The sequence below is a fragment of the Capra hircus genome, chromosome 5, assembly GCF_001704415.2.
Source record: "Capra hircus breed San Clemente chromosome 5, ASM170441v1, whole genome shotgun sequence".
In the NCBI taxonomy this organism is placed as follows: domain Eukaryota; kingdom Metazoa; phylum Chordata; class Mammalia; order Artiodactyla; family Bovidae; genus Capra; species Capra hircus.
In genome coordinates, this window is record NC_030812.1 from 29,505,334 (window position 1) to 29,556,289 (window position 50,956).

Sequence of the window (50,956 nt, forward strand, 5' to 3'; positions counted from 1 at the left end):
CAGAGCAGACAAGCCTGGGCGTGTGTGTTTGTGTGTGTGTTGGAGCCAAAATCGTAAGCTTGGGAGATGGTCCTGACGAGATGGGGCAAGGCAGGGTTTGTCCACACCCTCCAGAGTGACTGGCCCACCCTGTCCATCCTCTGTCCACTCCGCTGCCCAAGAAGCCTTGCCAGTGTGAAGCCCCCATCTCCCCTGGCTGCCTCTCTTTCTGGTCTTCCCTGCTTAGGTGAGCACTCAGGTTCTGTTGCTGTTGTTCAGTGGCCAAGTCGTGTCCGACACTTTGCAACCCCAAGGATTGCAGCACGCCTCCCTGTCCTTCACTATCTCCCGCGGTTTGCCCAAGTTCATGTCCACTGAGCCGGTGATGCCCTCCAACCATGCTTGGCAACCTCAAAAAGGCTTCATGGGAGGCCTGGGGGTGTGGGAGGGCAGGAGGAGCAGCTCTTGAGAGACACTCACCCTGGGGGTCAGTGCTGGTGTCTAGAGCCCAGGAAGAGGGGGAGGGGTTGGGTAGGGCAAAGGGACCACTATGGGAAGGAATCTGCTGCTCTGAGCCTTTGGGGGCTGTGAGAAGGGAACAGCTGGTGAGTGGAGCTTGGCAGGGAGGAGAAGCTGGGGGAGTGAGGCAATGCTCTGGCCCTGGGTCTTTCATTTGCTCGGCTAAAATCAAGCCTGAGCTTGTGTGTCTGTGTGTGTCTGTCTGTCCCAGGGCAGGGCAGAGCCCCTGTGTCGCGTCATGGGGAGTTCCTGTCTGTCTGAGTCACCTTCAGGATAAGCTGGAAAGTTTTCTGGATCCTGACAGTCTATGAGTGACAGGGCCTCAGCCTTGGGGGTATATTGTGTGGAAATCCACTTCTCTCTTCAAAGTTCTCTGGCCCTTGCCGGGGAGAGACTTCTGACTGGAGAGCCTGAGCTGGGTCAGAGCTCTGCCCGGGGTTCAGCAGGGTTGGGGAAGGGTGGGCAAGGGGCTGAAAGTGGAGGAGGGTGCTGGCCTCTCCTATCCTCCCCTCTGGCAGTGAGCTGCTGCTGCTTACTGCCGGGTGAGGCAGCCCACATCTTAGCAAAGGTCTTCTCATAATTACTCCTTTTTCAGACAGAATCTCTGCCTGAACTGACCTTCTGCTCCTCTCTTATTGGCCCCCAACTCCTTCAGAAAGGATTCCCCGCCTCCCCAGATCTCCGTCTGTTCCCCGCACTCCGGAGGTTCGTGCCAAGACCACTCCCTCGGGATGGCCATCTGTGCCTTGTCGGTACCTTTCCTTTCCTCCTCCCTTTCTTGTCTGGAGATAGCTGAAGTGGAATGTGAGAACTTTCCTATGAGCCAGGCCAGGAACTGAAGCTCCAGGTCTAATGAGAAGGGACTGACTCAGCTGTATGCACTGTGCTGGGTCTCCTCTGGGTCCCTTACTTCCCTCAGATCTGGTGGTACATCTCCCTTACAGAGCCTTATGTGTAACATGTCTTCGTTATTGTCTCTAGACCCAGGACTGGAACCTGGATGATATCCTCTTCCAGTTTGGAACCGCTTTCTCACCCCGTTTCCACGTCGTTTCCAGGCTGCAGCGCCCCCTAGTGGCCTAAAATCCCTTCCCTTTTGTAGCTTTGCAGGATGGAAGCTCAATTCCAAAGGATTTCCAAACTTTTTCATTCCAAAAAACTTACACGACCTTGACATGTTATTAGTGTTGTTTTGTTTTGTTTTGGGGGGGGAGGGGTCACGCTGCACAGCTTGCGAGATGTTAACTTCCAAGGGGGGCTGAACCCAGTTCCTTGGCAATGAAAGTGCTGAGTCCTAAACATTGAACTGGCAGGGAATTCCAGCAGTTGTATTTTTGATATCTGTTGATTGAGAAAGCACCATAATGACTGAGTTCTGGATCTCATCATTAAAACTCATTTGCATTTTATTCATCCCCCAGCAATCATACAGTTACACATAGTCAATCAGTTACACACAGATGGGTTACTCATAGTCTTTATGGCGCCAGGGGCTAAATCTCCTATGATTACTCCAAGGCCTCTAAATTTGGGAACCATGGATTTAAACCACTCCTTATGTCACTGATGCGGAGACAGGCCTGGAGAGAGGAAGAGGTCTGTTTAAAATCACACGGCTTGCAAGACGGTTGCATCAGAATTTGAATTCAGGGTAGATATGCACCCCAGGGACTGCCAGTTTCAGTCCTATAGGGGCCTAACTAGGGAGGAAGCTGCAGGCAGAGGGTTGGGTGATGGGCAGGAGAGCAAGACCATCCCCAAGAAGTGCGGAGAGCGCACCTCATCTTCCTTCCATTCAGAGCAGGTAAAACAAGCCTAGAGGGGTTGCAAAAGGGACCCAGGGGGAGGAGAGAGCAAAGGAACAGACAGAGAATAAGTAGAGATGACAGTCTGCTCTGCTTCAAGAACTTCCCCTATTTACCCAAACTGGGCAGTACTTCAGACAAGTCTTTTAACTTCTCTGAGACTCACCTTTCTTGTCTGTAAAATGGGAGGGAACTAGCAGTTGAACCTTCTCCTCCCTGTGGGAACAATACTTTGCTTGTCCCACAGGACTGTTGAGAGAATCTAATGAAATGTGTGTGAAAGTTCTGGATAAATAGCAACAGCTAGAACTTTGAATCCATGATCTCCTTTTTAAACCTCAAATCAACAGATAGCAGAAGTTGAACAGAGATGGAGAGAGCCCAGATCTGATTCCAGGCCTGACTCCAAGAACTGGCTGTTGACTTAACTTTCAGGGTTAAGAATTAGTAGTGTTGCTACCTGTTACAATTTATATAAATCTCTGGTCTTTTTTCAGAACCAGCTACTTTCCTCTTCCTTTTCTCAGCCTGTCTCCCTACAGTTCCAGCCACCTTGAACTCAGAGTAGCTGAGCATCCTCTGAATGAAGTATGGGCAGGCAGTAGGGCTTGCTGGGTCAGCTGAGGTGGGCACAACGAGAAGGGGAGTATACTAGTGTTGGTGGGAGGGAGATGGGGGGGGCAGTACAAGGTAAAAGTGAAAAGTGAAAGTGAAGTTGCTAAGTCCTATTCGACTCTTTGTGACCCTATGGACTGTAGCCCACCAGGCTCTTCTTTCCATGGGATTTTCCAGTGGGTCTCAAACTTGTTTGCACATCAGAATCACTTGGGAAGTTTTTAGAAAATTTCCTAGTCTCACTCTTCATGATTCTAGGCCTTGGACACAGATTTTGGATTCTCATGACCAGCTGGGCCGGAAAGGGGTGGTGAGGCTACTTTACTTTCTCGGGGGTAGCCATTCAACAGCAATTCTAGAGCACTGGGTCCTCAGTGAAGTCACCCCATCAGTAGCATCAGCATCACCAGAAAATGCATTAGAAATGCAAGTACTCAGGCCCTACCAAAGACTTAATGACCAGAAACCCTAACCGTGGGCCCAGCAACTTGTTTCAACAAGAACCCTTGAGGGGATTCTGATGCATACTTGACAACCCCTGGTCTAGAGGAGGAACCTACTGCAGGTCAGGCACGTGGAAGCGCTGTGGTCTTGGCTTTTAAGGAGGCTGGAATTTAGCAGAAAGGAGTTCAGGACCTCAATAACTGCATCTCTTCCCCTAGGCAAGGGTCTAAGGAACCTGGGCACCTGGGAGAGGCACAGATGTGTTTCTATAAGGGGACTTAGTTTTATTAGAGTCTGATTTAATTCAACACATTATTCACTGTGAGAGGATGATTCCTAGGCATGGGGCTGGAAAAACATGGGTTTGGGAAGATTTGTTTTGTTTTCAGTGAGAGGGAGGTCATCAGAAGAGAGAAAGGAAAAACAAAAGAAGACAGCAAGACACAAAGTAATAAGAACTAATGCTTAAGCGGAGCCTTTACTATATGCCAGGCACTGTGCTAAGAGTTTTGCAAACACTGTCTCATTTAATCCTCCCAACAGCCCTTTAAACTATAATTATCACCCCCATTTAATACATAGGGAAATGGAGGCACAGATAAGTCAAGCTGCCCATCACACAACACATAACTGACAGAAGCAGACCTTGAACCAGGGCCAGTATAACTCCTGAGCCCATGCATTTTACCAGTATGCTTTGGTGCCTCTCTTAGAGAACAGGAAGAAGTTCTCGCCAGCCATTTGCTAAAAAAAAAACCAGACCCTTCAATAGCTCAGTGCTTGGAGAATTAAACTTACCTTATACGGCTTGGTATTCAAGGTCTCTTATTCTGTGATACCAAAATTCCCTCCAGCCTTTACCACCCCCTATCAAGATTCTTGCACTTCCGCCACGCTGGATTAACTTCTCCATCTTCTCTGAACACTTCTGACTACCTCACTTCCCATTCCCCTCCCCTTTGGGATCCTATCCATTCCTCGAGCTCAACTCAAATGCCTCTTCCTCCCTGATTCCCAGCCAGAAGAGGGCTTGCTCCCCCGCCCCGAACCCCTGGGGACACACTCCGCATCTCCGTACTCTGCGCCGCGGGTACCCCCTCCCCACCCCACCCCCGTGCCGAGCGCACTGCCTGGGACGCAGAAGTGCCCCGCACGTGCTGGTGTAATTGACAAGTGAGTGAAGTCGCTCAGTCGCGTCCGACTCTTGGCGACCCTAATGACTGTAGCCTACTAGGCTCCTCAGTCCAAGGGATTTTCCAGGCAATAGAACTGGAGTGGATTGCCATTTCCTTCTCCAGGGGATCTTCCCGACCCAGGGATCGAGCCTGGGTCTCCCGCATTGTAGACAGACGCTTTACTGTCTGAGTCACCGACAAAGGGAACAGTAATTCTCGAATGGAGGTAGGGAGTAAGACCTGTAGAGATGGAGAGCAAATGAGAAGGAACTGGGAGATAAAAGCCGAAATGGGGGAGAGAGGATGAAGACAAACACTGGGCGGCAGGCATCCAGACTGCCCGCCGCCAGGGCCGCGTCTCCTCCAGCCCCGCCAGGCCTTCCCATCCCCCGCACCCCCCTACTGCCCAGAGACCGACGGTGCCGGTTCCCGGTCGCGACTTCTGGGCAGGCGGCCCGCCTGACGCGAGGTGGGGCGCGGGGGCGGCGGGGCCGCGCGCTCGACCAGCCATCCGCGTCCTCCATTAGCATAAATCCCATTAGCGGCTCCGGCTCGCCGCGGCGGCCGGGGAGCGGGTAGCGCGAGGGCGGGCGTAACGGTGCTAATGCCTCCTTCGACGGCGCGGTACAGCGGGCACAGGCCCTTTTACAACCATTACCTCGCTGGTTCCTCCGAACCACCCGGTGCGTGGGGCTCTCCCAACGCGAGAGATTAAATAACCAGGCCAACATCTCGCCTCTAATAGGTGGCAGGACTGGGAATCGAATCCGTGATTTCTGGCATCAGTTCTCATGCTTTTGCCATCGCAGCTCCAGGATGCCTCCCTACCCAGAGAACTACAGTTTGAGAAGAAAGGGGTTTAAAACATCCCTACACACACACACACACACACACACACACACACACACACACACACACACACACACACATTCTCAAGGGCTGGTGTAGCAGGGAAGGGGGTTGAGTGGAATGGGAGGGGTGTGGTGGTGCTTTGGGTGAAGAGAGGAACGGGAGCGGGAGGCGGGGGCGGGGAGTGGTCAGTATCACCAACCCTCATCCATCATCATTTGGGACACAGAGTTTGGGTGGTGGGGTGGAATGCTCCCACTGTCTTATTGAATGCACCTCTGCTCCCTCACATGACTATTTATTGGAGCTGCAAAAGCAAGAGATTATAGCAGTAAAAGAGAGAGTACCATCTCTGTTCTCTGGACGTTTATGGTCTTGTGGGTAAAATCAGGAATATTTGCTGGGCACTCACTGTGTGCCAGGAACAGTGCGAAGTGTTTTACATGGACAGCTCCCTTATCTATGAAATAGGTATTATGATTTCCATTCTTAGACAAGTGAGCAAAGGCACAGATGACTTCTAAAAGTGCATATAGCTGGTGACTAGAAGAACCAGGAAGATGAAAAAGATGAGCTGACCTGTGGGAGGAAGTTGTTCTAGGGAAGCTTATAGGGAAAGGCATGGCTCTAGGCCTCGGAGACCTCCCTGAGCAAAGCAGAAAACATCTCAGCTGCTGCAAAGGATTAGGAGAATTTAGCCAGGTGAAGAGGCTGTGGCGGTGGGAAAGAGGAGCTGGAAATGCCAGAGGGTCACGAAGTGCAGCTCTAAGGGCAAGCCAGGGCCAGGTTAGGAGAGCCTTGTTAAGCATTTTGGTCTTTATTGGAAGAAGTTGAAGTCATTAATGGTTTTAAACAAGAGAGAGGCATGATTAGAATTACATTCTTAAAAGATCACTCAGGGTGTAAAAAATGCAAGTGAAGGGTAACCAGATTCACTGATGGCTTGGACAACTGAATTGGGATTAAGGTGGAGAAGGTAGGAAGAAGTGGATACATACAAAGAGATACTTAAGAACTGTGCTAAAGTAGGACTTCTCTGGTAGTCCAGTGGTTAAGAATCCACCTGCCAATGCAGGGGACACAGGTTTGATCCCTGGCCTGAGAAGATTCCACAGGCCATGGGGTGACGAATCTCACAGGCCACAGCTACTGAAGTCCCGGTACTCTAGAAAACCCGCAAGCAGCAACTACTGAGCCTGCATGCCCTAGAGCCTGCACTCTGCCACCACGATGAGAAGCCTGCGCACCAGCAACTAAGACCCAGCGCAGCCAAATGATAAAAGAAAAAACTAAGAATGTTTTTTTTTTAAAGACTTGTTCTAAGTAATTGGATAAGGGGTGAAGGGGAGAAGGTGAGAACTGAGTCATTTTACATCCCCTTCTCTCCCTCAACCCCTAATCATTTAATAAATCCATTTCATTTCATGAATATCTTTGCCACCTGTCCCCTCCTTTCCATCCCCACTGCCACTTGTCTAATTCAGCTTGGGTCCTCTCCCTAACAGTGAAGCAAGTCTTTCTACCTTCAGGTTTTCCCCTCTCTAAACAATCCTCCAGGCCATTTGGGCATGGGGGTTGTGGTTTAGTCACTAAGTCATGTCCAATGCTTGCGACCCTATGAACTGTATAGCCTGCCACGTTCCTCTGTCCATGAGATTTTCTGGGCAAGAAAGCTGAGGTGGGTTTCCATTTCCTTCTCCAGGGGATCTTCCCCACCCAGGCAGCCTCCTGCACTGCAGGTGGATTCTTTACTACTGAGCCATCCAGGAAGCCCCATCTGAGCACACGACCTATGTAAAATGCAAGCATAATCAACCCAGGCCCTATTATCTTGTCATTGTGTCAATTATAGGATACAGTCCCATCCCTTCCTAGTCTGGTCATTCTTTGCTAGCCTCTTCTTCCCTTCCTTAGGCTGAAGCTGCCCAAGAGGCATCATACCCGCTGAACACCCAAAGTTACCTTCATGTTGAGGGAAATATTTCTTCACAGCACGAAACCTTCATAAATCCTTTGCTTGTGTATTTATAATATATACACATGTGACTCATTTCTGAGATGTCACATGATCTTCCCACTGCCAGGAATTTGCCACCCCCTTCTATTGGGTAAATTCCTATTCACACTTTAAGTCCCAGCTCAGATATCAAGTCTCTGTAGACTTTTCTAACACTTCCACTCCCCTGATAGGATTAATTGATTCCTCATCTGTGCTTTAAAGGACTTTACACAAATTCTGTCCTTGTATGTGTTGTGTTATAGGTGTAAGGAGACACAGGCTAATGCAGAAATGGTGGTAAAAGAATAGGAAAAACATAGTTCAGAGTACATTACATGTGTCAAAGCTATGGTTTTTCCAGTACTCATGTATGGATGTGAGAGTTGGACTATAAAGAAACCTGAGTGCTGAAGAATTGATGCTTTTTGAACTGTGGTGTTGGAGAAGACTCTTGAGAGTCCCTTGGACTGCAAGGAGATCCAACCAGTCCATCCTAAAGGAAATCAACCCTGAATATTCATTGGAAGGACTGAAGCTGAAGCTCCAATACTTTGGCCACCTGATGTGAAAAGCTGACCCTGGAAAAGACCCTGATGCTGGGAAAAATTGAGGGCAAGAGGAGAAGGGGATGACAGAGGATGAGATGGTTGGATGGTATCACTGACTCAATGGACACGAGTTTGAGCAAACTCAAGGAGATAGTGATGGACAGAGAAGTCTGGCATGCTGCAATTCATGGGGTCTCAAAGAGTTGGACAGGATTTAGGGACTGAAAAACAACAACAACAATATTATGTGTAGTAAGGATCAGTAGAGATCTGTGCTATGTGGTTGTAATGTAAACTCTCTTGTCTGAGGAGGCCTTACAAATAGCTGTGAAAAGAAGAGAAGCGAAATGCAAAGGAGAAAAGGAAAGATATACTCATTTGAATCCAAAGTTCCAAAGCATAGCAAAGAGAGATAAGAAAGCCTTCCTCAGCGATCAATGCAAAGAAATAGAGGAAAACAATAGAATGGGAAAGACTAGAGATCTCTTCAAGAAAATTAGAGATAGCCAGGGACCATTTCATGCAAAGATGGGCACAATAAAGGACAGAAATTGTAGGGACCTAACAGAAGCAGAAGATACTAAGAAGAGGTGGCAACAATACACAGAAGAACTGTACAAAAAAAAAAAAAAAAGAACTGTACAAAAAAGATCATGACCCAGATAATCATGATGGTGTGATTACTCACCTAGAGCCAGACATCCTGGAATGTGAAGTCAAGTGGGCCTTAGAAAGCATCACTATGAACAAAGCTAGTGGAGGTGATGGAATTCCAGTTGAGCTATTTCAAATCCTAAATGATGATGCTGTGAAAGTACTGCACTCAATATACCAGCAAATCTGGAAAACTCACCTGTGGCCACAGGACTGGAAAAGGTCAGTCTTCATTCCAATCCCAAAGGAAGGCAGTGCCAAAGAATGTTCAAATTACTGTGCAATTGCACTCATCTCACATGCTAGTAAAGTAATGCTCAAAATTCTCCAAGCCAAGCTTCAACAGCATGTGAACTGTGAACTCCAGATGTTCAAGCTGGATTTAGAAAAGGCAGAGGAACCAGAGATCAAATTGCCAACATCTGCTGGATCACTGAAAAACCAAGAGAGTTCTGGAAAAACATCTACTTCTGCTTTATTGACTATGCCAAAACCTTTGACTGTGTGGACCACAACAAACTGTGGAAAATTCTTAAAGAGACAGAAATACCAGACCATCTGACCTGTCTCCTGAGAAACCTATATGCAGGTCAGAAAGCAACAGTTAGAACTGGACATGGAACAACAGACTGATTCCAAATCAGGAAAGGAGTGCATCAAGGCTGTATATTGTCACCCTGCTTATTTAACTTCTATGCAGAGTACATCATGAGAAATGCTGGGCTGGATGAAGTACAAGCTGGAATCAGGATTGCCGGGAGAAATATCAATAATCTCAGATATGCAGATGACACCACCCTTACAGCAGAAAGCAAAGAACTAAAGAGCCTCTTGATGAAAGTGAAGGAGGAGAGTGGAAAAAGTTGGCTTAAAACTCAGCATCCAGAAAACTAAGATCATTGTATCTGGTCCCATCACTTCATGGCAAATAGATGGGGACGCAATGGAAACAGTGACAGACTTTATTTTCAGTTCAGTTCAGTCACTCAGTCGTGTCCGACTCTTTGTGACCCCATGAATCGCAGCACGCCAGGCCTCCCTGTCCATCACCAGCTCCCAGAGTTCACTCAGATTCACGTCCATCGAGTCAGTGATGCCATCCAGCCATCTCACCCTCAGTCATCCCCTTCTCCTCCTGCCCTCAATCCCTCCCAGCATCAGAGTCTTTTCCAATGAGTCAACTCTTCGCATGAGGTGGCCAAAGTACTGGAGTTTCAGCTTTAGCATCATTCCTTCCAAAGAAATCCCAGGGCTGATCTCCTTCAGAATGGACTGGTTGGATCTCCTTGCAGTCCAAGGGGCTCTCAAGAGTCTTCTCCAACACCACAGTTCAAAAGCATCAATTCTTTGGCACTCAGCCTTCTTCACAGTCCAACTCTCACATCCATACATGACCACAGGAAAAACCATAGCCTTGACTAGACAGACCTTAGTTGGCAAAGTAATGTCTCTGCTTTTGAATATGCTATCTAGGTTGGTCATAACTTTTCTTCCAAGGAGTAAGCATCTTTTAATTTCATGGCTGCAGTCACCATCTGCAGTGATTTTGGAGCCCAAAAAAATAAACTCTGACACTGTTTCCACTGTTTCCCCATCTATTTGCCATGAAGTGATGGGACCGGATGCCATGATCTTCGTTTTCTGAATGTTGAGCTTTAAGCCAACTTTTTCACTCTCTTCTTTCACTTTCATCAAGAGGCTTTTTAGTTCCTCTTCACTTTCTGCCGTAAGGGTGGCGTCATCTGCATATCTGAGGTTATTGATATTTCTCCTGGCAATCTTGATTCCAGCTTGTGTTTCTTCTAGTCCAGCGTTTCTCATGATGTACTCTGCATAGAAGTTAAATAAGCAGGGTGACAATATACAGCCTTGATGTACTCCTTTTCCTATTTGGAACCAGTCTGTTGTTCCATGTCCAGTTCTAACTGTTGCTTTCTGACCTGCATACAGATTTCTCAAGAGGCAGGTCAGGTGGTTTGGCATTCCCATTGCTTTCAGAATTTTCCACAGTTTATTGTGATCCACACAGTCAAAGGCTTTGGCATAGTCAAGAAAGCAGAAATAGATGTTTTTTCCAGAACTCTCTTGCTTTTTCCATGATCCAGCAGATGTTGGCAATTTGATCTCTGGTTCCTCTGCCTTTTCTAAAACCAGCTTGAACATCAGGAAGTTCATGGTTCACATATTGCTGAAGCCTGGCTTGGAGAATTTTGAGCATTACTTTACTAGCGTGTGAGATGAGGGCAATTGTGTGGTAGTTTGAGCATTCTTTGGCATTGCCTTTCTTTGGGATTGGAATGAAAACTGACCTTTTCCAGTCCTGTGGCCACTGCTGAGTTGTCCAAATTTGCTGGCATATTGAGTGCACCACTTTCACAGCATCATCTTTCAGGATTTGAAATAGCTCAACTGGAATTCCATCACCTCCACTAGCTTTGTTCATAGTGATGCTCTCAAAGGCCCACTTGACTTCACATTCCTGGATGTCTGGCTCTAGATGAGTGATCACACCATTGTGATTATCTGGGTCGTGAAGATCTTTTTTGTACAGTTTTTCTGTGTATTGTTGCCACCTCTTCTTAATATCTTCTGCTTCTGTTAGGTCCATACCATTTCTGTCCTTTACTGAAGAAGCTGAAGTTGAATGGTTCTATGAAGACCTACAAGACCTTTTAGAACTAACACCCAAAAAAGATGTCTTTTTCATTCTAGGGGACTGGAATGCAAAAGTAGGAAGTCAAGAAACACCTGGAGTAACAGGCAAATTTGGCCTTGGAATGCGGAATGAAGCAGGGCAAAGGCTAATAGAGTTTTGCCAAGAAAATGCACTGGTCATAGCAAACACCCTCTTCCAACAACACAAGAGAAGACTCTACACATGGACATCACCTGATGGTCAACACTGAAATCAGATTGATTACATTCTTTGCAGCCAAAGATGGAGAAGCGCTATACAGTCAACAAAAACAAGACTAGGAGCTGACTGTGGCTCAGATCATGAAATCCTTATTACCAAATTCAGACTCAAATTGAAGAAAGTAGGGAAAACCACTAGACCATTCAGATATGACCTAAATCAAATCCCTTATGATTATACAGTGGAAGTGAGAAATAGATTTAAGGGCCTAGATCTGATAGATAGAGTGCCCGGTGAACTATGGAAAGAGGTTCATGACATTGTACAGGAGACAGGGATCATGACCATCCCCATGGAAAAGAAATGCAAAAAAGCAAAATGGCTGTCTGGGGAGGGCTTACAAATATCTGTGAAAAGAAGAGAAGCGAAAAGCAAAGGAGAAAAGGAAAGATACAAGCATCTGAATGCAGAGTTCCAAAGAATAGCAAGAAGAGATAAGAAAGCCTTCTTCAGTGATCAATGCAAAGAAATAGAGGAAAACAACAGAATGGGAAAGACTAGAGATCTCTTCAAGAAAATTAGAGATACCAAGGGAACATTTCATGCAAAGATGGGCTCAATAAAGGACAGAAATGGTATGGACTTTATTTTGGGAGGCTCCAAAATCACTGCAGATGGTGACTGCAGCCATGAAATTCAAAGACGTTTAGTCCTTGGAAGAAAAGTTATGACTAATCTAGACAGCATAGTCAAAAGCAGAGACATTACTTTGCCAACAAAGGTCTGCCTAGTCAAAGCTATGGTTTTTCCAGTAGTCATGTATGGATGTGAGAGTTGGACTATAAAGAAAGCTGAGCACTGAAGAATTTATGGCTTTTGAATTGCGGTGCTGGAGAAGACTCTTGAGAGTCCCTTGGAGTGCAAGAATATCCAACCGATCCATTCTAAAGGAAATCAGTCCTGAATACTCATTGGAACGACTGATGCTGAAGCTGAAACTCCAATACTTTGGCCACCTGATGCGAGCTGACTCATTTGAAAAGTCCCTGATGCTGGGAAAGATTGAAGGTGGGAGGAAAAGGGGACAACAGAGGATGAGACGGTTGGATGGCATCACCGACTCCATGGACATGAATCTGAGTAAACTCCGGGAGTTGGTGATGGACAGGGAGGCCTGGAGAGCTGCAGCCCATGGGGTCGCAAAGAGCCGACTGCGGGACTGAACTGAACTGAACTGTCAGCTCAGTAAATATTCCGGAATTCTTCCTATTCAATGGAGAAATGATCAGTTAAGAATTTCCAAAAGTCCTATTTCCGGGTCTGGGGAAAACAGGCCCAGAATAACTTGCCCTCAAAAAGTATCATTTGCCCTTAGTCAACATGGTATCTTCAATGCCTTCAAGAAAGGGCTCCGGAAGGAGTGGGGGGAAGGGAGAAAGAAAACCCAAAAACTGATGACCTTAGTCAAGATGGGTGCCTTTGGCCTCGCTCTATTAGAATGCGCATGCCCATTCTTGTCCCCGCCCTTCTCCGTTGCCCTGGCGCGTGCGTCGGAGCGTAGGTGGGGGCGGGGGAGAAAACACCGCGGGAGGAATAAATTTCTCTGTGATTGGTTGGTGCAGATTTCAAACCTGGCCTGGCGGCGGGGTGCTGGTCCGCCGTTGGGTGAGACGCGGAGGGAAGTAGAAAGCCGCCCGGGTGGGGTCAGGCGGACCCGACAAGGTGGGTGCTGGGGGTTGCGAGAAGAGGTGTTTCTGGCGCTGGGTTTTTTTGGGGAGGGAGGCGTCCCCGGTGGTGAGCTGTGGCCTCCACGAGGTCGGGGTAGGGGGAGGCCTGCACCGACAGCTCCTCCTCCGCGGCCCTCCTCCGGCCGGGGGCGCGGGCTGCCTGAGCGGGCTTTACTTAGGGAGTGGGGGGTTTCTTTCGTGGCGCCATGTTTTGTGGAAAGCCGGGGGCGTCTTTTTGAGATGGTGACTTCAGCAGGGCAGAAGCTACCCGAAAGAAATGGCTTTCACTTAAAGACAGAAAGTAGGTGGGGTAGCAAGACTTTTTCGAGGGTTCTTTTCGGAGGAACAAAACTTTTTCAAAGGGAAAAGCCCTGGTGTTCTAGAGGCCGAGGCGGCTTGGAGTGGAGCCCCTCTTTCTAGTGGGCTGTGTGAGTCTCGGGAAATGATGACATTTGCCTTTCTCATTAAACTCTCAGCCGTAGAAACACAAGGCCTTACTTTGTCCTTTCACATACATCCCTGTTCATCTCTCAACAGAGGGAGTCTATAGGAGGGAGTGTATAGGATTGTGGGGTGGGTGGGAAGATAAGCTTTTTTTTAACAAACGTCATCGTACTCTTTAATGTGGTGGGTGAGCTTTCGAGTTATTGAAAGTGTTTCGAGAATACGCCTTTCCTGTAGGTTAATCATTCAACAGGTATTCAGTGCAAAATTAAGTACAAGACAGTCTTACTTGGCTTTAAATGAGCTTGCAACTTATTTGTGCTAATAGAACTTAGAAAGATAACTGTGGTGAATCTAGTAGGCCTTTACACTTGAGAATACTGTACGTTAGTCCGGCCCTTTTAGAAAATATTTTGGCACCATTTATCAAGAGTCATAAGAGATTTTTTTTTATCGTCTGACTTGGTACTCCAAGCCTTGGAAATGCATTTTTAAGGAACATGGCCACTTGAAGAAAAACACTTTCCGTAGTGATGTTCAGCTTATTCGTTCATTGAATATTTTGTCATCATTTGCCAAATGTCCGGCATTGTTCTAGGCACCAGGAGCTCATCAGTGAACAAAAATCTGTGCCTTCTTGGAAGTTAAACTATTGGGGAGACAAACAATAAACCAAATAAGTCAGTTAATATGTAAATATGTTAGATGTGGATAAATGCTTTTGAGCAGGAGTTAAAGCAGGAGTTTGGGAGGAAAGATGCAATTTGAAAGAGTGGTTAACAATGGGACAGTGTTTTTTTTTAATTGAAGTATAGTTGATTGACAGTGTTGTGTTAGTTTCTGGTTTACAGCAAAGTGATTCATGTTCTTTTTCATATTTTTCTCCATTACGGATTTTCTCCATCATGAATTATTACAGGTCCTGCTATACAGTAGCACTTTGTTGTTTGTCTGTTTTATGTATAGTAGTTTGTATCTGCTAATCCCAACTCCTAATTTATCCCACCTCCTTTCGTTTTTGGTTGCCATAAGTTGGTTTTCCATTTCTGTTTCATAAATAAGTTAATTTGTGCTGTGTTTTAGATTCTGCATATAAGCAATGTCATGGTATTTGTCTTTCTCTTTCACTTCACTTAGTATGATAATCTCTAGGTCCAACCATGTTGCTGCAAATGGCATCATTTCATTCAGGGCTAAGTAGTAGTCTACTGTGTGTGTATATATATACATATGTATGTATACACATATATATGTATATATATACACACGCACATGCCCCTTCTTTATCCATTCATCTGTTGATGGGCATTTAGGTCGTGTCCATGTCTTAGCTGTTGTAAATAGTGCTGCTGTGAACATTGGGGTGCATATATTTTTCAAGCCATTGTTTTTTTTCTGGATATGTGCCCAGGAGTGGGATTACCAAATCATATAGCAAGTCTGTTTTTAGTTTTTCAGGACCTTCCATACTGTTTTTTCCATAGTGGTTGCTCCAATTTATAATCCTGCCAGCAGCGCAGGAAGGTTCCCTTTTCTCCATACCCTCTCTAGCATTTGTTATTTGCACACTTTTAAATTATGGCCATTCTGACTTGTGTGAGGTGGTACCTCATTGTGATTTTGAGATGCATTTCTCTAATAATTATTGATGTTGAACATCTTTTTGTGTGCTTATGGGCCATCTGTATGAGTAAATGACATTTGAATAAATACCTGAAGAAAGTGAGGGAGTGACCATAAAAGTAGAGGTAAACAGAATTACCTAAATGTTCAAGGAAGAGAACAGTTAAATAAATGTTCATCAACTTCTTGCAACTTAATGGAAATATGGTAGAAAAAAGTAAGACTATATAAATCTGATTGCAGTTCTATGAAATATGATGCATAATGGGCAAAGATTACTTAGGGAGGTGCATATAGTTCAGGGTGGTGAGGTTTTAGTTTCACCATTAAAAAAATGTTACTTTTTTCTGAACAGAGAAAACTAACAGTATAAGGCAGTGTTTTATGTCTGCCAGATGAGTGTTTTAGATAATAAAGAGGTTGTTTTGTACTAAAATGATTACAGAACGTTTTCCATAAGTTGATAATACTTATATTAGACCCTGAAGAATGGAACACTTTGGAATGGAAGGAATTCACAGAAGAAAAAAAGGAGAACTTAGTATAATGAACTGGTAATGATTTTATGAAAAATAATAATTTGTCTCATTCTGCTTTTTTTGGGGGGCCGTACTGCACGGCCTTGTGGGATCCTAGCTCCCCCACCAGGATAGGTGGGCCTTATGCAGTGAAAGTGCAGACAGAGCCCTAACTGCTGGACTGCCAGGGAATTCCCTCTTATTCCGTATTTTAGTCTTCATTCATGTTGGACTGAAGATGTTCTGTTTACTCTTTCTGCAGTTGACTTGCTCATGAGAACATTTGGTTTCAAGATATTCCTTCTGTCTGCCAGTTGAATAGAGGCTTTGATATGGTAAAGCAGAAGCTGGACATTTGGGAAAAAGAATTGTTCTGAAATACTTTCATATGAAAGCATTTTGTAGTATTGAGACAGTCTTAGGGGATGTTTTTCCTTGGCAGCAGAGAACTGATATTGTTAATTTCTTGGGACTCTCCAGATTTAGTAATGTTTGTGAGAATGTTTTTCATCAAAACTCTTTCCTGAAAAACTCATTGCTTTGTCTTACAATATTTAACACTCTTGATGCATCTAAAACCTGATGTATAGGTCTCTTAATAATGTTGTTTGTAGGGGGAGGAAGAAGAGGATAGAGACTTTTCCCAGGATACTCTGCATAAGATCTGTAATAGTCTGTTATTCTGAAGGATGATGTCTGTTCTCTTGGCTGGGTGATTGAAATTAAATTGGGGACTCAAAGCAATCACATCAAGCTGAGACTCTTTCCTGGTGATGCCAAATTGCTCCCTTAGGGATACTCACAGATTGGGAATCTGTAACATAGTGACTTCTCCACCTCTGGGGCTTCTCATCAATAACAGCTGAAATTCTCTAGCACCTTTTTGTTTAAAGTGCTCCACAAACTGATTTCCTTGCTACACACAAGGATCATTTCAGCTTTCCCAGAAGACAGCCGCCTCTGTAGTGAAAAAGTGACAGCTGTTTTACAGCTGCACAGCAATGTACTACAACATGACTTTGTTTGTGTTTCCTTTCACATTAGTGTATCTCCTAGCTATGAGCTAAATAATAAAGGGGGAGAAATAAACAAGTATTCATGAAGGTGAAAATGTGACCCAGCAGGAAAATTAACACCATTTTCAGTTGATATTGAGTAGAATGAGCAAATTTTAACTTGTCAGGATATCAGGGTTAGTACTGATACAGAATGATATTTTTGTCATCTATAAATAATTCCTGAGTCACTTCTATAGAACATTAATAAAAATACATAGTTCCCCAGCATATAAAGTGAAGAGGATTATATTTTCTGGTGCTATTTTGGATTGCCCAAAGTAATTCTGTGTTAGAGGAAAAGCTAACTCTTCTCAGATGCTGTGAGGCTCATGTAGAAGAGCTTGTTTAAGAGCCTAGACCATGTCAAATTTTACTGTCTCGTCCCTTTTTGATCTGAAGTCCGGCTGTGGTTTGCTAATCACTATTATAGGATGGAAATAGCAACAATCACACGAAAACAAAACCAAAAAATTTATACCCACTCTAATACTCTATAGTCTTATTGTGAGGTTTGCTTTATACAGTATAAAACTTTTATCTCCGTTAATTTGTAGAATTCTGTGAGGCAAGTAGGGCAGGTATTTTTGTTCCCATTTATAGATGTGTTTCAGAATTTTAAGTGACTTATCCATGGTTATACAACAGGTAAATAAAAGAACTAAAAGTTTATCCTAGGGCTTCTATCACCTTTATTTAACTGTTCTTTGTTTTCATGTATATTAAACATGTTCAGGTAGAATGGAAATGCTTTTGACAATTAAATCATGGTGGGGAATGTGTCTGTATTCATTCATGAGTTTGTTCTCTGACTTCAAGTTATCAAGTTTTGGTTTTTGTTTTTTGTTTTTTGTTTTTCAAATACTGAGTCTTTGCAATATAGTAGTGCCAAATGTAAGGTTTCTCCTTTCAAATTTAGAGTCTAGTTGGGACATAGCTGGTGAAGTTAAGATAGAGTACAAGGTGAATGTGCCACGTGAGCAAAGCAGTTGAGGAAAGATTGGGACCAGAGAGGTCAGTGGAAAATGAATGTTAATGACCTGCAAGTGTTGAGGGGCTGGCTGTAACATGCATGAGAGAAGAATCCACAAAGTTTGATGACTATATTTATAGGAAAGGGAGTAACTTAAGGTGATTCTGAGGTTTGAAACTGAGTGACTGGGAGAATGATAAAAATAAGAAAATCAAAGTTGATGTCAGGAGGAGGAGGACTAGGGTAGGTCAGTGGGTAGAGTAGTTGATAATATATGTGAGGGAAGGTTGTTTTAAAAATCAAGCTCAGCATCCAGATCATCCCAAATTGAGAGCTATAGGATTGAGTCAGTCTGGGGGGGAGCTGAGGGCCAGAGAGAGAAATGGGGGGGCTGTCTGTAGCAATGTAATGACTCAAATGGGGTAGTTGGATACGTTCAAACAGCTGTCTCCTAGGTACTAGGCATCGTGTTAGGAGAACAATGTAGATTGAGGTAGTTGTGTGAGATCACAGTTACTATGGTGAGACGTCCCCAAGTAGGTACTCTGTGTCTTTAGTCTTTTCAGGAGTCAAGTTGTGTTTTCAAGAACGTACCTCCACACAGTGCTCACTCTAGGGAGTGGTGTACACAAAGAAAATAGTGAAACAAGAATAGAGGAACTTGAGAAAACAAAGAATTTCTCTTAAAGGGGACGGAGAATCAGATTGTTGTCATTTAAGTCGTAAAAGTCCTCTGAATTGTTTTTTAATAACCAATTTTCAGTATTCTGGTTGCACTGTCAGGTTTTCCTTTCCTGCTTGTGTGCTCAGTCGGGTCTGACTGTTTGCGACCCCATGGACTGTAGCCCGCCAGGCTCCTCTGTCCATGGGATTTCCCAGGCTAGAATACTGGTGTGGATTGCTATTTCCTCCTCCAGGGGAATCTTCCCAACCCAGGGATTGAACCTTTTCTGCATTCCTAGTGAAGTAGAAGTTTTTCTGTGTACTGAGCTCACTCTTGTACATTCTCAGATTATACAGATCAGGGAAGAGATGATAGACACGAATAATACCCCATATTAAAACTGACCACCGACTTTCATTTTTATTGGGAGCCAAAGGAATTCATTTGAATAGGCTACTGAATGCCCTATCCCTGTTTCTGTCCTGTAGCACAGAGAGGTATTTGCCTTTTTTTGGTCATATTGTTAAAACCCATGGGCATCTCTGTGACTTCTGCATCTTTTCCTGCCAGTTTTAATACTAGTCTTTTAGTTTTGTTTTTAGTTTAGAGAAAGAACTTTGTAATAAATTTGTCAGTCTGGTTGCTTAGCAGCTTTCTGTGATTATTATGTAGCTTGGAACAGATACATTGCCATTTGAAAAATCTTGGTTTCCGGCCCTGATTCAGGTATATATTGCATCCAAGCTTAGAATTGAAAGCTTTTTTGCTATTAGAGCAATCATCATACAAGTACAAATGAGTAATTCTGTAGCATTTAATAGAAAATATCTTAATGTTTATATATTTCTTTTTCCCTTGGTTTTCCCTCCCCTTTCTTGCCCTCTTAGCTTATAGTACGATGTTACAAACACTGTAAAGTTACTAATCCTTCGTTAAAGAGCTCTTAAAATTCTATTTAGCTGCATGAAAGAGGACCTGGACTAGAGCGTTCAAGGGATGATTAGGAGAACATAAGAAGAAGCCTTTAATGGTGTTTCGGAGGACGTTCAAGTTTCAAGTGAAATTTGATTGTTTAATTTCATTTCCTTGATAATTTTCATAACATCGCACTGATGTCTTTCTTTCTCAACTGTTAAATGAAGATCTTATTTCCTCAAAGTGTTCCCAGTTAAAGTCTATTTGAAACAGAACTGCCTGTAAGGACACCATTTTTAATGTAATATCAGCAAGTCTTTAGGGGGGAAATATGAAGCTTGAAATTCACTATTACAGAACACAGTAACAAATGATTTTCCCTTTGCCCTTCCAGCTGTGAAGGTGGTGTATTGTCTCCTTGATGCCAGAATGTGGTACAACATAATCCTTTGCCTATACTTAGTATAAATTTATTAGACATAGTCCCTGCACGCAGTCCAGCAGAGAGCCCTGCATTACAGAAATAATTCTTGTGCTGCTGAGCTGGCGGTTTCCCCACTTAATCGCTCGTGTGACATCATCTGTGCCGTTGGTAGGAAATGTGCTGACCATGTCCTGCGTTTTAAAAGGCAGTTGCCTCATGGGTACTAGCTAAAGATGAAATTAAAAATAAACCTTCTAAGTTACATTGAAAGTCTTCAAAGTACAGCAGGATTCAAGTGGCAAAAATGTTATATTAATCATTAGGGTCGACTAAGTAGTTGATCACCTAGTAATAAACTGACGTACTTGTCCCTGATTGCTTTCTTCTCAGCTCCAAAGTGATTCAGAGTGGAGGAAAAGAAGTAGGCAGGAAGGGGTGTTATATTCAGGGGACTGAAATGCTTTTGTAATTTTCAAATGAGTCTTAAACATTCTCACTTTGTTTTTATAATAAGGATTACACAAAGCATCAGCTGTTGACTTGAGATTCTCATAGTGGTAGCTTACACATGGATGAGTCCAGATGTTAGTCACTGAACGCTGTGCTGGATTGCTACTGAATCTTTTGTCTGAGGGAGATGGCAGGACCCCTAATGTATATTTGATTTCTTGGCAGAAAGATGGATACTACAATGCTGAATATACGGAATCTGTTTGAGCAGCTTGTACGCCGTGTGGAGATTCTCAGTGAAGGAAATGAACTCCGTAAGTCATTCTGAGCTGGCCTGTGAGAAAAGAAAAAACAGATTTCAGATTTGGGCTTTCTCCATAGCCAAGCAAAATTGTTTTTCATTTTGAGTTACCTAAAAAAAAAAAAACAACGGTCAGTTATTTGTGATCAAAGCTTCATGGACATGGATTCTAAATGGTCACTTTTTTTTTCCCTGTGGTTATTTTTAAATGGGTCTTACTCAGATTTTTTCGTTATTAAAGTTCTCTTTTTACTGAATTGTTGGCATTAGTTTCCAGTTTCATTTTTGTATGACAAACTGTGCTTTTTTCATTAGAGGAGTTAGTTGTGTACATTTTTTATCTGAGGTTTTCCCTATGTTCTTATAAACCAGTTTCAGTTGGAAAGGAGAAAAATGACATAATTTCTCTTTGAAGGAAGGACAGTCCATCTGCTTTCACCTACTTCATATATTTGATGCTTAGTAATAAAGGTTTGAGGTTGGGTGGAGAGCTAGGGAGGCAAAGGAGGTGGTGATAGAATAGTCTTCCGGGAAGTAGATTAGTGACAAAGAAAGGTGGAGCTGATAGCTCTGACTTAGGTGATCTAAGGGAATTATTCTTTACCAGCTTTTCTTTGTGTTACCATCCTCTCCTATTTCAGATTCTCATGAATACCTAATTCAGTGGGTGTTGCTGCTAAGTCAGTCTCATTGGTATAAAAGTAACGCAAGAACTAGGTCTTAAGAATCTTCATAGCACTTACTGTAGTGTGTTGCTTGTGCCATTCAATGCTTTCTTTAATTTGATTCATGCTTTTAATAGCTTTCATTGAGTTACAGCCCTTTCAAAACAGTATTCTCTTTTCTCTAATAACTGTTGCATGACCTTGTCATCTGGTACCAACTCAGTTACCGTGATGGCATACTAATTAGGCTTTTCTTTGAGGTCACATCATCTCAGAAGACAGATTGCTTTGGAGTCCAGTGGGGAAGAGATCTTAAAATTCAGGTTTAGTCAGCCCATATTCAGTGAGAACCTGTCACAACTTCTAGCACATGTAGAGGGAAAGGGATGACTAAATGACTCCATGGAAAAAACTAGGGTTTGACTTGAGCCTTCAATTGGATATAGGGTAGGATCCCAACAGACAGAGATAAAAGAGGTCATTGAGTGTTAAGGGAGACATCTGAGTGGAGGCAAGAGGATGCGGGATGTGAGGTGAATAAGAGTAAGTGGGGAATGACTTAATCAGAGCCGTGCTTTTGGAAGGTTACCCTGCCAGAGGTGGCGGCTGCATTAGAGGTGGAGGCTGTGAGGCTGATTAGGTGGTTGCCCTAGCTCAGGAAAGAGGCATTGGGGAGCCCTAACTGGAGCGATGATTGTGAGCATGGAAATCGGCAGAAAAGGCTGTGATACTAAGATCTCTAGGAGGAGGCAGCTGATGGCATGTGGGGGCAGAGGGAGGAATTTGAGGTTTGGAGTCTCGATAACTAGTGCTGGCTTTTAACTGTTATTTCTGTCTGTGAGATAGGAATTTTGCCACAAGGATTTGGAGATAAATGAGATACTAAGTTGTGAAAATAAATACCTATGGAAAAAATATGCTGTAAAAATACAAGATATTTATTCTTACAGGAACCTTTATTTTATAAGTAAATTTCTGTCTTTCCTTAATTTCTGTTACAAAGTAGAGGTACATTTTGTACCCTCTCTGAATCCCTAACTTGGTATGTTGGCTTTTGAGGAACTAAAATGACTTAATGTCTTCTAGACTCTAGAATCTCCTTTACTGCAACCACTCTAGTCTGTTATCATCTTAGAGCCTAGGAATTCTTCCCATGCCTAATTGTCCCCTGACTCCTTACTCTTGCTTTTCATCATAGTAACTTCATTCCTTTTTTTTTGTATAGTAATATCTTAGTCATGTATGCAAATGCTCTGGTTTTGGTCTAATATAAACAAATATTTAATCATTTGTATTAAAATAGGAATGCCTTCCTTTAAATGAACTGATACTTTATTTGGTTTCAGTTCTATTGTCCAATTCAGTTAGATCTGTAATATATGCCATTTAACAATGAATGGGAATTAAACCCCAAATAAGACTTTTCAAGGAGTATCCTAAAGAACAAGCTAACCAGCAAATTAGATCAAGTGAAAAATCTTTTCATTCTTGAATTGTTTTTCAATTCAGGAAATAGTTGAGTGTGTAGGCAGCACTGTATTTAGAAACACTGACCACAGTGTAGAACTAGAAAGCTTTTAAACTATGGAAAGTGTGTTTCCTGTTCTTTATTTTTGAAAAAGGGAAGTATTACATACATTGAAAATATGCAAACAATAAGTTCCTTGCTTGGTGAATCGTGAGAGTAAATGTGACTAAGAACCAGCTCTTGTTTTTAAACTTTTTCTTTGTGAATCTATAATTTTGAAATATTTAAAGTTGCAAAAGGATATATTGTTTTCTTTTTCAGTTAAGGAGAAAAAAGCCCCTTAGTAATGGGTTCTAAACTGTTAACTAAACCAGTATATCATTTACAGCTATTTGAATTGTAATAATATATTTTACTTTTTGAGATCCTTGATATTTGTATTATGTAAGATAACTAGGTCATAATATCCTATTTTGCTAGACTCTTGTTGACTAAAAACCTATTTACTTGTGTGTCAGAATCAGTTTCTCTAGATTGATCTGTTATCCTAATTTGTAAGTTTGAAATTTGGTCAAATAATTAAAATTCCTTTTAAAAAGCACTATATTATTTCTATGCTCTTATGTTAAATTCGAATAGGAAAGGCTCCCTTATTACCCGAGAATCTGCTAGCTTTGTGTGAATTTGGCCTAGTTTCCACTGTAAACTGGGTTAATTTGACCAGCAGCAGATGTACACCTCGGAAAGTTCCTCCACGATGCTGTGGAGTGATGGCTTAGAGATACATTGAGGTTAACTAGAATAGTAACGCATTGTAGCGGAGAAGGCAGTGGCACCCCACTCCAGCACTCTTGCCTGGAAAATGCCATGGACGGAGGAGCCTGATGGGCTGCAGTCCATGGGGTTGCTGAGAGTTGGACACGACTCAGTGACTTCACTTTCACTTTTCACTTTCATGCATTGGAGAAGGAAATGGCAACCCATGCCAGTGTTCTTGCCTGGAGAATCCCAGGGACGGGGGAGCCTGGTGGGCTGCCATCTATGGGGTTGCACAGAGTCGGACACGACTGAAGCGACTTAGCAGCAGCAGCAGCAGCAGCAAGGCATTGTAGAATTGTCTTTGCAGTAGTCTTTGCAGGTGATAAGAATGGATGCCACCAGGGTTGTCATGCTTTGAGGTGCTGCCTTGGAAGAGATGCTTCCTTTGCAGACATTTGAAGAGAGTCCACATTCCTCTTATCAGTGAGTCATCCAAAGCTAGTATGATCTTCTTTTCCTGTGTCTTTCCACCTGGAATGTTTACATACCCTTCAGGGCTGTGTTAAACAGCAAAAGCAAATTGGCTCTTTACTTTCAAATCAATATTTGTATAATTATACAGCTGAATGCGATTGCGGCCTAGACATCTGTAATATTAATCTACATCTACTGGAGCATATTACAGCAGTTACATTTGAATGTGCTGTTTAACGCCTCTTTGGTGCAGCAACATGTGACTCTAAAGGAGGCTGCTCTTGTTTTATGGCCTAACTGTCCTGGTGCATGACAGCTGCCCCAAAGGTATCCTCCTTTGATTGCCTTCTGTTCAGATGCTTTCACTGTTAGTGTTACATCAGGAGCCAGGTGACTAATGAGTTACTTATTCCATAGCAGATGCCACTGGCTAAGCCAAAAGTAAGTGGCCTGTTGGAATAGGAGTTGCTCCTCACAAAACTCTTGACCAGAGTGATGAACATATATCCAGGATCTGCTCCTGGTTATTTTCAGCTGGATTTGCCCATAATTCAGCCGGTCCCTTAATTATGCATTTGGAGTAAAACTAACTGGAGGACTCATATATTACAGCATTTATACTCTGTTTGGTGCTTGAATTATTAAACTTTCCCCCCTTTTTTAGAATTTATCCAGTTGGCAAAGGACTTTGAAGATTTTCGTAAAAAGTGGCAGAGAACAGACCACGAGCTGGGCAAATACAAGGATCTTTTGATGAAAGCAGAGACTGAGCGTAGTGCTCTGGATGTTAAACTGAAACATGCGCGCAATCAGGTGGATGTAGAGATCAAACGGAGACAGCGAGCTGAGGCTGACTGTGAGAAGCTGGTGTGTATTGTTTTTCTGCTAGCACTGTGACGGTGGGGGTGCCCAGTTTCTTCTTCATTAAAGAATTAGAAGCAGTTTTTCCATGATTGGAGCTGAAATTGTAACTAGAAATACTATTTTTCATAGGTTGAAATTTAAATTAAAAAAATTTTTTTCTCCTTTAGATCTCAAACATTTAATATGCAGATTTCAAATGAGAATTTCAAGAATTGGGGGAAAGGCAGGGAAATCCTAGCATATTTGATCTATTTCTTATTGTTGATTATAAATGCTACCTAGAACATCCTCATGTAAGATAGTAATGGCTAGTACTTTGTCATTGATATAAGCAGGACAATTCTTAAGTCTTCATTGCGGCTCTTAATTTAGGATAAAAGGGCTAGCTATGTTCAACCAGTATGAGCACTGGGACATAGAGCACTGTCATTCTGATGTACCAGGGTGGGTCATGGTACAAAGGAAGCCCTTACTAGGAGGGACTAATCCATCTTGGTATACTGTTAGGCGCCTCAGCAGGCTCAAATCGTCTGGTTCCAGTGCGTCACAGCTTTGTATCCATTTTAATGCATTTTGCTCCACCATTTAGAAAGGTGGGTGGCTGCTTTGATCTGTAGAAGCCAATAATTGTCCTGATAAGATGACACTAAAGTGTTTTTGCTCTGTGAAATCTATTTTGGGACTCTGATTTTGCAGTCCTCTCTTCTCTTGAATTAGCGGTTTGATCCAAAAGTCTTGTAGCAGAAACCTCACTATTCTGGATAGAGTTCATTTTACCAGTCAGAAATCAGAGACGCAATCTGGGCTTGATGTGAATTAATATGCTATTGGTGTAGCAGCCTTCCTGGAGGCTCATTTGCATAATGCTGTATTTTAATGTCTCCTGGTCTGCCTGTCCCATAAATTTAAGGTGACGCTTTCTCCCCTGGTTAGTTAGGATGTTTTACTCTGCTTTGGTCTGTAGGAAAGACAGATTCAGCTGATTCGAGAGATGCTCATGTGTGATACATCTGGCAGCATCCAACTAAGTGAAGAGCAAAAATCAGCCCTGGCTTTTCTCAACAGAGGCCACCCATCCAGTGGCAACGCTGGGAACAAAAGGTGGGGGAACTGCATCTGTTACCTGATCACAGGAACGCAGCTCTCAGACGTTCTTGCTGTCTAAACTCTTAGATATACTGCTTTTGGAATGTGTGCTAAATAAAACAGAAAAAGACTTTGGGGGAAGGCTGGGTGGGAAATAAAGGTGCAGGGGCTTCCCGTTTTATTTTTTTATCTTAGGTTTTTTCATTAAGGGTAAAATTTGACGTTGGTGCACAGTTGCACCAATATCAATAATCCTGCCCATTGCTAAGAAACCTAAAGGTGGAAGTGGCAATACTTGCAGTGTTGGCTCTCTAGAGAGCTCTCGTAGTTCTGGTTAAGAAAGACCCTCTGTGAGCCAAGACCAGATGATAGTTTTGGTTCTACTGCACCACTATTTAAAATAGTCTCAGCCAAGCTTTGAATTAACACCCCCAATACAATACGTAGGGAAAGGTCAGCACTCTTTGAGCTATTTATTTTGTTGTCTGGTTGTTTTATGGGAATCTATAACTAAGAAGATCTACAGGCTTAATTTGTTAGAAAGCTAATGCTGGGTAATTCTCTCTCTTGTAGAAAACAACCACAGTTGGGATCAAACTGAACTTCACTCTTCTGCCTTGTGACTTTTTAGCAGCCTGTAGTATAGACTCAGCAGGAAATAGCACCTATACCCCGACTGTAACTTTAACTGCTGTTATGAGACCTTTGCTGAAATAGCAACTGTGCTGCATGTGTGCTCGTGTGTGCACACACACACATACACATAGTCCGCTTTGAAAACCGTAAAAAGCGGCCCACCACAGCTAGGGGTTGAGCTTGTAGTTATCTCCACAGGGAAGATGCTGCTGTGAGATTGCTGATGTTACCTGACCAGTGTGACTTTTTCCGGTGTTGGTGGATTTTACTTTCCACAGTCTTGTTTCTAACTACTATTTCACTCATCTAGACTGTCAACCATTGATGAATCTGGTTCCATTTTATCTGATATCAGCTTTGACAAGACCGATGAATCCCTGGTAATGAACACTTGATTTCTGAGAATTACCTATTTTTCTTAACCCTGCTCCGTCAGGAATCTCTCTTCTGTCCTCTCTTCTGAAATTCCCTTGTTACTATTTTATTAGTTGATATGTTATAGATAATGACTAGCTTTTAAAAATATAAATACACACAAGCCTGAAAGAAATTGGCTTATATATTTAGCCTTTGGAAGTGAGAATATGGAATTTAGGATTTGGCATGAGGTTAAATTTATTTAATGAATCTGTGAGCTGCCTATACTAATTGGTTATTACATCTTGACTTTTTAAAACCCCAGCTAGGGGGGAAAAAAAATTAACAAGACTCTATCCAGGCAGGCTTTATTTGCTGCTCTTGGCTAGAGTAGATGTGTGCCTTATTTCTAAATTAAATTAGTTCTTGAGGAAAACTTAGTCATACTTCACAATTAGAAGGAAACCAGTGCCTTGGAACTTTAGCCCAAAGGCTGATGAAAGTTTCCAGGCACTAGATAATACCTTGATGAGCAGTGGTTCACCTGTCTGAGCCCTTTGTTGCCCTGCTGTTGTGGGGCAGCACCCTTCTTGCAATGTATGGTAGTGTTTCTGCATAAAAGGTCATACCCTGATATTCAGTCTTTGTTCCAGAGACTTGCAGCTTATGGTTTGTGTAGCTTTCCTCTTTGACTGGTGGCAAGCTAGCAAACAAAACAATAAGTCAGGAGGTTATTGGTAGTTGGTCATTTGATGATAGCAAAACAAATGACAACTGCTTGTTACATAGACTAGACTAAGAGTTTTCTGTCCAAATTCAGAGTTTGACTAGGGCAGTAATTGCTCTTTTGTAAATATTAATATTAGGTATCGCCTTTTGGGAATAAGGAATGACACAGTTTGGGATTTTTAATAAAACTAGAATATACTTCTAGCTGATTTTAGAGCTAGACCTCTGGTGTAATATCTTGTAACTGAAGCTGAGTCAAACAACCAGTAGCTAAATTACTTGACCATAAATTGGAAAGGTTAAATTTATTTAGCTAAGCTATAATATATACAACTGTTTAGGGGTTTTGTGTTTTCAGAGACTGTCAGGGTCAGGAGGTCATAGGTAGCTACTAAAGATGAATGCAGATGGTTGAAGTGAGTGAAGTAAAACTAGACCACAGTGAAAGACAAATGAATACTTTTTTAGGGCCCAAGGAGGAAGGATGATTGAGAGATGTGAATTCTAAACTAGAACTTTTAAAGTGGCTACCTTGTATAGAACATCGGATTAGATGGTAGCAGTCCCTTATGAGCAAGGATGACATCTGAACCATTAGTATAGTGCCCACCATTCTGTGAGTTCTAAAACTAATTACAAAAATAATCAGAAACAAAGGACCAGGTACTGAAGATAATCACGACAGAAGTTGATTCTTTAACCTTTTCTTGCCTCTGTGGTATTGATTCCTGATTCTATTATAATAGCTTCAATTTTGGAAAGAAGGCATGTTCACTTACCACAGCACTATGGCTATAACATTTGAGAATTGTGAGTTAGATACTCAGACTCAGGAGGTTTTTAAAATTTTCTGTAAATGTATTTGCATAGGATTTAGGGGAGGCCTAACCAAAGAAGGAATTTAATATAGTATAATTGTCAACAGGATTGGGATTCTTCTTTGGTAAAGACTTTGAAACTGAAGAAGAGAGAAAAGAGGGTATGTATGGTTTTGTTTACTTTTGGGTTTGTGCGTGTGTGTCTGTTTTTACTTAGTAGCAATAAGTAAAATGCCATTGTGCTACATTCCTGACATGTTGCTCTAGCTGGTGTTAAACACATATTACAAGTGAATCCATGTTGGGGGCGGGGGCAGTTTGATGTTCCCTGAGGTAGTAATTGCCTGGAAAATCCCATGGACAGAGGAACCTGGAAGGCTGCAGTCTATGGGGTCACTAAGAGTCGGACACGACTGAGCGACTTCACTTTCACTTTTCGCTTTCATGCATTGGAGAAGGAAATGGCAACCCACTCCAGTGTTCTTGCCTGGAGAATCTCAGGGGCGGGGGAGCCTGGTGGGCTGCCATCTATGGTGTCGCACAGAGTTGGACACGACTGAAGCGATTTAGCAGCAGCAGCAGCAGAGGTGGTAAACTCAGGACAGAATCCTGTCCTGCCTGTTTCACTATTCTGAGCTGATTTAAGTTCAGTCATGGAGAGGAAAAGGATCTATTTAAGTTTGTTTTGAGATGTCATATGAATTTTTATGCAGAACTTTTGTGCTCTAATAGAAGTTTCAGATGAAATGTGTGTATAATGGGATATACAGAGATCTATCTGTGCTTGTTTAGGGTCCTTAATATGTTTCTAGGACTTCATGTTCTTAGATAGGATTACACTCTACTTTTTCTGGTGCTGCCATCTAAATTTTTCCAAAGCTTGCTTCTTGTTCTAGGGCACTCAGGGCCTTTTTGTGGAAATAGGCTGTGAGGGAGAGCACGTTGTTTGTTATTTCCTGCAGCCCTGGTACCTAGGACTTGCATCCAAGTTGTCTAATGGAATAATTTTATTTTTTGTGCTTCAGATCTCCTATCTGACACTAAAGTTCTTGGTTTTTGCCCCATTTTTAGCGCTCGAATAGCCGACAGTTCGTGGATGGTCCACCTGGTCCTGTAAAGAAAACGCGTTCCATTGGCTCCACTGCAGACCAAGTAAGAATGACTAGGCTGAGAGAATTGTGGTCTTGAACATAACAAAGTGTAGTGGCCCCAAGCATAAAAAATCCCGAGTCAACACTGCAGTGTTATTTCGAAAGAGCTGTTTGGTGAAAATTTTCTCTGTACTAGGATCCTTATCCATCTGAATAGAATAGTAAACAACATCAGCTTCATGTTTGTTCTCAGTTGCTTGCATGTATACCCCTGTGACCTGTATTTTTATTTGAAAGTATTAGATTTCAACTTCAAGAGTATTTGGGGCTGGGGGCTTAAGTCCTTACTAAGACTCAGGAATTTTTTAACTACACCAAACCACCCATAGTAGAAGGGAAATTAGATTTATCCTTCCGTCATTACTGCCTTTGTTTCAGGGAAATGAATCCATAGTTGCTAAAACTACGGTGACTGTTCCCAATGATGGCGGGCCCATCGAGGCTGTGTCCACTATTGAGACCGTACCATATTGGACCCGGAGCCGAAGGAAAACAGGTCCGCTGGGTTTGTGACTGAATTGCCTATGTAAAAACAACTGATAAAATCCGGGGAGAACTGGTTTCTTAGAACCCTCATGAGGCAGGGGCTGGATGTTTCAGGCAGTTCACTTTACTGCTTCTTCCTGGGGGACAGAGCTCTGTTTTGTCATGCCCTGCTTTGGCTTGCTAGCCTGACCTGCACCGCTGGTGTGTAGCTTGTCTCTCTGGAAACTGTGTTGCATAGTTCACTTCTGGGTGTTATAGACGCCTGGTTATCTACTAGTTATATTGTGTATTTGGCTGTGTCGGATCTTTGCTGCAGCACTCAGGATCTTTGTTGTGGCGTGCACGTTTCTTTGGTTGTGGCTCACAGGCTATTTAGTTCCCCTGTAGCATGTGGGATGTTTCCCAACATGGAAGACATGTTTCCTTTCCATGTCCCCTGGCACTGGAAGGCAGACTCTTAATCACTGAACTGCCAGGGAAGTCCCTACTGGTTATAGTAGAATTGGGGTTAAAATTCAGACGGGAGAATTACCTGGCGGTCCAGTGGTTAGGACTTCGCACTCTGACTGCCAAGGACCCTGGGATCAGTCAGTCCCTGGTTGAGGAGCTAAGTCTCACGAACCACAGGGTGCAGCAAAAAAAATTCAGAAGGAACGAAATATCTAAGACACAAAGCTTGGAGTTGTCTGTTTTCTAGGTACTTTACAGCCTTGGAACAGTGACTCCACATTGAGCAGCAGGCAGCCAGAGCCAAAAACCGAAACAGACGGCTCCAGCACTCCGCAGAGCAATGGGGGGATGCGCCTGCACGACTTCGTCTCTAAGACGGTAAAGCTGGGGCTGCTGCTGCTTTGGGACACGTCTAATTTTTTAATGGTGGGCGTAATATTTGCTAATCACAAATTTAAATATTTAGTGTTATAAAGTTAAATGTCAAATTTCCTTCCTCCTCATCCCCCTCTCCAGGGTTAGAGAGGGTGTGTATCTTTCCATTCTGTGAGTGATACTAAAAGAAAGCAACTTTTCAGAAGCAGTGTTTGCTTTATCATGATATGTATTTACAGTTCATGCTTGAATATGGCACGCCTTAACTTTGTCCCATTTGATTTCTGGTAAAAATCCAAGCAAACTGACAGGGGCACAGAGGCCTTAACTGACTTGTTTGAGCCACAGGACAGTAAGTAGCAGAGTTTAACATAGAGGTTTTCTGACTCCTTGCCAGCAGTTTCTTTCCACTAGTGTATGGTGATCCCTTTGCAAATTACTTAGCCTCTTTTTGCTTGTTTCCTTATCTTAAAAAAAAAAAAAACCTATAGGATTATTGTGAGAATTACACAAGTAAAAAATATGTGTAAAGGGATGAGAAAGCTGTTGGGCACATGCTAAGTGCTTAATAAATGTTGATTGATGATAAATGTTCTAATTCATACCATTCCCTGTTTCATCCTCAGGTTATTAAACCCGAATCTTGTGTACCATGTGGAAAGCGAATAAAATTTGGCAAGCTGTCTCTGAAGTGTCGAGACTGTCGTGTGGTCTCTCATCCAGAATGTCGGGATCGCTGTCCGCTTCCCTGTATTCCTACCCTGACAGGGACACCTGTCAAGATTGGAGAAGTATGTATGACCCTGTGGGAGCCCTCACTGTGTTATGACTTTGTTAGCTTTTAAAAAGCCTCTGCTCAGACGCTTCAGTCTGTCCAACCCCTTGTGACCCCATGGACTGTAGTCCGCCAGGCTCCTCTGTCTGTGGGGATTCTCTAGGGAAGAAGACTGGAGTGGGTTGCCATACCCTCCTCCAGGGGATCTTCCCAGCCTAGTGATAGACCCTGTGTCATGGTGGATTCTTTACCTCTGAGCCACCAGAGAAGCCCTTTAAAAGCTTATGGTCATTTTTTTCAAAAATTATTGATGCCATGTACATTTCCTCCCCAAATAGTGAATAGAAATTATAAAATGTTAACTTGAAGAATCCTGTTTGGGTTTGTCTGTCTGATTAGTAGCTTTTCTAAACCAAATTCTTCTTCCTTTTCTTCCCCTCCCTTCCCCTTCCTCTTTCCTCCCTTTCCTTATTTTCTTCCTTTTTCCTTCTCCCTTCCCTCCTTTCGCTTCCTATTCTTCTCTTCCTTCCCATCCCCATCCTATCTACTTTTGTTAAATTTCAAACATATACAAAAGTAGAGAGATGAGTGTAACTAACCCCTATCATTCTTATCATTCATATCTTATCATTCAGCTTTCATGATCCCTGACTCATGTCCAGTCTTGATTTGTTAATACCTCCATCTTCTCCTGACCCTGTTCAGTGAGTTATTTTGAAGCAAATCCCAGCCATGATATAATTTCATCTTTGAATATTCTTTATCTTATGTTGGAGATATTCCATACTAGGCTGTTAAGATTAGATTCATTTCTAAAATTTGATTCAATTCATTAAGAAATTATTATTAGAAGCAACATTAGCAAGAATCAAAACAAAATGATTGAGCTGCTACTCAGCCTCCAGCAAATCAAATATTACTTTTCTTTAATCTTTTTTTTTTCTTTTAATGCATGATTCCCATTTAATCTTTATTTTTTTCTGGTTGTTCTGGGTTTTTGTTGCTACTCGAGGGCTTTCTCTAGTTGACAGTGAGTGGGCCTACTCTTTGTTGTGGTACACGGGCTTCTTTCATCGTGGAGCACAGACTTTAGGCCCGTAAGTCTCAGCAGTTGTGGCGCGTGGGCCTTGTTGCTCTGTGGCATGTGGAATCTTCCCAGACCAGGGATCAAACCCATGTCCCCTGCACTGGAGGTGGATTCTTATCCACTGTACTACTAGGGAAGTCCTTTAATCTTAAGAATTTTTATCCATGCACGTAGCTTTCTTTACAGATTTTCTGTACTATAGAGCCACGGAGTTCTCTCCTACAGATCAGTGTGTGTCATAGTCAACTGAGTTGTATTAAATAATTTTTCTTACTAAGAGTAATTACAGGATAGAACAGATTTTTTAGAGTAATAACTTAGTTTATATTACACTCCACACCTGTAATCTCATTATTGCTTTCTTTCTGATGCCCTTGACTGTAAGAGGAGCAGGGGTGGAGTTGTAGCCAGTGATCTTATTACTTGTTCATGCGAGAGTGTGGTACATGTGACCATAAATCAGTCCTGGTGTAGAGGTAGGAAGAACAATTGAGCGGCTCTAGTCTTATTTATGCTTTGGGAAGAGGAATTTTAAAGTAGGCATGGTGTCCCAGCCTCAGTATTAGTCTGGGGATGGCTCTTCCCATTGGTCTTCATCCGCTAGTCTAAGTGGTATAAATAATAACTTTAAACTCACCTTTTTCAGGGAATGCTGGCAGATTATGTGTCCCAGACTTCTCCAATGATACCGTCAATTGTTGTCCACTGTGTAAATGAGATTGAGCAAAGAGGACTGACTGAGGTAAGAGTCCACCCTTGGAGAGGGTGAGTTTGTTATTTGCATCAGTAATTAAGAGGTTTTTAACTGAAAGTGTCATCTTGATAACAGACAGGCCTGTATCGGATCTCAGGCTGTGACCGGACAGTAAAAGAGCTAAAAGAGAAATTCCTCAGAGTGAAAACTGTACCCCTCCTCAGCAAAGTGGATGACATCCATGCTATCTGTAGCCTCCTGAAAGACTTCCTTCGAAACCTCAAAGAACCCCTTCTGACCTTTCGGCTAAACAAGGCCTTTATGGATGCAGCAGGTGGGGCAGATCTTAATGCTCAAATGTGAGCCCGTGAGGGCAGGAGGTTCGGCGATTCTGTTTCCTGTGTTGTCCCTTGCCGGGTGCAGTGCCTGAAGTACAGTGCTCAGATACTTTGATGGATACATAACTCTTCCGTGTTCCCTGTGCTCTTCTGTCTGAACTGTATAGGGTCCTAACAGGTTTTTTGGTCGTACTTTCTGTTGTGTTTTTGGTCAGGCTCTAGGTTGGTTATCCTTTTGAGCTTGGAGCCACCCTTGATTTCTTCACCTCGCGCCCTACTTTTAATCCATTGTCGCATCTCATCAGCAGAAGCCTTGTAAACATGCCTTAGATTTAAAATGTGTCATTCCTATTGCTGTCTTGACCTCTCTTACCCTGGAGTGCTGAAGACCCTACTGGTTTTCCTATGTCTACTCTTGCCTTCTACAGTATAACCTTCACACAGTAGCTAGAATGGTCCTTTCAGAATTTAAATTGGACGATATCCCTTCTTTCCTCAGTATCTCCCAGAAGCCTCTCATAAGTCTCAGAATAAAATCCACAGTCCTTAACAGGCCCCAAAGACCCACATGATTTTGCCCTGGTTATGTCTCCAGTATCATTTCCATCAACACGTCTTCCTTCCTTCTTCTTTTCCAGTTACACTGAAATTCTTGCAATTCCTAGACCATAACCGAGCTTACTCCCAACTCAATTAGAGGCCATCATACTTGTTGTCTCAACCTGGAGTGACATTTGCAGGATTTGCTCCTTTGTTTCTTTCAGGTTTCTTGTTGGATAGCTTGTCCACAGAAGCACCTGACCAGCTGGTCAGAAAAAACAGCTCCTGTTACTTCTAGTTTTCTTGCCTGCCTTATTATTATATGTATCACTGCCTGATAGGTATTTGCTTTCTGATTGGCTCCTCCAGTAGCATGGGGCAAGGGCTTTTGTTTAGTTCTGCTTGATGCTGCTCTCTTAGAACAGTGCCTGGCACCTGGTAGGCTCTTAACATGTTTTGTGAACAAGTACCTTCTTGATAGTTGTAAACTGCAGTTACACGTTTGCCTTCCTGGAAACATGAGTTTCCAGCTGCTCTCCCTAACTGCAAGAGTTGTTGTTTTTTTAAGTTCTGATTTCTAATATTGAGCTGTTGGCCAGTATCCTACTTGTTAATGAAACTAGAGACTGATGCAGTCATGAACCTAATCAGAAGTTTCAGAAGCTTACTGTATAGATGAGACTTTGTGGTCGATAGCTTGAAAAGCTCTTGTCAAGGGAAAGAAGTCTAGGCCTCTTGGTGCTTTCTTTTCATTTACAGAAATCACAGATGATGATAACAGCATAGCAGCCATGTACCAGGCTGTTGGTGAGCTGCCCCAGGCCAACAGAGACACACTAGCTTTCCTCATGATTCACTTGCAGAGGTGAGTAGAGCAGAGATTTGTCTCTGTGAGTCTGGGAATTTGCCACACGGAAGAGAATGGGGGTTGGATGTTAGGGAAGAACGTGAAGGGTGAATTATTTTCCTGTAGATCTTATATTTTGGTCTACTTTTAAGCAGAAGGACAAGTCTTCTAATTTAATGCTCTTTTACATAGAGTGGCTCAGAGCCCAAACACTAAAATGGATGTTGCCAATCTGGCCAAAATTTTTGGCCCTACAATAGTTGCCCATGCTGTACCCAATCCAGATCCAGTGATAATGTTACAGGACATCAAGCGTCAGCCCAAGGTAAGCAGGCATGTTATGTTACATGAACTCATACAACAAAACAGGACAGATTGGTGAGAAGTAAGCCCTGAGTGCTGACAGTTTGCTAACATGTTGGGTGGCTTTTAGGTGGTAGAACGCCTGCTGTCACTACCCCTGGAATACTGGAGTCAGTTCATGATGGTAGAACAAGAAAACATTGACCCCATGCATGTCATTGAAAACTTAAATGCCTTCTCAACACCACAGACCCCAGATGTTAAAGGTAAGGCCGAAGGCGCGCTTCTTAAAGGGCCTGACTCCCTCTCTGGTTTTTGGCTGGGTGCCCTCTCCTTCCCTTTGCTAGAGCCATTTGAAATACATATTCTTTAGTAAATTAAAATGTTTTTGAGAATTCTAACATTAAAGAAAAAGCTGTACAGTTCTGCCATCCTAACTTTGTTTTTACTTTTCCATGTTCTTCTTTCTTTACCCATATGGATATTTTTATAAATATAGATATAATAATTTAGATATAATTAGTACTTATTTCATTTAGCATTTTGTGAGAACTTTCTCTGTTACTGTATGGTCTTATTTATCATTTTTATGGTTGTAAACTATAATTTACTTAAATATGCTATATTTGGCACTGATTTTATTTTTCAGTTTTTCATAATTACATATACTGATGGCATCAACATATGTATAGACCTTTTTATTTTTCCTAATGGTAAATTCCTTGGAGTGGGAATTACTGAATTGAAATAAAGGTTTTAAACATTTCTGTTTCTTGATATGCTTTACCAACTTGATTTCTTAAAGGCTTTTGCCAATTTGTATTACCACCAAAAGTGTATGAGACTGGTTTCATTCCAACTTCACTGGCATCGGAGACCTGTTCTTTTATTATTGCAAGTTGCTTTTTAAGGAAGTATATTGTTTTTTCTAGTATAGGAAAAATCAAATAGATGGTAGATTTGTGAAGTTTGGAGTTTGAGAATGGCTTAAGTCAGAAAACGAATGTTAGCTACTCATTGATCATTGCCTGCATAGTTCAAAAAATATACTGGTGTGTTATAAAATGATGACAAAAATGACCCCCCGGGACTTTGCTAGGTCTCTAAACTTAGCTCTTAAGTGTCTTAACAGGATTTGTAGCTTAATACTAGTTGCCTTACGAGAATGCTTTCTTCCCCGCCCCGCCTCCTTTAAAAATATGTTTTACCTTTGATTGAAGTGAGTTTACTGGGGCCTGTGACCACTCCTGAGCATCAGCTCCTCAAGACTCCTTCATCCAGTTCCCTGTCGCAGAGAGTCCGCTCCACCCTCACCAAGAACACTCCCAGGTATGTAGAATTGGTTGGCTCAGGAAATAGGAAATGGTCACTTCCTTGGACATCCTTCCCATCATGCTGAAGCTTATTGAAAGAAAAATTTAATTAGATCTTAGCTAGCAGCTCGACATTAAAAGCTGTAAGGATACCCTTTTTGAAAGGGTCTGGGGTCGCCAAGAGTCGGACACGACTGAGCGACTTCACTTTCACTTTTCACTTTCATACATTGGAGAGGGAAATGGCAGCCCACTCCAGTGTTCTTGCTTGGAGAATCCCAGGGACGGGGGAGCCTGGTAGGCTGCCGTCTATGGGGTCACACAGAGTCGGACACGACTGAAGTGACTTAGCAGTAGTAGCAAAGGTCCTTAGCGGAGAAGGCAATGCAACCCACTTCAGTGTTCTTGCCTGAAAAATCCCAGGGACGGGGGAGCCTGGTGGGCTGACGTCTATGGGATCGCACAGAGTCAGACACGACTGAAGTGACAGCAGCAGCAGCAAAGGTCTTTAGTATTTCCCCTCCCTCATCTCAGGTGATAGAGAGCGGCTTATAAAGTAGTTGCTGAGGGTTTCCTACTTTAGTTGATTGTCAAGTAATGTTACAGTTGTTTATTTATCATGTTTTTTAGAGTACTTTTCCAGTTCATTTTCTTTTTCTTTAGATTTGGGAGCAAAAGCAAGTCTGCCACCAACCTAGGACGACAAGGCAACTTTTTTGCGTCTCCAATGCTCAAGTGAAGTCGTGCCTCCTGTTGCTTGACAGCGTTTACTGCCTGTGAGGAAGAGTGCACCTGGACTCTCTACTCTGCAGCCGCGTTACTGCTTTTAGCATTCTCCAGGCCTTTAATCAAGTTTAATTGTGCATGGGGGTTTTATGAAAACTATATATATCTCTTTCTCCTTCTCAAGTAATGTAATATCAACACTTTGTGCTGTCTTTGGGAGCTCTTAGATGGGAGATCTTTACAGGGCTATGAAATTCACTGTGATTCTCTTGCAGGCTGGGAGGTACATCCCTTTGGCTTAAAGCCAGATTCCCTCATGTAATGACATTTCTCTGATGTAATTTCCATGAGACTAGTGGTAGAAGGCCCTGCCTCTTTGGTAAGACTGACTTGTCTTGAGGTGGGAAATGGGGGGGCAGGGTAAAGAAAGGTTTGGGCAGAGAATTTAGGATGGCTCCTTCAAGAACTTGGAAATTCTCCTTCCCCCGTTAGGAGCTGAGCTGTAACAACGGAGCCTACATAGAACTGGGATATTGGGAGGACTGAACTAGTAATGGGAGTGTACTTGGCTTTAATTTGGTTTGATTAGGTTTAATAGTGTTAAGTGGCACAACCTTGTAAAAGTTATACTACAATTTATATTTATTTCTAATGGGCCTCTGTTGGGACATTGGGTTTGGTTGGGGTCAAAGCTAGTTTATTCTTAAGTTGAATTCATTCTGATGCTTAACACCCCCCACCACCCCTTGTCCATTGGAGCTCTACTTCTAAAGGTCAGTGTACCGTCTGTTTAACACCCAACTAATGAGTAGGCTGTAAGGGAAGATTGTCAATATTTTGAGTGGCAAGAAAAGCCACAGTCATTTTGTCTTTGCACTTTGGATGCTGAAATCTTCCTATGGAGCATAGCCACATCTAGATAAATATGAGCTTTTTCTTCTATTAGAATTGTTTACAAAGCCTATCAAAATGATTCCTTCTGTAGAATGTTTCTGACCCATAGTGGCCTGTAAAACAGACATTTGGAATAATATTTGGAAAAAAGTAAATAGTTTTTTCAAAATGAATGTGAGATTGATTTTCTTGTCTGGAAGATAACCTTCAGTGCCTTTTTAAAGAAAATATATTTCCCCAAAAGTGTCCTGTCATTCACTGCTCCCCTCCGCCCTCCCCACTTCCCAGCTTCCCCACCACCAGGAGCTTGTTTCTTTGTTTCAGTCTCCTTCATTGTCCAAGCTGAAGTCCTGGATTTGTCCTGACTCTTAACCCCTTATTTGAAGAAACTACTTTAAACAAAAACCAAACTTTCTAAACAAGTCTTTAAGGATGAGGATGGTGCAGGGAAAAGAAAGAAAGAAAAACACAAACGACTGTCTGGCTGACTGCCTAGAGTACCCATCACTGCTGGAAGTGCCTCTGGAGTGAGCTGGGATGATTAACGGAGGGCACCTGCACTTGGAACTCTGAAGCTGGTGAACAGAATGTATCTGAGATTGAACGTAAACAGTTGCAAGCTTAATATGTAACTGTGGAGAGAGGAGGCAACCTACTGGCTTTTTTCCCAGGAGGTGGTAGCTCTCGCAGCAGGGCCCATCTGCCTCAGCAAATTGACAGAGGATGGGTCCCCTCTCCCCTTTCCCCCTTTACACACACACACACACACACACGTGTGCCTTTTAGGATTTTTTTTAAAACTTTGTCCTAGATGCTGTCTTTCTTATTTCTCTGCAAGCTTAGTGTCGGCCTGTCTCCATGTTTGCTGTTCTGTAGTATCTCCCCAAGGTACATTTTAAGTCACTAATTTGGAGGAAGCAAATGGATTGTATAATGTGAGTGAAGGCAAAAGAAGACCCTGTGCAGGAACTGATGGCCCATTAACGAAAAAGGAAATGGTCCTGTGTGTCAAATGTTGGCAGCCAGTTGCTTGGTTTCTGGGCTAGGCCAAGAGACCTTAGCCATGAAAATAATAATGATATTAGCAGAGGGAAATATGCACCAACCTTCAACTTCTTTTAACAGTACTTCATGCGGAACAGCTTGACTTTCGAGGGCTTTCTTAATTAAATTCTACTCCCTTGATAGATCTGTGGCAGGGGCTTGGGAGTGGGTGTCACCCCCACCTCCTGCTCCTAACCCTTTCTGATGCTGCCTCTTACTCTGTCTTTAATGCAGTTTAGCTTTATTATCCCACTTGCTAATAGCCAGAATATTTACATCTTTAAATCCATTCATCTCCATCCATCTGTGTAAGGCTCCTGAGTTTGATGTTGATTTAACTGGGCAAGCATTACATGGTTTGATATAGGAGCAACAGTTGGTGTTTATTACTGGATATTTAATTATTTTTTTTCTTCCTTGAGAAGGTGAGTTCTTTGCTTGCAGAAATAGAGGACAAGAAGACATCTTGAGTTTCCATTAGAAGACTGTAGGGTGCTCAACTGAGTTAACTGTGGGGAAAAAAGTAATTTTGTCTATGAACCGACCCTGTGGCATTGAAAGGGATCTTGAGTTCTAAATTCATGCTTCAGTTACCGAGTGGCACAAAGTGACAAGGAGCACTTTGAGTGCTGAGAGCAGAGATCCCAGGCTTGCTATTTTTGTTTGGTTGTAGTAGGGCTTCTCTGCCCACCTCTGCCTTCTGACGAGACAGACGCACGTGCACGCACATCCAGTATGTGGTTTCTTATTGGAAAGTGTGTGGGCGACCCAAGGCCGTGCCTGGGACACTGAGCAGCCTGCTTAATCGTGTGTCACCTTATCTTAGATTCTCAGCAGGAGCAGGAAAAGAACTGCTGTGGCGTCCAGACCTGAGAAGCAAGCGTGGCAGATACGGAGTTCAAGTTGGCGCAGCTCACACAGTAGGTTCTTGATCTGTGTGCTTTAATGATAATCTCGGTCGTGACTCAAGCTTCAGCCACTGGAGCGAAAAGCTTTTAAGCCTGCAGAGTCAGGGCATGTTAGTCATTGTGATGTTAGTATAAACAGGGTTTGGAGGGTGGCCACTTCACCTAAGAATTTAGTAATTAAAAAAAATAAAATCTGCTTCCTGTAGCTGGTATATTTTGTAAATAAGTGAAAGGCCCCAGACCAAGAGGTCCTTAACTTGGGTGATTTGTGAGATTCTCATTTTCAGAGTCTATATTTGTTGATGGTTTCTATTCACGAAGTCAGGCTGAAGACAGCTTGACGTCACCAGGAATAACCTTGCAGTGTGTGGGAGCCTTGTCCTCTGCAGTCGTGTAGGATGGGAAAGGAGGCCACTTTTCAGGGACAGGGAGCTGGAAGCAGGAATTTTCCCTTTTGTATACCTTCTCCCTCTCTGACTCTTGCCAGGCTCCATTTAGTCTCACTGTTTTTATACAGCATTACTCTTGCATCTCACACAGTTGGACACCATATGTGTGTTGGGCTTAGACACATGTAAATGGATATTTAGACTTCTAATAAAGCACTTGCCAGTTAATATCTTCTCTGGTCATCAATGAAGATGGAATTACGAACTGATTCTCCACAAAGCCTCTAGAAAATGTAATGTGGTGACTTATAATATACAGGGTGCTTCCATTTAACATATGTGTGGTGGTGGAATAGGTGATGTGATCCCAATTGATGACAAACTCAGTGAAGTAATTTGACTCAAATTCTCATAAACTGGAGTTTAGCTGGGATTAGAACATGGAGATTACAGCTCCTGCTCCAGAGGTTAGCTGTGGTGTTTGCTACTTCAGACTTCCTCAGCATCATGGGGCCTGTAATATTAAGTATGTAAATAATTCGACTCAGGGCTGGCTGTATGCAGACGTGCCTATGCGCTCTCGACAGATGACCCAGAAAGCAGGAAGGCCCAGACCGCTGGGAAAAGCATTGGGACTGGAGACTATTCCTTAATGTTGGGTTGTTGGGTCGGTTGGAGGACCTGGGCTTGGTGGTCCGGTGCTGTCCTCTGTGTGGAAAGAGGATGGGCTGGTGGAGAATGAGCTTAAGGTTGTCCTGTTGGGAGTCTGTTCCCAGGCCACCCATGTGCATCTTGTGTGCTCTCTGAAGCTCAGAGCTAAGATCAGGCAAGACTCTGAGCCAAAGCCATCAGCCCGCTTCTAGAGACGTGTCAGCGGATTAGCTCATTGGCTTTCCCCTGAGTGGCATTAGCTCTCACCCTGTCTCATGTTCACCGTCTGGCTTTGAGTAAGAAGTCTTCGAGTGATCTCTCTTCAGCAGCCAGCTCTGTGCCAGGGCTTTCTGAGGGCTGTTCAGCTTCCTCCCTCATCACCCTCAGAGCCCAGGGCTCTTGGGAAAGAGGAAGCCTGTCTGTTGTGTTCACACAAATGCACACCTGGCATCCAAAGAATGCTTGAGACCTCAGAGGAAAAAAAAAGGTCAAAGGAGAACAAGTGCCTGGTTAGTGGCCTAAAGTCTTGTTAAAGCTACAAGTGGAGGGACTTCCCTGGCTGCCCAGTGGTTAAGCCTTCATTCTCCGGATGGAGAGGGCGTGGGTTTGATTCCCAGTCAGGGAACTAAGCCCATAGGCCGCAGGGCCGACTAAGCCTGCGAGTCACCACTAGGACCCAATGCAGCCAAATGTTAAAAACAAGCAAAAAATCTAATAAGTGGCTCTGTCTTTAGGTGAGTTTTAAAAATGGAGTTGTTCTTGCTACCTGTGCGAAAAGCTCTTTCTGCCTGTGAGAGGATACTGTTTGTCCAGATTTTAGTAGAGCAAGCCCTACAAAGGGGCTGGGATTTTCTTCCTCATTGGAAAGCAAAGCCTGGGGGTGGAGGTGCTTAGCTGAACCACCTCCCCTCTTCCCAGGGAGCTGGCTGCTCTCCTCCTAGGTTAATATACATTGACTGGGGCTAAATGCTTGATGCTTCTGGACAGAGTCCAGCCCCTCAGCAGAGCAGCCACACTGTGGCGATACAGCTGCTAGCATTAAAGGGCTAAGCCCTTTCCAGCTGCTTTGCTTTAACGGGAACTGCCTGCAGTCGGCAGCTTATTGGCACCGTCTTAGCCCGCTTCAGAGGAAATGACTAATCTCGCCATCTTCTCAGGGCCCTGGTCTGGAGGCTCGGGGGCAGGTAGCCCCGTAGGGTGGAAACTGGTTGGATAATTGGTGTCGGAGTGCTAGGTGATCTCAAAAATGGCAGTCCTGGCTTTGACAGGGTTTGTGTTTTGTTTTGCCTCTGAAAAAAGTGGGGTTCTCTTTAGTGGACTCCCTGGTGCTGAAGAAGAGATGCTCACTGTGAGGGGCGGCCTGGGCATTTAAGAGCTGGAATAGCAACTGATGCACAGAGGAGTTAAGTGTATACGAGGGCAATGAGTGTCATCTAAGGAAGAAGACTTGAGCCCTGCGATTCGATCCCACTTGGGCCTTCCGTTCCCAAATCTGAGTTAAGGAGCCAAGACTCGAAGGAGAAATGATCATTTCCTTGACTGTAAAATGCACTTAAAAATACAATTTAATGAGAATTAGATTCTCTTATAATCAGTGGTATATAACAGTGCTTTTCTTCAGTGGTTTGTACAGTAGCGGTGCATCTTATCATCCAAATTGTTTGGCTTGGAAATAGCTGTTCATGAGAGGTAGGCTGTCGGCTAGCCCATGTGGAGACAAGGGAACCTTCTACTTAGCTGTTATCAGAGAGAGATTAAAGCGGGGAGTTTCCCCAGGTCTGAGGGCAGTTGCAGTATAAGAAAAAAAAGGCTTAGCCCCAGGACAACTGGTGTGAAGAAGCAAACAAGCAATGTGTAGAAGAGAATCAAGATCTGCCCCAGTCATGACCCCCAGAACCCTTACATGTGACCCCCGAGTCGGAGAAGGGGGAAAAGAAGGCATTGTGGATCAGTGAGGCTCTGGCCACGATATGACAACACATCCTGGTAGAGTTCTGAGATCACAGTACAGTACTGAAACATCCAAGGTTCTTTACACGGAGGTGTTAGATAATCTGTACAATCCTTTGTCCAGTTGGTTCACCAAATCCGGAATGCCAGGGGTCTTTCCTCCTTGGGGAAGTGGGGCTTCCCTGGTGGCTCAGACAGTGAAGAATCCGCCTGCAATGCAGGAGATTTGGGTTTGATCCCTGGGTTGGGAACATTCCCTGGAGAAGGGCATGGCAACCCATTCCAGTATTCTTGCCTGGAGAATCCCATGGACAGAGGAGCCTGGTTGTAAAGAGCTGGATGTGACTGAGCGACTAACACTTTCACTTTCCTCACTGGAAACTGGAAGGCCATGTTATGGGCACCGATAAAAAATGGGGACAGATGGTCAAGTTAAGGAACCTGTTGCCTGGAGATGAGACTAAAAATATAATTTTGCTTAAGAAAGTCTTCCTGCTTGGGTAGAGAGAGGTGTTCCCAAAACTATGAAGAGATGTGTTCAGTGCCAGGACGGAGGTGGGTGCAGAGTGCTGCGGAACTTTAGAGGAGGGAGGAACTGGAGGCTTCAGAGAGCCCGGAGCTGATGACTTGAAAGCTGGGACTCGGGCTGAACCTGGCCGCTCGAGAGGCCTGGAAGCATCAACGGGGCTGGGGAGGGCCTCTGGGTGGGTGCTCTGTAACTGGTCGCTGTCCTGGACTGCTGTCCTGTTCTCTTCTGACCCAGGGCTGGGCCCTGGCCTGCCTGAGCCTTGTTCTGTCTGTCCGCGGGGGTGCAGGGGAGTTGGTCTCTCTCTGGCGTCTTCAACCCCCAGCTCAGGCAGAAACTGACTCTTTATCTGACTTAATCAGAGCTCTGAAAAATTTCCATTCCCTGCCTTTCTGCCCTTTAACTGCAGCCTATTAATTAGTGCCTTTGGGCTCCCCAGTCTCATAACCCCCCCTTCACTAACCATGCCTCCCCTCTGCAGCTTTTGCTAAATATGTGACTGCTCCTCAGTGTAGCTGCTCCCCCCTGAGAAGTGATTACAGAGCTTGGCTGTGCAGACCCCCTGCCCCAGCTGCCCGAGTGGTGACCTCTTGGCCGGAAGCTTCCTCTTGATTAGCCCTAACCTCTCCCCTCCTTGTCCTCCCCCTGACATTCCAGAGGCCTGGCATTGGCTATCAGTTAACACCTCTCTTGCTAGGAGCTGTCTTCTCCTTGTTCCAGGTCCTGGAGAACTTGCACTGTGAGCCCAAAGGGGCTGAGCTGATCACCTCTCCTGACCCAGCAGAGTCTCCCATCAAAACCCCAATTAGCTTGTTCCAGATCACTTGACCTCATTATAGATTAAAGATCACAGATTTTTATCTATGCGGCCTCTTAAACCTTCAGCTCTGTTGGCTGCTCCCCTTTTGTTTACTTTCGAATGAGATTCCAGGCGCTCAAAGCCCTGCTCTTTTCACCACTTTATATCCACCCAGCCTCCTTTGCTCCATTGAATCTCCCCCAAACCTCACTCCGTCCAAATGCTTCACCACTGTGTTCTGAAGAGGGCCTTACTTTTTGACTCCTTCTTTAGTAGTAGCCTGGCCATGTTAAAAACTGCAGGAGAAACAGCTGAACTTTTCGGCAGAGGGCATTTTAGTCTACCTCGATTACACTGAAAACCACCAGATCTGTATGTCAGGCCCTGTTGGGTTCTTCCAGCCCCTTATGAACAGACCCTGTTTTCCAAATGAGGAAACGAAGGCTCGGGATCCTGAAGTCCATGCCAGAGTCCACGCAGCTGAGCCCACGTTTAAACTTTCAACCCTTTCAACACCTATTCTATCTTAATATGGTCTTTACTATTTAAGAAACAAAAAAACCTTGATGCACAGAATCCTTTAGGTCCAAGTGATTTTCTTTGGAAAGTGAGCGTCTCTGGATAGTTGTCTTGTTCCTCTCCTCTCAGTCCCAGGAGCTCCCTCCGTGGAGACCCCCCACTGTGCAGCGTGGTCCTAGATTAGACCTGTGTCCTCTTTACACCCGGAGGAGGCAGTGGGGGTGGGGGATGGAGAGGGGCTGTCTGCCAGCCAATGGGGATGCAACAGCCTAGGCTCTGCGCTCGCATCATCTGCTCCTGCTAAGACAATCATCAACATAAAAGGCTAATTGTATTAATCACCAAGGCACCCGTCCCAGGCCCCCCTCCCTTTCGGGAGAATTATGAATTGCAATTGCAGATGGCTCCGCTGATTGAAGGCAGCACTCAGCAGGGAGAAGGGCCAGATCAGATTACACACCATTAATTAAAAACTTCCCCTGACAAAAGGGAGGAAGGGAGTGCACACCAAGGGTCTGCCTGGTTGGGTCTCTGTCCTCCCCAAGCTCCCCACCCGCCCCATTCAGGCTCCAGTTGTGCCTGTGAAGCAAAGACCCTGGCTGGAGCCACTGAAATTTGGCTCCCCAAAGGCCAGCCCTTCCCACATCTGAGCAGATGGCCGGCTGTCCTATTAAAGGGCTCCAGAGAAGGAGAAGCTAACCTTTGGTTACTCATTCCTGTGTCTAACTTTGGATGCTCTTCAGATTCTAACCTAATTCCTCACTTCTCATGAAGCTTCTCTCTTGCTCTAGTCTATTCTGACAGAGCACAGCTTTAAAGAACCATTTGGGAAAAGAGACCCCAGCTTTCTCTTCAGGCAGGCACCCTCATGCTCTTGGCCAGGAGGTTCCTGGGACAGAGGTTCCACGCTCTGCTCTAGGGCAGGGGCAGGAGCTCGAGTGGCTGTGCAGCCTCTCCCCAGCTCCCCCAGCCTTCCAGCGTAGGCTTCTCAGCTGCTGTGTTCTTGGCTTATTTGGAGCAGTGACTCCCGAGTTCTCTTGATCAATTACCACCACCCCTCCCTCCCCAGCCGCCCAGCCTCAGTCATTCATTCATCAAACTTTTATTGAGCACCCACTGCGTGCTTGGTTCTCAGGGATGCAGAGATAATTTGTCTCAGAGCTTAAGAGCTCGCTGCAGGAGCTCCATCCCCCTGTCCTCTTCAACCTTCTAGTTCCCGCTTCCTTCTTTTCTCTGGCTGCTGCTTGTATAAGCCCCCCTGGAGCTCTGTTTTGGAAAATTCTAAGCTGGGAGCTGGGGAGACCTTGAGGGGTCTGTGGTACTGAGCTGGTTGACCTTCAGCAAGTCAGTCACACACATGCACACGTGTGTATGCATACACACACACACACACACACGTGTACGCCCAGCTGTCCCTGCTCATAAAAGGGCACAGGAGGCCCTGGGCTCTGAGAGATTGTGAAGATGAATGAGTGGGGCCCAGCTTGGAGAGATGTGAGTGGTTCTATGCACTGACCATATTACAGAACACGGCTGCTGTGGCCGCGAGCTCTTAGGACTCAGCCACTGCACTATCACAGAATGGGCCCTGTTGCCCTGTCCTTGGGAGATGGGAAGCCCCTCTCCTATCTCTAGCCCCTTTAGAGACATCATGGAAAAGGACCTATGTTTTTCATGCTTTTAACTGCTGTAGTGCAGGGTACCATAGTGATGGGCACCATAGAGATGAGAAAAATTGACTTACTGGCTTGTCTCTTCATTCCAGGGTCCCTCCCCAACCTGACTCTTGTTCCCCCATCACCCCCCACACACACACTCACAAAGCTCACAAAGGTTAGTAGGTCCAGGAAAGAAGGCGGGGCCCTGGGTAAGTAGAGCAGATGAAATGACTTTTCCCTCCCTCTCAGTCGTCTCCCTCTCCCTTTTTTCCTCCTTCTTCCCATTATCAACAGCAATTGTATTCAAACCCAATAATTACAGTAACAGCCACAATAATCATCATTTATTGGATTTGTTTTTCTATTCTATCATTTTAACTTCCAAACACATTTTCCAATCTCGTTTAACATCAATCTCAGGGGTAGATTTTACAGCCCATTTTACAGCTGAGGAAGCTGAGATTCAGACTGGATCCCAGGTCATAGGCAGAGTAGATTGATAACAGCTTGAAAATATTAACAAATTAGGTGAGACTCCAGTAGTCCTTCAGAGGCACTGAACTGCAAATCTTGGTTTCCTGGGTTATTCCTGACTTCCCATCATCCTTGGGGCATATTCAACAGCTTATGGGGCATCCCAGCAGAGCTGAGAATGAGTCTGGTGATGGCTTCTTCAGGCCCAGCTCACGGACTGAGTGGTGCAACGGGACCTTCCCCCGTCAGGATTGTTTCTGTGGATGGGGCTGGAGTGGAAGGCAAGAGAACACCTGGGGGGAAAGGCCCATCTGGGCTGAACCTCCCCTACCCGTAATCCTGCCCCTCCACTAGCTGGAGAAAAGGTTCCTCTCTGTGCCAGCTCTTCCCAAGGGAGGGGCTCTCTGCTGATTCCTCATTTGGAGGGGTGAGGAATGAAGATCTATTTGGAGGGGACAATCTGGCCCCAGGAAGCCTCCAGTCTGAGGGAAGCCACATACCCCATCCACATCCAAGGGCAGAGACATCCCTCCTTGGAGCTCAGAGGCTGGCCTAGGACCTGATTCTTCTGGGAAGTCTGGATCCTACTTCCAACAGTGGGGTGAGAAGTTAGGGTTCCCGGAGGTCCCCACAGCCTCTGAGCAGAGAGCATGTCTGGGCTCAGATTCGTTTTTCTCCAAGACATGGGGACCTGGAAGCCCAGGGTCCTGCCTGGGGTCCAGACAGATGAGAGACAGGGAGAGTGGTGATGAATTCCCCTGCCTCCCTCTGCTTGGCCCCATTAAAAGTGATGGAAGAAGAGGAAACGGAGCAGATTTGCTTCCCAGGTTCCTTCTAGAAATGTAATGCTGGGGATCCCCCACCCACCCTCTTAGGTCAAGAGGCCAAGCCTTCCCACCCTACCTCACAAGCCCCCTATGTCCCCAGGAAAACCTGAAATCTGGTTATACAAAGCATGCTGTCCACTTTCAGGGCTCCTTTCAGAAGCTTGAGGGCGGAGGCCAAGCTCTATGCCACCTGACACACACTCTCCATCTCAGTGTCCTCTGAGTTGGACTGGCTTTCTTTTTTCTGGGGTTCCTCCCCTTCCATTTTCTCCATTTCTGCACTGCCCGTGAGGATGGCCAGTCGCTGGGCCAGGGTCTTGGTGTCAGGGAACAGGATGAAGTTGTAGATCAGTGAAGCCAGGACGGCTCCCGTCAAAGGTCCCACCCAGAAGATCTGAGGAGGCAGAAGCAGATGCCCTGCTCATGAGCCGTCAAGACCACAGGGCAGCTCTGGGACTCCACCTGCTTTCCAGTGTTGACTTGGTCTCTTGGGAGCCCTGGAGCTTTCTACAAGGTGCCAAATTCGAGAAGCACAAGTCTTGTCCACTGCCCCCACCCCAACCCCCCCAGCAACCCCGACCCTGTGTCTCTGCAGGTGAAGGGACATAGCCTCCCCTGGCCTGGGTCAGGCCCCCACCACCCCTGCCTCCCTCCTCTTATCCCCGTTCCAGCCCAGAACCCTGGCTAGTGCTCTTCCTGTCCCTGCTGGTGTGTTTGTGTGTCTATTTCTGTTTGTCTTTTTCTCCATCCAAGTTTGGAAACTGGTCCAGCTGGAGGAAGTGAATAAGGAAGCAGCCAGGACTTGAGGCCCAGGCCAGTGCTGCAGCGCCGGCCCTGGCCCACTTCTCTCCAGTCTACTGGGTGTCCCTGACTTTTTGAGGCGGGCAAGAGAGGATGCTGGCCCTGGTCTTCTGAGCTTAGGGAAACCTCCACTGGGAGTGAAGATGGTCGGTGGCAGGGAGACTTGTCTCCCCCAGTGTCTGGGGCCCCCCTGCTGGTGAAAGTCCCTATGGGCACTGGGGCTTCTCCCCTCCCCTGGCTGCCGGCAGAGGGTCTCACCCAGTGGACTTCAAACTTCCCCACGATGACAGCGGAACCAAAGGAGCGGGCTGGGTTCATGGAGCAGCCGGTGAAATAGAACTGGGGAGCGAGTGCAGGGCAGGGCGTGAGCAGCCTGAAAGCAGCCCTAGGAGAGGACAGTTCTCTTCCCCCACTTTGCTCAAGCCTCAGCCCCAGACTGGGGCTCTGGGTCCCCCGGCCCTGGGCCTGAAATGGGGCATAGCCTTGGCTCCAAGGCATGAGAAGTCCGGGGAGGAACTCTTCTGGCCCCCAGGGCCCCCGCCACCTCCCCAGGGAGGGGCCAGTGGGTGCACAGGCAGGTGTCCCCTCACCCCGATGAGGTGGCCCACTGCCACCGAAGCTCCAATTGTGGCTGCAGGGGAGCCCGTGTTCTGACGACTGTCAGTGGAGGCGAAGACGCAGAGCACGAGCTGGAGGGTCAAGATGAGCTCCACCGCCACCGCCTGGCCAATCGAGGCACTGCTCCGGACCTGTGCGAGGAGCGGGGCGCGCTGGAGGCAGCGGACTCTGCCCGGGGATAGTGACCCTGGGCCCTCGGGGATAGTGACCCTGGGCCCTCGTTCCTCACGGTAAGGGTTGCGACACCTTGCCACCGCCAGCCCCAGGACTTAAGGAGCTAATGGGCTGGGGACAGCGGTGCACTGGGGATCAGGTGAGCCCTGAAGTGAGCCCACAAGGACACCTGCTCCCTGCGGAAGTGAGCAGCACCCCACCCGCTCCACAGGGTGGTCGGGGCCACGGTCCCAGGGGAGGTGGGGGCCCAGGGCTGGTGGGAGAGGGAAGGCTGGAGAAGCTGCGTTGCACGATGCTCGCCCGTGGGCTGCCTGGGCTGCGTAGGAGTGGAAGATGGGGACTTGGGGACGCAGGTGGAACACGGGCGACTAGAGAAATCTGGGGAGGTGAGCCAGGCCTCAGAGTGCTGGGGACAGAGGAGCAGGAGGGGGTGGGGGGTGTGGACTGGGGAGGTGAAGTAGGTGCAGGGTCCCCTGCTGCCCCCACAGCCCCACCTCTCCCTGGCTGCTCCAACCCTGAAGTGCCTGGTCCTCCTCCCACTCCTGGCCCTTAGTGTGGCTCCTTCCTGTCCCCTGTCTCCCCACTGTTCCTCAAACCGCAGTCTCCTTCCTGCTCTGCCTGCACTAAGGCCACGGTCTTTCCCCAGGGTCCCACGTCCCCAGCGCAGGTGTGGAGCACGTGCTCTGCTGTATCCCCTCTGCCCCGGCCTGGCCCTCCCCACTTACCACCTGTACAGACCTGCCTCTCCCCCTCCCTGCACCTACCATGTTGACCCCAAAGTTTTCTCGGATGTCCCCAGGCGTGACCCCGTAAAGCAGAGCAGCTCCCGCCGTGGCCCCTGCCAGCTGTGCAGCCACATAGGCCACAGCCCGGGGCAAGGAGATGTGGGAGCCCACGAGGAAGGCCAGCGTCACAGCAGGGTTGACGTGGGCCCCGCTGGACTTCCAGGTGATCTGCACGATCACGGCTGTGGCCAGGTTGAAGGTGATGGCAATCTGCAGCACAGAGGGAAGCGCCAGGGGCCATCTCAGAGCCGAGCCCACGCCAAAGAACACATACAGCCCCGTGGCCAGGAACTCGGCAAACAGAGCCTTGCTGATGGTCATCCAGAGCCGGCACACCAGCATCTTGGCCAAGCTGCACCGGCCTGACTCCATCGCGCCCAGGCCTTGGTGCCTTTGCTCCCAGGTCTATCTGCCTTTTCTGATCTCCTGTCTTCCGGCTGCTCCGGCCCCAGCCTGCAGC

At 45.0% G+C, this 50,956-nt stretch overlaps 2 protein-coding genes across 3 annotated transcripts in view; one reads left to right on the plus strand and one right to left on the minus strand.

The window, feature by feature from the left end:
* RACGAP1 (Rac GTPase activating protein 1) lies at nt 13,036–38,546 on the plus strand. 2 transcript variants are annotated; one of them, XM_005679978.3, is made up of 17 exons: nt 13,036–13,166; nt 20,463–20,551; nt 24,569–24,771; nt 25,733–25,869; nt 26,801–26,870; nt 28,502–28,555; nt 29,466–29,546; nt 29,924–30,041; nt 30,729–30,859; nt 31,483–31,647; nt 33,365–33,460; nt 33,548–33,746; nt 35,050–35,155; nt 35,330–35,462; nt 35,571–35,706; nt 36,661–36,769; nt 37,417–38,546. In XM_005679978.3, the coding sequence occupies exons 2-17, from the start codon at nt 20,467–20,469 to the stop codon at nt 37,490–37,492; spliced, it is 1,899 nt and encodes a 632-aa protein (XP_005680035.1). In that variant the 5' UTR covers nt 13,036–13,166; nt 20,463–20,466; the 3' UTR covers nt 37,493–38,546. The 2 variants fall into 2 exon arrangements, with proteins under 2 accessions (XP_005680035.1, XP_005680036.1); XM_005679979.3 differs by having other exon boundaries at nt 20,467–20,551.
* AQP6 (aquaporin 6) overlaps nt 47,145–50,956 on the minus strand; it is a 3,842-nt gene continuing 30 nt past the window's right edge. The window contains exons 1-4 of the mRNA XM_005679981.3: nt 50,476–50,956; nt 49,510–49,668; nt 49,178–49,258; nt 47,145–48,512 (exon numbers count right to left, since the gene is read on the minus strand). The exon at nt 50,476–50,956 is cut by the window's right edge and continues 30 nt beyond it. Coding sequence (XP_005680038.1) covers nt 48,300–48,512; nt 49,178–49,258; nt 49,510–49,668; nt 50,476–50,868 — 846 coding nt within the window. The 5' untranslated portion in view covers nt 50,869–50,956 and the 3' untranslated portion in view covers nt 47,145–48,299. The remainder of the gene's footprint in view (nt 48,513–49,177; nt 49,259–49,509; nt 49,669–50,475) is intronic.

Bases quoted from the DNA above. Each gene is read 5' to 3' on its own strand.
- RACGAP1 (XM_005679978.3), top strand. From the start codon at position 20,467: ATGGATACTACAATGCTGAATATACGGAATCTGTTTGAGCAGCTTGTA. The intron at 31,648-33,364 runs GTATGTATGACC...CACCTTTTTCAG, and splicing joins CACCTGTCAAGATTGGAGAA to GGAATGCTGGCAGATTATGT. The intron at 35,156-35,329 runs GTGAGTAGAGCA...TCTTTTACATAG, and splicing joins CTCATGATTCACTTGCAGAG to AGTGGCTCAGAGCCCAAACA.